This window comes from Gymnoscopelus braueri, assembly GCF_963280865.1.
Source record: "Gymnoscopelus braueri genome assembly, chromosome: 3".
Taxonomy (NCBI): Eukaryota; Metazoa; Chordata; class Actinopteri; order Myctophiformes; family Myctophidae; genus Gymnoscopelus; species Gymnoscopelus braueri.
The window spans coordinates 39,150,757-39,222,845 of NC_137612.1; the positions used below are offsets into that span (position 1 = coordinate 39,150,757).

General features: G+C 40.9%; 2 protein-coding genes across 2 annotated transcripts; both read right to left on the minus strand.

Annotated features, from left to right (window-relative positions):
- Positions 1-14,419: 14,419 nt before the first annotated feature.
- tmf1 (TATA element modulatory factor 1) lies at positions 14,420-36,550 on the minus strand. The gene is made up of 17 exons (XM_080424878.1): positions 36,041-36,550; positions 34,448-35,898; positions 34,244-34,347; positions 33,373-33,499; positions 32,782-32,887; positions 31,002-31,144; positions 29,672-29,838; positions 27,637-27,793; positions 26,611-26,703; positions 25,292-25,448; positions 23,526-23,718; positions 19,466-19,535; positions 19,072-19,164; positions 16,988-17,113; positions 16,500-16,652; positions 15,814-15,939; positions 14,420-15,210 (listed from the first exon to the last, which is right to left on the minus strand). Exons 1-17 carry the CDS (start codon positions 36,174-36,176, stop codon positions 15,070-15,072), a joined length of 3,543 nt encoding a protein of 1,180 aa, XP_080281004.1. The 5' UTR covers positions 36,177-36,550; the 3' UTR covers positions 14,420-15,069.
- A 747-nt stretch (positions 36,551-37,297) lies between these two features.
- LOC308082146 (NEDD8-activating enzyme E1 catalytic subunit-like) lies at positions 37,298-47,050 on the minus strand. Its single transcript, XM_080423809.1, has 17 exons — positions 47,028-47,050; positions 45,557-45,677; positions 45,298-45,378; positions 45,054-45,136; positions 44,774-44,854; positions 43,895-43,938; positions 43,730-43,794; positions 42,185-42,340; positions 41,957-42,059; positions 41,559-41,672; positions 40,914-40,967; positions 40,705-40,741; positions 39,799-39,880; positions 39,411-39,511; positions 38,787-38,850; positions 38,648-38,702; positions 37,298-37,778 (listed from the first exon to the last, which is right to left on the minus strand). Exons 1-17 carry the CDS (start codon positions 47,039-47,041, stop codon positions 37,690-37,692), a joined length of 1,344 nt encoding a protein of 447 aa, XP_080279935.1. The 5' UTR covers positions 47,042-47,050; the 3' UTR covers positions 37,298-37,689.
- Positions 47,051-72,089: the final 25,039 nt, after the last annotated feature.

Below are 72,089 nucleotides of genomic sequence, written 5' to 3' on the forward strand. Positions count from 1 at the left end.
CTCTAGTGGTCAGTGTGGTGAGGATACCACTTTCCTTCACCTCAGCCAGGTCTTGCCAAAGGGTACATGATGGGATAATCCTGACAGGTGTGGATCGAGTGACCACAGGAGAACATGGAGTAGGGCTAGAGATCTCAAAATGGGTGTGAGAGCTAAGAGGGGACTGCAGATCCGGTAGGAACTGGCAGGTCACTAGCTCATGGACAGCACCCTCGCTCGCCCGGTGGAGGGCAGCTTTCAGAGACGGCAGATAGTCTTGATACAGTGGGACTGCAAATGGCAGACAGAAAGGGAGAATAGCGGTATACAAGTGAGCTCATCAGAAACGCTACAAAATAGACGACTTCAACCTGGCATCCCTATTTTTGGCATGTGATTATACTGTAGGCGGACGTTTTCAAACATTTGCAAAAATAGCAGATCTACAAGCTCACACGTCTGACAAGGCAACATGTGAGCTTGTACATCTGATATTTTCGGCAACACCATGACAAACTATGAAATACCGGTAGGCGGTTGAGCCAACTTACACATATCAATGTACTTTGATTGAAATAATCCAGGTGGAACGTCCTCCTCACTTTGGTCTTCTTCATCAGCTGAATCTCCAGCTCTGTGTTGTGGAACAGAAAGGCAACATGAGCAACTCATCATCATTTCTCCAGCCAAGCCAGTGATTCATTGTGTCTGTACCCTTCTTCGATTCCTTCCCCATTAAATGTTGGCGAAGACATTTCAGCCTCCCTCTCATCCAGTCCAAGCACTGAGAAGTTGAACAGCTTGGGAACAGAAAGATGCATGAGCAGGGGACCCACCGACCTGAGGGCAGATGCCATAGCTCCAGGACGCCTGAAAACAGGGTGAAATCATCCCATTAATCGCCCAATGCAAACTTTAAGATGTGTATTTCCGAGATTATTGCACCAGGTCCGACCATACCCCAAAACATCTTGCATCCACTTTGCAGAGGTTTGAACGTCAGGGCTTCCGTGGTTCTTCAAACTGTGGCCATCTTGCATGGAGGCATGCATGTTGGTGTTAGGGTCATCTTTACAATTAAGTTGAACCATTGTGCTTTTATCTGACATAGACACTATAATATCAAATATCACATCCATGCTACAAGTGAATAATCTCTGTTGTTGTCTGCTCCTACAGTAAGCTCTTTTTTTTGCCCTAGAGAGTTGAAATGGATTGAAGGATTGCAACAGCTCTTCTCAAACTGCAATCATCAAAACTAGATGCAGGTGTGTGCATCTAGACAGGTACAGCCATAGATACCTTAATGGCTGCTGCACAGCTGCAGTTCATTGGAGAACTGTCTCTGCAGTCACCATATTGGGGAAGGAAGCCGAGCGTTCTAATACATTTATGTCCATTGAAGAAGATGGTCTCTCCACTATTAAAATCATCACGACTCCCTGAATTTTCAACCAAATTTCAAGTGGTTAAGTTTGTAAGAAATGCCAGACATGGCGTTATGGTTACATCTAAAATGCATATTTCATATACTTTTATCTAATCCAAGTAACAGTGATAGTCACAAAACATTTGTCTCCAGTCACTGAAATAGATAATAATATACATGAAATATGCAGGCAACATTGCAGAATTGCCTTTTCTGTCTATATCCAACATCCTCATCATGCTATTCAGGTCAGAACACAGATATCTATGGACATTTTAGTCCACAATACCACAATGAAATAAATAAAATCGACATTGAAAAAATATTTATTATTTAATTTTTGGACCAAAAAACTTCTATTGCTATCAACTTTGAAAGAAAACAGCAAATACAAATTAAATCGGCTTGAGTCTGTGTACTACATTTTAATGGCACTGAAACCATAACACAGAGACAGTTGAAAGCAATTATAACATCAAAGTCGCAGAGCAGTATAATACAATGTTTAGCAGGCAAGGTAAATAAACAAACAAATAAAGAAATAAAGTAAAATAATAGAACTCCCTGGAAGATAACTATTTTGCAAAACTTTTGCAGTGTTGCCACTCTGTAATTTATATTTTGGCGATGTGGTGAAGCCTCAATTTGTAAAATTAAAACACAACTAATGACAATAACTAAAATGATGGCTGTTACCATACCATACCAAATGGGTATGCTCAATGTGCTCCCAACACATCTTCGTTCTGAACCAATCTCAGAGGTTAAGTTAGTTAGAGGTTAAGTGTCGTCTTGCTCAGGGACACATTGACACATACTGTACACTGGGTGAACAAAGGGCTGATATGGCAACCTTAAAATTCCCATTAGTCTGCCTCAGTCTCTACCCACAGGTACGGCTGCGGGAGGACCCCTCTCATTGCTAAATCATTGCTTCCTAGCTCCACTAGTTGAGCTAATCATCACTCATGTACTGTATGTCCATGTGCAGGAGTGATGAAAAGCTCCCTTTATACAATATTATAAGCTTTTCAAGGTTGAAAAGCTTCTTCCCCGGGCACGGTGGCACAGTCGGTAGTGCTGTCGCCTCACAGCTAGAAGGTCTTGGGTTCGATTCCCGCAGGGGACGCTGTGGGCGCTGGGGGTGTGTTCTCTCCTCCGCGTCATCAGTGCCCATACCCTAGGTGGGGTTGGCGAAAGGGCCTTTCTGTGTGGAGTTTGCATGTTCTCCCCGTGTCTCCTAGGGTAGGTACCCTCACAAAAACATGCAGTGATCCTGGTCACTATACTGGTGATATATATACACTATACTCCCCCTGGCCAGCCGGGGCGCCTGATGGAGGGGAAGGGAACTGGTTGGAATAACGTGTTCCTTCCACGCGCTACGTCCAACCAGGGAAACTCTCCCCTGTCAGGTGACAAGAAGGTCAGTTGGCTCTCATGCATTGAAGGAGGCATGAGCTCGGCCCTGGCCTCCCTAGGTTGGCAGAGGGAAGGTAGTGCCCAGGATTACATAGACAATTGGCACTGGGTGTAAAAAGTAGGGTTACAAAATCGTGGGATAAAAATTTAAGTAAAAAAAAGAAAAGCTTCTTCCCTGGTCAGTGGTCACTGACATCTATATAGGGCCTATTGGCTGTTACTTTGTTTTACCACCAAACCGCCCTGAAAACAGGCTTTCTCGGAAGATCGTGTGCAGCACTAACTTGTTGGCTGCTGCTGAAATATGTCCTTTCTAACCTTTAGTAGTCGAGCCTAAGTAGAATAAACACACTCCACAGCAGGGCATTCTTCCTTCCTTTCGTGCTTCCTTTCCACTGTCATCTATATAAGACCTACCGGCTAATGCAACAGTTGCTTACGGCCATACCACCCTGAACACGCCCGATCTCGTCCGATCTCGGAAGCTAAGCAGGGTCGGGCCTGGTTAGTACTTGGATGGGAGACCGCCTGGGAATACCAGGTGCTGTAAGCTTTTTCATTTGGCAGACTGAATGAGCAATCGTCATTTATGAATGGCCATGACAAAATACCAGATCATGTGCTGCACTAACTTATTGGCTGCTGCTGAAAAATGTCCCTTCTAAGCCTAAGTAACTGGGAGCCAATGGAGAGAGTGGAGAAGGGGGGAGACATGTGAAAAATGTGGCTGGTTGAAGATCAAGTATGCTGCGGCATTCTGGATAATCTTTTCACCATATTTTTTGCTTTTCCTTTCCTTATCTACTGTATAGCAACCAGTGGAAGCCCTATTAGCAATAACATTGTTCATATGTTATTGAGGCTAGCTCAAAAAGGCATGGGGAAGCAGCTTTTTGCTACTATGGTCCTAGCCTCTGGAACAGCCTGCCGGAGGCCCTGCGGGTCACCGAATCAGTCGACATTTTTAAAAGAAATCTTAAGACACACCTTTTTAGTATTGCTTTTACCTAGGTGTCTGCATTAATCCAGCTTTCTATGCATGTATATATATATATATGTATATATATATATATATATATATTTGTTTTGCTTTGCTTTATTATTGTTTATTATTTTCTTGTTTTTCCTAGTCTTATTCTAAATGTTTTCTTTTCCTCTTTTGCTTTTATCCTCCGGGTTTTTTTAATCTTTATTTTTAAACCTATTCTGTGAAGCACATTGAACTGCACTTGATGTATGAAACGTGCTATATAAATAAACTTTGATTGATTGATTGATTGATGATATGTAATAGATGTCATATAACTGTAAGCTGTTACATTCACTCATTATTTTCTCCCCTAGAGGCATGGGTGTGAATCACACACACATACACACACAAAGTAGTAAAGTATTATATTAGGGCTGGTAACTTTCCTCAGGGACAATACAAGAAACAATGTATCAAGTGCTCGGATCCAATAAAACAAACATTTTGTTTGTTTTTATAACTTGATACATTGTTTTTTTTGTATTGTCCCTGTCAAATAAACAAACAAACAAAAAAGTAAAAAAAAATAAAACGTTTTCTTTAAAATGTTGTATTCAAATATACATTTTCATATTCGAATATACATATTTTCCCCATATTCGAGGAATATTCGAAATTCGAATATTAATTTACCAGCCCTATAAAGTATTGCTCTTTAACGTCCATGTATGATCTTGTTTTAACTGAATTAATTCATAGGTTAATCATGTCATGTGATATGCTACTTCAGTAAACTTATCAACACATATTGCTGGGACCACTACAGTAAATTGCAGGAGAATATTTAATATCCAGCAAATGAATGGACATGAATTGCCCCAATACACTACCACTGCCTATCCCTCCAAGAAATTGCCCATAATTCAGCACATTGCTCAGCCATATGCTAAAAAAAAACTCAGGGGGTGCAAGGGTCTACTCTCTATGCCTGACTGTGGGTTCGAATCCCACTTCTAACAATGGCTTTTCATAACAAATGATACAGTGTGTTAACGACAATGGTATGGACAACATGAAAGTGCAATGTTGCCGGCTGTGCCATGAAAAACAGATAAGCAGTGAACAACAAAACCCAAACCTGTGTCTTAACTAGCCCATTGGAAGCTCCAGTAGCAATGATGTTATTCCCATGTAATAAATGTCACATAACTGTAAATTGTTGAATCACTCATTATTATCACTAAGCATTAATGTCAGGATGGCCGAGCGGTCTAAGGCGCTGCGTTCAGGTCGCAGTCTCCCCTGGAGGCGTGGGTTCGAAACCCATTTCTGACAAACCATTTTCATCACCACCACCACTTGTAACATTGTGCTTGATGAACAATATTGCCTCAAAAGCATGGCAATGAAAGAAAGCTAAGCTACTTCTATAACTGGCACTATCTTAATGAGCCACAAGTTCACTGTTTCCCTCAATTAACATATTAATTTGTACAACCAGGTTATCCACTTTATGACCATTGTTTTGAATTCAAATGCTAGCCAGGGGCCCGTTTCACGAAACCTAGATAGCAGATTAACCCGGGATTTATTCGTTATCCTGGATGAACATTTTGAAAAATGCTATTAAACATTATGACCATTATAATTTGCAAATTATTTGTGAAGTCAGGCTATGTTAGACCATATTTTATCGCTTTATGGGCGGATCTACTTTGCCAGGTCTAGGCCTATTTGTGGAATAACTGCATGGAATACAGGAAAAGTGGGCACTAGGGAAATCTGGGAACCAACTTTTTGGGAAGACTGGGCACTAGGGAAGAGTGGGCACCAGGAAAGGTGGGCACCGGGAAACGGTGTTAATTTTGTTGACTAAGACTAAGACTAAAAGACTAAGATTTTGATATTTAGTTGACTAACTTATTATTATTATTATTATAAGACTAAACAATTTCAGAAGACTAAAATAGGACTAAAACTAAATGGTGTGTTATTCAAAAGACTAAGACTAAGACTTTGCTGTCAAAATTAACACCGGGAAAACACTTTCTGTGGACACGAATCCTAAGACTTCAGGTGCCCATTCTTCCTGGTGCCTACATTTCCTTAGTGCCCACTCTTCCAAAGTGCTCAGTTTTCCCTTGTGCCCAGAATGTTTTGGTGCCCACATTTCCTGTTACCACTGCATGCCACAATCACTGGTCTGGAGATTACGCACAGGAATATCTATCAATTTATGAGTTATTATACCAGTGATATTTTTATTTTCGCTGCCGAGTTTGCTTCTGTCAGATTATTGGCAATAATTTATTGCTATGGATTCTTTTTATTGATCTATCCTGACGAGTTATTGGATTACTTTTGTTCGTTTGGATTGACTTATGATCGTGTGGATGTGTGCATTACAGCAAGTAGTAAGTACAATATTGAGCGTGCAGAGATGCCACTTGAATTTAATGAACTATGTTTGGTTCTGTGCATGTCGGTTGGTAGGCGTCAGAGCTCTGGTAGAGCAACTACACGAGCATCAACAAATGGTGACTGTAATGTTCCCACAAGCAAGAACACATTCGGACAGTCTGCCTTCTCAGTAAAGGGGGTAAACCTCAAATTATGGTTGAAATCAAATCAACTGTGCTCACATTTATAGTTACTGATTGGTTATCTGAATGATTATGTCTTTTAATGTATTGGGTCTGATTTAGATTTTGATAATGTTAATTATTTGTATGTATGTATATATATATGTATATATATATATATATATATATATAATACTTGATTGGGTTTTAATCCCCGCCCCCTCTGTGTTCCTATTGGCTGGGCTTTAAACAGCCATAACTCCAGTCCCCAGCATGCTAAATAAAAGGCCCCTAACTTGGCAGGTGCTCTAAGACGGCCAATAGGGCTAATTGCTTAAGCCCTGCCCCCTCTGTGTTCCTATTGGCTGGGCTTTGAACAGACATAACTTCAGTTCCCAGCATGCTAAAGTTCCCTAACTTGGCAGGTGCTCTTAGACGGCCAATAGGGATGGGCTGTAATTACTAAAGCCCTGCCCCTTCTGTGTTCCTATTGGCTGGGGTTTAAACAGTCATAACTCCAGTTCCCAGCATGCTAAAGGCCCCAAACTTGGTACGTGCTCATAGACGGCCAATAGGGACGGGCTGTAATTGCTTACGCCCCACCCCCTCTGTGTTCCAATTGCCTGTGCTTTAAACAGCCATAAGCATACTAAAGGCCCATAACTTGGCAGGTGCTCTTAGACGGCCAATAGAGAAGGCTGTAATTGCTTAAGCCCCGCCCCTTCTGTGTTCCTATTGGCTGGGCTTTAAACAACGATAACTCCAGTTCCCAACATACTAAAAGCCCCATACTTGGTAGGTACTCTTAGACGGCCAATAGGGACGGACTGGAATTGCTTCAGCCCCGCCCCCTCTTTGTTCCTATTGGCTGGGCTTTAAACAGCCATAACTCCAGTTCCCAGCATGCTAAAGGCCCCAGACTTGGTGGGTTCTCTTAGGCGGCCAATGGAACGGGTAATTTGCTGATGCCCCGCCCCCTCTGTGTTCCTATTGGCTGGGGTTTTAACACCCATAACTACAGTTCCCAGCATGCTACAGGCACAGGCTCCAAACTTGGTGGGTGGTCCCACAGACTTCCAATTAGATAAGAAATTACCACTTCCGGTTTCTCCTTCGTACTTCCTGTTTGTTTTGATTGCCTTGAAACTTCACCAACACACTCTCTCGTGACCATTGCTCTTATCAGTGCAACATAGGACAAGATTTGAAGATCTAGTATATCTAATAAACTAGGCTAAAAGTTACACAGTTAACCTTTACTGAAATTGTGACAGCATACATTATTTCCCTCCAACACCAGGCTGCAATATGTAGTCTGCTCTGCTCAGACAATAAGTGACCTGCCCTGCACATCGCCATGGAAAAGAGAGCTGCCGATGTCACTCTCTCCAGAAATCACCTCTTCTGCAATCGATCATCAGTTGAAGGTACACTTCATCATATGCATAAGAAAAGAACTGCCCCGTGTGAGGCTCGAACTCACGACCTTCAGATTATGAGACTGACGCGCTGCCTACTGCGCCAACGAGGCCATACTTATACGCACAAAGGACCACTTCACCTATTTTCCACCTAACAACATATAATTGGTCCTCACTAATGCTCATTATATATGGGAAAAGTTTAATTATTTTATCTTTTTATTGCAAGAACAATGTCTTCCATTATAGCATGCTGTCTTTCCAGGAATAGAAAGCCTGCCGTTTCTATTTCTTAGATTCCCCACTGTCACTGGTAGCCACACTGGTTGCCATGAGGCCAAGACTGTCTAGAATGGAGGTTCTTGAACTGTTGATTTCAAATAGAATTCATTCCTTTTTGGGTGTAGTGCGAAAGCGCACTCTGGTGATGGTCTTAAGTACTGGAATTCTGTCCTGCCAGCTGCCCTACATGGCAAACATTTACGACACACTTGTTACACCTCCCTGGTGGTCTAGTGGTTAGGATTCGGCGCTCTCACCGCCGCGGCCCGGGTTCGATTCCCGGTCAGGGAACACCTTTTTGTGCCTCTCTATACCAACAACTATTACAAATTGTTTCACAAAATGACTGCCAAACCACCAGTAACTGTGTGTGAGTGTGCTTGTAAAATATGAAGGATTATTTGCATGTGTCTTGCCTTACCATGATGCAAGGGGCTTTTATGTTCTCCCTCGTCGGCCAGTGCTCGCTTGTTCAGAGTGCAATAACCACCAATCTCTCCTTTCTGAATGAAGTCCTCCTTGTATCTGTAGCAGAAACACTGATAAGCTTCACAGCAAATACATTATTGCTCAGTTCTTGTACTCAAGTCTAATACAAGCCACAAACCAGCACAACCACCATTAGGTGTACTGACCTCTCGTGACCTCTGCGCGGGTTCCGTACATCCAGGTAAAGGTTGGTCGCCTTACAGAACCGAGTGTAACTGCTGCATCTCAAGGATTAGTCCCCCTGCCGAAACAAGTATGGTCTTCAATAAACTCCAAGCCCTTTTGAGGTTTTGAGAATGGTGTTTTGATCATTGCAATTCAATTCAAGCAATAGGGAGAGAGAGAAGGAGACACAGACTGACTGATTGATAGGTAAGTATTTATATATAGACAGGCAGACAGGCAGGCAGTAAGAGCCAGGCATCGAACAAGCAACCCAAACGGCTGCTCTAACTGAGCCACAGCCACCCCCATAAAGAAAGCCACCTTAAAAGGAAAGCCCATGCTGCCGAAACCCGGGATCGAACCAGGGACCTTTAGATCTTCAGTCTAACGCTCTCCCAACTGAGCTATTTCGGCACTGAGATGTGCTCACCTTGTCAGCAATCAGCTAGATATATCAATCCATGCTTATCACGTCCCAACCACCCAAAATGCTGAATTCATTGGCAAAAGGCTTTTTGAAGTGCATTCAAAAAGACACAGTGATAATGAGTCAAAACATGTCGTTTCTACGGCGTGGCTCTGCAAGAGGCTAGCCGTCTAGGGTCTGTGTGTGTGTGTGTGTGTGTGTCTACTACTGTCTCCCCGGGAACTAATCTTACAAACCACTGGACCACTCAGTGCCAAATTTGTATGCACAACACACTGCCAGTAGATCACAGGACCTCCACAAAATAAATGTCACATATGTTTTTGACTAGACATGTCATCAAAAACGAAAATCAAAACTATAGATCTCTAAAAAAAAAACGAATTGGACTACTAGACCTCACTTCTTGGACTCACCTTAACTACCTGTAAATATACTTTTTATTGATCCTGGCTGGTATTGATGATGATTTGTATTGTATTCTGTGGAGCGAGGGGTGGGTCTTCACCGGACCCCAGTATACTTGTCAGGTCAATCACAATGTAGCCACGCCTTGAAAGCCCTTACAAAAACACATGTGTGAAAGAAGACTTGAACCTAACTATAGAAAACATAAAGTCTTTATGAAAAGGTTTAATACGGTAATTAGTCCATGAGCCAGACAAGATTTCATTATCGGAAGAGTGGGCAAAACCAAACCTATATTAAATTGTTCATAGGGTCAATACGAGTAAATAAATATATGATAACCTTTCCACAGGAGTAGCTTTTTCATGGTTATCACACATTTTGTTATTTTCCCCATACGTACATGACAGGTGAAAAACATTACAAAATTTAAAAAAAGAGTTATCATAATGAAACTTCCTGAGTTGATTACTTACATGAAGACAATGATTTATCGTATTACAAGTTTTCTGAAATTGTATATTTAAATATGCAAATTAGGCATTTAGTCCATGAGCCAGAGCCCCAAAATTGAGCCAGATATTGAATATTCCCTGATCCCTCGTTAAAAACCTTTGACTCCAACATCTTAACAAAATGAAATAAGTATGTTGACTCTGGCTTTGTCCAATGTTGATTCTGGAAAGTTATGCAAATGTGGGCATATTTTCCTAAAATACATGAAACATGAAAAAGCCACTCCTGTGGAAAGGTTATCATATATTTATTTACTCGTATTGACCCTATGAACAATTTAATATAGGTTTGGTTTTGCCCACTCTTTCGATAATCATTGCTCAATTTTGGGGCTCTGTCTCATGGACTAAATACAGGGGTAGACATTAAGGGAAATTAATGCTGGCCCTGCCATTGTAACCACTGGCCCAGGACATTCGTCAAGTATTAATCCCCATAATGAGGAAAATGAACGAATTTGATCCAGATTTTTTCCCTAAAAAGAAAGAAATCCCTTATTTTCCCCTAAAATAAACCAAGCAAAAAACATTTTTTGTATAACTACTACAACTAGCTACAGATAGACTCATTAATGGTAGAGTAAGTGATATTTTTTGGTTAAAACAAAAAGTATTTTGTTAAAAGGTTCAAATACTATATTCTGATAGTAATCATTGCTATAGAGTGTTTTTTTCAGTAACAGATGTCTCCCTGTCTCTCCAGCTCTTTAATAAACAGAAAATATTTTTTTCGGTAGGTGTCAAAATCTCAGCCAATCAGGAGAAAGTACCCATTTTTAAGCTTAATTTGTATAGTGTTACAGTTCCAATTTTGCATGCTCATTTCTTAGTGTCATCACTTCCAATTTCACTTGTTTAATCTGTATCCTGATTGAGTTCTCTGTCCTGGTTGGATAAAATTGGATATGAAACGAAAATGCATTTTCTGTTTAATAAAGAGGTGGAGAGACAAGGAGACTCAAATACTGAACAAACACTCTATAGCAATGAGTACTATCAGAATATAGAGCTATTTAACAATTATTTTAACCAACGCAAATCACTTACCTACCTTTAATATAGGCCTAAAGCAAATGTTCATTATTCAAATAATTGTATGATAATCATTCTAAAAGTACCCCATTCTGATTTCCAATGGGGAAATCTATATATTAAATTTTTTGTTAGGCATTGGTTACTGTACTGTTAGCCCTGCATGGGGGTTTATGGTTTATGCTGGCATATACAGTACACCATATACTGTGTACTGTATGCTACATTCCTGCTGCAGCTTATCAGTTAAAATACAGCACAGGCTGATTTTTACACCATGAAGTATATGATAATGAATTGCTGTGGTACACGGATGCTTGATAGGTATTATCATATTCTAAACCTATGTTATACCTATATGAACACTGTTCATAAAGCCAAACAGTTTACTTTACGAAATTGCAGATTGAGGCTTTAACCTTTGCGTTTATGAAATATCCTCGACCATTTGGGTTTTAAGCAAGATGCTTCAAGTTCTGAGTTTGACACATGCCAATACTCTTGTAAAAAAAAAAAAAATTACTGAAATCAGTTGTGGTGATTGAGAACATTAAATAAAACCCATGGGAGCAGCCAGGGACGTATTAACTCCTGGGCCGATCAATTTCTAGGGCCCCCCCCGACAGCAGATCAGTAGGCTAGCTGTGACAAATGATAACCTGTCACGAGCATGGTCAAAAGGTACTAGGTAGCAGGCAGGTAAATCAAAATAATATGCTTCTAATGTTTCTTATTAGACATACTGTGTTTAATTGTATATAGGCTAAGTTAACCTATATATATTTATACCATATCAATTATCACCATGGTCATATGATTAAGCAGGTATGCCAAGCTTAGCAGAGAGCTTGATTTTGAGCTTCTTAAAGCATAATATAATGATACATAAATATTATATATATATATATTGTCATTTTCAGCCAGGTTTCATTTACCTATGACTGTAATTAAATACAAAGAAAAATATGCCATTTTCTCAACAACTATTATTTAAAATAAAGCACAATTTGTGCTTTATTTTATACGTGTTTTTTGTGCTGCACAAAAACACGTTTTACACTACTTACATACTCATAATATATTTGAGGCAAAAACATGTTAATTGCAATTCTGCCTGAAACAAGTAATAATTCTAGTTCTTAGTTTAAGGAAGGAGCTTGAACTATGCTACTAATTGTTAGGTGGCTCTATTCAGGGTAATATACCTTTACCAAATCCTGGTCAGAGTGGGGGTGTTAACTGTCTTACGGCCTTCAAGGCCCCACTCCTCACAGGGACCTCTAAAGTGGGTACTTTGAGGACCACATATTCGCACATATTTTTTATTTGATTAACCTGACTCATTTTACTACATTAGCGATGGCCGGCCCAGTTCCCCCTTAGGGCCCCACTGGCTAATCCAGCCCTGGGAGCAGCTACTGAGCTAGCCCCTACGGAACCTCTCCCTCCGCTAAGTAGCTCCGAGATGAGGTCCCTCTTTAATTCCTGCCGGCTGCGGTACCCATTTTCGCACATTTTCCACTTTTACATGTTTCTTACCCCTTTCTGCACATCGTATCCAAAAAGCAAAGCAATTGCGCCACTCTCTCAGATGTTTTAAGTTCTAGCGGAACATAACAGCTTCCAACGTGTTGAAGAAAGTATTTAATTTGCATCGGATTTCATCCGGTTCCATGTTTTTAAGACATTGCGCAAGAGTTGCGCCCGTAGAGATAACATTACTGATTACCCTACTGGTCAAATGTTGAATTGCATCTTCTAATGCAAAATATTATGGAACCGGATGAAATCCGATGCAAATTAAATACTTTCTTCAACACGTTGGAAGCTGTTATGTTCCGCTAGAACTTAAAACATCTGAGAGAGTGGCGCAATTGCTTTGCTTTTTGGATACGATGTGCAGAAAGGGGTAAGAAACATGTAAAAGTGGAAAATGTGCGAAAATGGGTACCGCAGCCGGCAGGAATTAAAGAGGGACCTCATCTCGGAGCTACTTAGCGGAGGGAGAGGTTCCGTAGGGGCTACTACTGAGCTAATATAAACACATGGGCTGGGCTTTCACAGCCTAAATTAAACATGGGGATGTTTTAGCCCAAATTAGCCCTGAAACAAGTCTGTCATAACCATGGCTAGGGATGTTTGGAACTTCTACTCTTGAGTTAAATGTTTCAAAAGGCGTTTGGTGAAGTGTGGAATGAAACGACAAAGTTACACTTCAATGGTGGGAAACGTTGGCTATGAAGTGATGGAGACAATTAAACCTGTTAAACTCTTAATTGCTGTGCACGCTGCTGCTGCGCACAATCGAGTTCCACGTGAAACTTTAAGCGATGGTCATTAAACGTTTTATTTTATTTTATAATATATATATATATATATATATATTACCGCCTTTTGCCCAGGTCACACAGCAGGTCCTGGCTGCATTTAAACAAAATGATAACTGGGTATAATTCATTATCACTACTACGCCACCAATATCACAGTTTAATATAGCTCGACATAGAATGGCACGGTTCAATTAACTGCAGCCAGGCAGCCCAGGACTGAACTTTGAAACTGACCAAAACATTTCACCTTCGTCTCAGAATTCACCCGAAATGTAAACAGAAATGTTTGATAGCAGCCAGTTTGTTGAAGAGATGTAATTTAAGTTACCTGAACGAGCCGCTTCTAGTCTGTGCCAGCGTTGCCAGGTTTCGCGAGAAAAACAAGCAACCATGTCTAGTAAAACAAGCTCAAAAGAAGCAACTTAGGGCACTATCTATTCTATGCCATTATGAGCACTTAAACCTATGTACATTATACATTGAAAATAGCCGTTCTACAAGTTCACAAAGCTTGTAGATCTGCTATTTTCAAAAAATCTCGAAATAAAATGTGGACACACATATTCAGAATCAGATGGGTGTTGTTAGGGACAATTCAAATACATATTAATTTGGGGGTCCATGAAATATTTGAGAACCACTGGTTAAAATAATAAACAATTGTGAAGTAAGCCCAAATAAGAAACTACACTTTAGAAACAAGCCCAAAAGAAAGCAACTACTAATATTTACACACAACTTCACAGAATAAGCCCAAAGTCGCTTATACAAAGCCGACATGGCAACACTGCTCACCGGAAATCTTACGCCAGCATGCAGTTTATTAGTCACTAGGTGGCGCTGTCGACCAACTTCTTTCTTGTGAAGTGGGAAGTCTACTTTGAAACATGAGTTTCTTCTTTGAACACAAATACTTATTTTCCAACCAGAATATTTGATTAAAATGACATTTAACAAAAAAGTTATATTTCACCACCCAAATAAATGTTTATTCATTTACATATTTATACATTTTCAAATCCAATCTTCAGGATTTTAAGCATAGATTAATATGCTAAACATCTACAATTATTATTTTTTAGTTATAAGGAGCTGAACAAATTATAACTGTACAATAATTATTTTTGTTATATATCTTGAACCATTCCCATTATATTTCAATCTATTCAACTGAAAACCTTTAGTGCAAACATCCTGTTCATCGATTATGATAGTCAGAAATGGTCCACACAGCACTGTGAATCTGATCATGAAAAAGTATTTGTAATAATCTGTATGAAGTCCCAAGGATTTTAAGAGTTGAAAGTTGTGACTGAGTCATAGTGTTGTGATTATCCTTCATCTGTTTTGTAATCTCTATTATAATGCTATGCTGTTACCAACATTACCACTATTCCCAGACATAAATAGCTATAGTATTGGATAATTAAAATGAAACAATAAAAACAAAAATAAAATCAGGATACTCAGACAGATCAACTTTACAGACATCGGTGGAAGTTGTAGGAAAAAAGTAAAATCATCTCTCCCATCTTTTACAGTGAATCTGCATACGCCGATATATTGTTTTTTTTTTGGGGAGCGTCCCAGATTTAAAGATGGAGATTTTTAAGCCAGTCTATGTCTGGTTCTTGAGCAGTTCATCAATCTGGATTTTGTACATGTTCTTGACATCTTCCAGGTCCAGCCTCAGTTCCTCTGCCTCCTCAGCCTTCTCTCCATACATCTGAAGGATGGTATTGTGCCTCTGCTCCAGATCCTGAAAAAATAATACACAACCCAAAACAAAGTTGATCACACACACATCTGGTAGGTGGAATTTGAGGGGCAAACACAAGCATTTTAAATGTATACCTATTATTTATGAGCTCAGATACTACACTAGATGAGCATGTGTGAGCATTTCTACTACCGGTATATGTATTGTATGTATTAAACATGTTTTTAAAACAACACAATACTGCCTCATCAAAGTTGGTATGGTGACTTCATACATTGTCAGACACTTGAATGTGTAATTATATTATCATCATTTTACCAAAATGCAGCTCAAGTGGAGTTAGGAGCTTTTTGACCATTAATGTGGAGATAATCGTTTTGTCCATCATTGATTAAAATGACGAAGTCAGACGGGAAAAAAAACTAAGTTGGAGTTGGGTGGTTTGAACGACAGTTTGAGGATCCAATGGATCCAGGCTTAGTACTACCATCTGAGCAGGGCCCAAATTAGGTTCTGAGAACCTTATCTGAAACAGAGCCATAGCGTATAGTCCAGAACCTGTGAATTATGTTAGATGGCATGACACGGTTCTTATAGCCAAAAAGCGTCAACAGACAACAGCTACTAGCCAACTGCTCTTACGTTGAGTAGAACCTTCAGCCCTGGGATGTCCTTAACCTTATCCTCCATCTCATCGTTCTCATTGGTGAGTCGGACAAGCTCCTCAGCCATGACCGAGCGACTCCTCTCCAGACTGGAGATCTCCAGCTGAGAGAACATAGTAAACATGACAGTGATGGCATACAGTAGCACTGAAGGGTATATGCTCACAGTTTTACAGGTACATGTTGCATAACTTTGAATTCAAAGATGTTATAGTGGTGTTAGAAGAGCAATTCTTGTGTTTTTAGGCAATAATGAATACAAATACAGTAAAATGAATGAAAACTTATAGCACATTAATTGAAACCAGAATTACTAAAGAATAACATTTAGCAGCATGATATAGTAGCAACAAATAAAGGTAAGAAAAAGCACACTTGATGGCATGCTTCAGGGTGATTAATACTATTTGCGTGCCGATATCACACACTGAAAAAAGGTGATCTACAAGTTCATAAAGCGTCCCAACACATTGTGAATTTATAGATCTATTTTTGGTGCGCAACCAAGTATAAATCGGTTGTATAAACACTGTCAAATTGTAACAATTTAAACATATCAGAAGCCAAATGGACAACAAATATAGCTAGACTAGAGTTTATTTAAGGGTTTAATTAATGATGCTATGAAGAGTTTAGCATCCAGTCTGTGGAGTGAACTGCTACCTGCAGCTGTGCTATCTCTCCTTCTCTCCCTTTGAGCTGAGACTGCAGGTTCTCTATGATGTTGGAGCCTCCAGACAGCCTGGCAGCTTCGTATAAGTTGGTGCCACTCATAGACATGGACATAGAGGCCAGCGAGTGTTCCAGAGGGTCATCCTAAACAACACAAAATCATGCAAACAATTCAACTTCAAAAAGGATATTATGCAAATGCTGGTCTTTTGAATTACCTTCGCCAACAGAGTTTGACTGGGGTTCTTTTTTCACCCTGTTCGGTTTGTTCGGTTTGTTCGGTTTGTTAGCAAAATAACTGAAGAATGGATGGCCAGATTTTAATGGAGCTTGGAGGCGAATGTTTATCACGCTGCCCTGAAGAGATCAACTTTGGGTCAAAAGTCAAATCATGACAATTACATAGTGTTGCCGGAGGTTGCACTCTGCTGAGTGCAATTTTTATGTTTTGTATGTGACTGAAGACTGAAGCAGTTTACCTGAGATAGCACAGAGGTATGCAGACCGGCGTTGTCCGGCCCGCTGATGGAGCTGGAGCGCGACAGTGAGTGGGGGGTGGAGGAGGTGGGGGGCTCGCCCACAAAGAGCACCATGGCCTTCCTCTCCTGATGGACAAGCACAGTCACACACACATCAACATTAACTACAGTACAAAACAACACCTATTTAATCTAGTCGAGATTTTCTTATTTTGTTACTTCCCATTTTACAAGTATACAAGAGTAAAATGATTGGGTTTCAGCTCCTTGACATCGTAGCAACAAGAACATTTGCAAACTAGACGCGTCGCAATTCTGGGAAATTGCAAAGTGTGGTTGCGCCGACGCCGGTCGCGGGTCGCCGCCGCCGGGACTTGAGGAATACGCTTGGAGGAATACCGTTGGAGGCCGCGCGACGTGCCATTCGAATTTGGTGCTGATTGGATCCTGCGTTCGTGATACATGGCGTTTTGATTTTAAGAAATAGGCCCCTCCCACTAAATAAATAAGCCCCTCCCACAAATGTAGCGGGCCAATGACATCGTCCTGTAACTCCTGAGATCACCTGCTTTTCATTTTGAGAGGAGTTATCCCCCCAAAAATCATGTTTTGCATCAAACGGTTACGTTTTGCGCAGTTGTGGCGCCCCCTATGGATCAAAGTGGAAATGCTTTTGGTTATTTGTTGAGTAAACCACCCTCGACATGTGATTTAAATTTGGGATCGATTGGACGTTTTGTTCGTGATTTTTGGCATTTTTGGTAAAACGGGCCCCTCCTACTAACTTTGGAAGCCAATTACGGACGAACGGTAAGGACTATCAAAATGCCGTTTGGATATATTTATCGCATGGGTCCATAGATGACCTGTACCGATTTGTGTGAGATTTGGACAACATTTGTAGGAAAAGGAGCAAAAAGTGTGTTTTGAAGAAAATTCAAAATGGCGGAAAATCTATCCTGACGCAAATGGGCGTGGCCTATATGGGGAGATGAGTAATTTTTTATTCTACGACCAACGGTTCAAGAGTTATAGGCCAAAACGTAAAGGCGGCTGTTATAGCGCCACCATGAGGCCGAATGGTGTAATTATTTGTTTAATAATTTTGGATTAAATTATTAACCTCCCCTCCAAATCTGGTAACTCTAGCTCTTACAGTTTCTGAGAAAAAAATACTTGAATTTGAGTTTTTCACTTTTCCATTAAAGTGGATGGGGAAATTTAATGCACTAATAAATCAATATCAATACAACTATGCAACCAATCTCTTAGCAAAATGGATGCACACGATTCCCGGTGAAGCCGTCATTTTGACATATGTCGCAAAATTGGGGAAAAAAAAACTGTGGGAGGAGTAGCGCGGCAAAGTATTGTTTATATGGAATAATAAAGTTCATCAAGTACTATAGTCTGGTTGCCCTGTTAGGGCAACCACACTAATAAACAGCAATAAAATAACAATAGGGAAATAGTAGCAAATAATAGTACTACAAAACACAATAAGTTAGCAATCGCACAATTTTAGGTGCCATGTGCATAGGTCGTACCGTTGTGTGTGCGTGTGTGTGTGCACATTTATTTGTAGGTGCAGACAGACAGACAGACATGAATAAGATGTGGTCTTGTTGCAAACGCGGAACGCCTCCGCCCAAGTGCAGCTTACTATGAAACCCTGCTCGGCTTGTGTGTCTGTCCGTGTGTGTGTGGCTCTGTTTGATTGATTGATTGATGTAGTTTATTTAGTAAGACATGAGAATAGTACATGACAGTACATAACAGTGTGTGCACTGCCTGTGTGCAGCCGCGCCCCCATGTGACTCACGCTCTCATTGGCTCGCACCCCCATGTGACTCGAAACTTGTGGCTCAAATATAGCGGCTGCACTGCCTGTGTGCAGCCGCCAGAGTGCGCCAGAGTGCGCCAGAGTGCGCTACTACAGTGTGCCTGAAATATAGCAGCTACATCAAGCTGCGTTCGCTTCCAGCGTTCGCGCGTCTTACTTGTGGTAAGATGTAGAAAAGGTGTAGATCAAAAGGCTAGTACAGTACAGTAGCTAGAGGATACATTAATACATCATGTATTACCCTTTCCTTGAGGGCTTCTTGTGCTAGGTAGCATTTCTTCTTCTCTTGCTCCACCTTCATCTTCTCCATCTCCAGCTGATTGGTCAGCAGCAGCTGGTGGGTGTAGCAGATAGAGGCAGACATAAAGCAGTTGTTCTACACAGGGAAGTTCACGTTCTCGTTCAGTAGCGCTATTTTCTAATGAAAAACACTAACGGGAGCGTTATTATTATGTTGCGTGTACAGCCCGCCCTCCCGTCCTGTGTACTGGGGGAGGAGATGGGGGATATGAACGATAACGTGAACGTAACAGTTTCAGGACGTGAACAAGCTCGTTCACGGCAATGAACTAGTTCTTTTGAACGATCGATCATGAACGACCCATCACTAGAGAGGGAAAAGGAACACATGGTACCTTCTCTTTCTTTGCATCTTCTATTGCTCGACTGTGTTCCCCACGGAGGTTTTCCAACTCAACGTGCTCCCTAAAAGGACAATTACAGCAATTATTAGAAAACAATAACAATAATAATTAATGATACTAATTAAAAAATGACAGTAGCTGAGAGACTGTGGGTAAAAACGAGTTAATAACTTTCAGAAAACATGTTTCAGATAAAAACAGAAACAATGCAAATATTGTCAGGATCATAAAGAAATTAATGGTTAATAGCCAGATGCTTTCTAACCAGTATGCAGTGACTGTTGAAAACAGATGGGGGAAAAAAATGAACTAAACTGAATCTGTGGTGCAATGCCGAATTATATTTATCCTCCTTTATAATCACACATGGCAAATATTGTAACAGTAAGCTGTTTAGTTTGCTGTCTAGTTTCTAACCAGATAACATAGTGATAACATGGCAATAGCAATGTAGCGGATTACTACATAGTAATGTAGTGGATTGTTGATCAATCGAAACATGAGCTGAGAAAAGAATCTACGAGCTAGCCAGGAGTCGAACCTAGAATCTTCTGATCCGTAGTCAGACGCGTTATCCATTGCGCCACTAGCCCGCCGTGCTGCATTGCTGTGCTCTGACAAAGAAAAAGGCTGAGGCATGCCACCTAGTTGCCATGCACAATTTCCTCCGTTAGGGGGAGGTGATGTTCCCTCTTTATTTCTCTCTTTGTCATTCCTTTCTCTTGTCTCCTTTTATTTCTTTTTTTGCTATTGTTGATATTTTGTTTAAAATGTGATATATTTTTTAATATTATATTACATCTATAAAATGTATTTATTAAAAGCCTGCTGTGTAATGGAGTTCTAACACAGCATTTTACTATTACCACTAAATACAATGCATCTGGTGCTTGTCCACAATTAAATGTTGCAGTTCCAATGTTATTGCAATGTCCACATCAAATAAAATGAACTAAACTGAATATGTGGTGCAATGCCGAAATTATATTTATCCTCCTTTATATCACACATGGCAAATATTGTAACAGCAAGCTGTCTAGTTTTCCTTCTAGTTTCTAACCAGATAACATAGTAATAACATGGTAATGTAGTGGATTACTACATAGTAATGTAGTGGATTGTTGATGAATAGAAACATGAGCTGAGAAAAGAATCTACGAGCTAGCCAGGAGTCGAACCTAGAATCTTCTGATCCGTAGTCAGACGCGTTATCCATTGCGCCACTAGCCCGCTGTGCTGCATTAGGCCTCTCACACAGCACACAAAGCTAAGCCAACTGCCACGCTGCATGACTGCATCCCATGTGGGGGGAGGGGCAGTTCTGTGGGGGCTTTTAGCACCCCCCCCCCTTCCTCACATTACAGTAATTTTTTTTAGCAGACGCTTTTATCCAAAGCGACTTACAATAAGTGCATTCAACATAGGTAGGGAACGAAAACTACTAATCACCAGAAGTCTTAACACATTGGGTGCCAGAGGTTTATTAAAATATTATACTTTGAGTGCCAGGACTTTTTAAACATTTTGAACCTTTTTCAAGTAGTCACAAAATATTTTCAGTGATCACTGTCCTCACGGTGATCCCCTCATTACACACATACAGGTCTCGTACAATCGGGGGGAAAATTTTTTAAACATTCGGAAATCCATTCCATAGTTGCAGCCAGTTGAAAATAGTTAAATTAACATTGTAAAAAAAAAAAGTGCACAGGAGCCGAGATACAGGTTTTTGAAGTCATAAGTTAACCAGGAGGTGGATTGGAGTCTAAATCTTGTAGGAGTGATATTTCCTGTTGCTGTGAAGGAAAAAAAAAAAAAAAAAAAAAAAAGTAATTTTTTTTTTTTTTTCTCAAAAAACGTATATATACGGTTTTGGCACTCAACGTTAGTATGCGCAAAACCGTATATATACGGTTTTGGCACCCAATGTGTTAAGTGAATTTTATGCAAAAGCAAGCAACCAAGAGTATACCTAGCGCTAAGGTAAAAGTGCATTATATCAGCTACCTATTTCCTTAAACAGATGAGACAAAAATTGCAAAATCAAATGAGCAGGAGCTAAAACAAATAAGTGTATCGACTAAACAAGATCCAATAAAACAGTACAACAACAAAACAAGCGTTCGTACAACTAGTTAACAACAAGTAGGCCAGGCAGAGAGGATGGGTAGTGTTTCCTGAAGAGGTGGGTTTTCAGCCTGCGGCGAAAGATGGGCAGTGACTCTGCTGTCCTGACATCAGTGGGAAGTTCATTCCACCACTGTGGGGCCAGAACAGAAAAAAGTCGTGACCGTGTGGATCGGCCAGAAGGACCCTTGAGTGACGAGGCAATCAGTCGCCCCGAGGTGGCAGACCGAAGTGGTCGGGCAGGGGTGTAGGCATCAACCATAGCCCGGAGGTAAGAAGGAGCTGTTCCTTTCACTGCCCTATAGGCTAGCACCAGGGTTTTAAACTGGATGCGAGCCGCTACGGGGAGCCAGTGTAGAGAACGGAGAAGGATAGTTGTGTGGGAGAACTTGGGGCGGTTGAACACCAGACGAGCCGCAGCTTTCTGAACAAGCTCCAGAGGTCTGATGGCAGATGCCGGAGCACCAGCAAGGAGGGCACAACTGGTTTGCCTTGTTCACATTATAGACTAGTTAGTTACTAGAGACCTCTCTACCAGGGAAGGTCTGAGACATTCTATTCTTTTCTATAAAAAAAAGAAAGAAGCTAAGACATTTATTTTTTGCCTTTCTTCTAAGAAGTTTATACATCCAACATTTAGTACAATGGTGTAAGAATGGTATAATACAATGGTGAACCAGAACCAAGAGTTGGAGGTGTGAATGTCATTAACCACTTAAGACTCTATACTATAGTAAAACGGACCAGTTGCACTGTGCTTAGTGCACACTTATCGGATAAAAATATCCGATCTACAACCTTGTGAGCTTGTAGATCGGATACTTTCTGTCATTGTTCCCCCCATAATAGGGATGCTGGGGTTCAAGTGGTTAAAGACTCTGGGACTGAGCTAAATAACCATTGTGAGGTCATTATCATTATTATCTCTGACAACCCTGGGTGAAACACGTAAATCAAGTGAGGTACAAAGAAATTCAGGCATTGACACAATATAAACAGAGTATACAATGGCCAAAGGCAAGTTCTTAAGTATCAATCTAATGCAACCTAAGATGAGCCCTACAGGCGTGAATCCTGTTAAAATGCAGTACTAAATGCGGCTCTGTATAATTTTATCTTTTAAATGAGAAGCATCAGTGTCGTTACAGAGAGGTGAGAAGTTACCCTGCTATACATTTCAATGGAAGCCCCACCACCAGCTGTCGCACGAGCCACGCATTTCACAAAGAGTATGTTTAGATGCAGCAAGACTGTACGGCAGCTCCCTGGTGGTCTAGTGGTTAGGATTCGGCGCTCTCACCGCCGCGGCCCGGGTTCGATTCCCGGTCAGGGAACGATTATTTTTAAAAGCCCTACTACGACCACCTTCTCAAGCCCATTCTCAAAACTCACAATGAAAGATTACCCGTTAGTGGAATAGCCATCAACATATTGTGTGTGTATGTAGTGGTCTCTTTTGTGTCCACAGAAATGTCCTTACGGCACTTCTATTTATTTTATCCACGAGTGCTGGTATTCTCTTTGATTGTAAAGGAACTTTTCTAGACCATGCACCCATTAAGAACATATTTAATTAAGTTAGAAGAAAGGGCTTGTGCTTCGCATTCTCCTGCAAATGTGTCTCTTGCACAAAGTGGTCTATTGAAAAGCCCCTTGAGAACACTGTACCTGCAGCTACTTTCACTTTAAATCCACCTCATGGCGGCATACTATGTACACACCTGCATATGATGCTAATGTTCTAAACATCATGTACAAACATGCTATTACATACGCTATATGTATATATTGTATATATATATATATATCTTACTTGTTTATTTAACCTATCCCACATTTTTTTCTATTTTCACTCACAAAATAATTTTGCCCACTTCTTTACAACTGTGATGTGACAATAAAGCTGATTCTGACTGCATGTTACCTGCTGCCCTCATCCTCCAGCTTCTCCCTCTTCTGCTTCTCTGCATCCAGCTGTCCCAGGACGCGGCCCTTCTCCTGACGCAGCAGGGAATTCTGGGACTCCAGAGAGGCCAGCTGAGCCTTGACGCCGAGCAGCTCGTCGGTCGCGGAGCGTTCCTTCTCCACGGCCACGGCCAGCTGAGCCTGGGCGTCCGCTGAGGAGGGGTAATGCACAGAGGGAACCATATTTTAGACTATTGTTCAGACTAGGGCAGTGGTTCTCAAACATTTTCATGTCAAGGACCCCCAAATTTATGTATTTAGCCGCAGACCCCCCATCTGAAAATATTGTGTGCCAGGAACCCCCCCGTGCAAGATTTGTGTTAAAATATATAAAAAATATCCCACATTTAGGACCCATCTGCACCGGTTCCTTCTCTGTGGTTTACCTCCTTGGGTCAACTGGCCGCATATGAAAGATTGTCTTATAGATTGCTCAACAGGATGGATAAATATGATTTAAAATGGGGACATTATCATCTACATGCTACGGGTCTTGGATGACGTTTCCGGCTCAGTGTGAGCTTCAATAACCATAAAGTGTCTTGGTTTAGATTTGTCTGGGGGTAGGGCTGAGGTGGACTGCGGGTGGTATGCTTCTGTGCACTGTATTTTTGATTTTTCTCTTTGTTGATGTCTTGTATTATGTGTATGGTATGTCTTGTCTCGTTTAATGGTTACATTGGTTAGTAATGTCGTTATTTTAATAAGAATGTTCTTGTGATGTTTATTGTATGTCTTGTCTAAAATATGCTTGCATTAACTCATTCACTGCCAGAACTTCTTTTTTTTTGCGTTTGCCCACTGCCAGAGATTTTTCATTGAAAAAAAAAAAGTACTCAGGAGCCGAGATACAAAATGTTTAAGTTTTAAGTTAACAAGGAAGTGGATGGGAGTCTAGATCTTCAAAAAATCATATCTCCTTGGTCTTTGGGTTAAAAAATTAATAAATAAATAATAAAAGAAAAAAAAAGAAAAAAAAAAGATTTTCTTCGTTTTAGTCGTTCTTGGCAGAGGGGGTTAAAGGACAAAAGTCGTTTTAGTCGTTCTAGGCAGGGAATGAGTTAATGTTGAAATAATTCTCTGTATGTTTGTCTAAAAAAGAAAATAAAGTACAAATCATAAAAAATTAAAAAAATCCCACATTTCTTTTTCATTTTTTTTAAATAGCAGATCTACAAGCTCACAACGGATCAAATTACTTTTTTCAAATAGCTAATGTATCATAGGGTTAAAGTGGTTAAACAGATTTTGATGCTATATCAAATTTACCTGGGGACCCCTTGGAACCCCTCAAGGACCCCTGGGGGTCCCCGGACCACACTATGAGAATCAATGGATTAGGGTAAGATAGCAATTTATAAATACTGGCCTAAATAAAGTGTGGTGTCTGTGGACACCTAGGGGTCCTTGAGGGTGTTGCATCAAAATCAGTTAAATCACATTAACCCTAATTTATATAAAATCCAAAATAGACTACTATCTACAACACACATCGATTCGCAATGCGGTTTTGTGAGCTTGTATATCAGCATTTTTTTTAATTAAATCATGAACAATTCTGAAAAACTTTGCAATAAAAAAATAATAATTATGGGGCTATCTGTTATATATCTGTTATTTTCAGATGGGGAACCGTGGCCAAAAACAAAGCAACTTGGGGTCCTTGACATGAAAATATCTGGCCAAAATAATATGACCCTCCTCCACTGAGACTCTTGTTCTCACCTAGCCTATCAGAGATGCTCTTCTCCAGCTTTTCCCAGGATGCTGTCTGGCCTCCCAATGAGGCCTGCAGGTTCTCAATCTGCCGGAGAAGAGGCCGCGTTGCAGAGGTAACACCTTGACTCAACTCCTGGTTCCTGGTTTCTGCCTCCTGCAGTCGCTGTGGGGGGCACGACAAAAAAAACATTTCAGTTTTGGTTATAAATATCTCTTAAAAAATAGAATGGGAGAACTCGTCAGTTGAAGAGTTCACAGTTAACCATTAAATCACGCTGAGGAAGGCTGTGTGCCGAAAAGGTCAGTGTTTAATCTGCTGCTGGTGATTTTCAATAAATAAGAGATCATAAAGGGCCAAGTGAGTGCTGGTGATCTTTTTTTAAGTCATGCGAAATGTATAAATGAGGCATTGCTGAAGTGTCCTGGCTTTTTTGATTGATTGAATACTTTATTAGTCAGAAATGTAAACAACACGTGGTACAGTCAGACATTAACTCATTCAGTGCCATTGACGTCACGTTTTTATAAGCCCAGGGTGCCATTGTTTTGTTTTTTTATGTTCAGAACCCAAGATATGATGATTTGAAGATTTGCTGCTCCATTCACTTCTTGTTTAACTTCTTACTGAAAAAGGCTGTATCTCGGCTCCTAAGCACTTTTTTTTTTACAATGTATCTTTGGCCTTGGCACAGGGGTGATATAATATAATAATTTTTTAGCACTGAATGAGTTAAGGCTAAAAGGATAACACAAAAAAAAAGGTCCTGGGGACTTGTTTCCATTGTGGTCCTATGCATTCAATTCATCAACATAGCATAAAAGATAAACACTATAGTACAAAAGGAGAAAAAAGGAGAAACGGCGGCAGTGAATGACACCTCCTTCCGATGGGAATTTTCTTTTAGGTCAGTTTTGAAAGAAACCAGTGATTCAGAGGTATTTTCATATTTTTTTAGCCAGTGCCAGAGTTTTTAATTGAAAAAAATAAAGTACTCAGGAGCCGAAATACAGCATTTTTAAGTTTTAAGTTAACAAGGAAGTGGATAGGAGTCTAGATCTTTGAACAATCATATCTCCTTGGTCTTTGGGTCAAATTAAAAAAAAAACGAAATATATACATATTTAAAAAAAATCACTTCACGTAGATCTACGCGATTGGCACGTGGCGGCTTTAAATAGGTTCGCGTAGATCTACGTGATTGGCAGTGAATCAGTTAATGGATGGTGTCAGGACATTCCACATTTTGGTGGTAGAATGAGAATTTTCACATGTTTGTTCTAAATTTGGGTGGTACGTGCTGTTGTGTTGTGGCTCTCTGCCTTACCTGTTGCAGCTCACTGATCTCGTCTCTCAGGTAATCCTCTTTCCTGCCCTGCTGCTGCTCTGCCCGCTGTAGGGCCATCCTCAGGTCAGCCACCTAGTCAGGGGAGGTGGAGAGCGTTTTAGGGGGAACCATAATTGTTTATCACGGTAAAAAAAAGAAAATCACATAATCATATCGCAGACCGTTTTCTTATGTCTACACCAAATCTCTTCACCAAAAATGTTCCCCCCCAGAATATGAACGCTGGGGTGCAGGTGATTAGATTTTTGATTTGACTTGATTTTGGTAAAAGAAATACAAGTTCCAACTCAATATAACTTATAAACCAGGATGTTAAAGTTAATGAAACACTTATTTCCAAAGTGGTCTTGAAAAAGGAAGAAAGATTATCAAAAGTGGCATTTTTTTAGTTTTAAGCATATTATTGCAATAATTATCATTAATCGCAATTATTTTGGCCACAATAATCATGACATGAAATTTTATCTAATAATAAAATGTTATAATTTAATAAATCGTCCCATCCCTAAGAGCACTAAGGACTGATGCTGCAGCTACTATTGGGTGTTCATTTTCATTTTCCTAAACATGTAAATGGGAAGTAAGTGGTATGTGGCAAAAATAACTCTACATAGTATGTGTGGTATTATTGTACCTAAAATGTTGTGTTCACAACTCAAATATTTTATCAAATCAATCCAGACGATTCACAAGCCCTTTACAATACATTAAATACTATTTATGCCTTATAGAGAGTAATTTGGCTTGGTGTAGGAAATGTGTAATAATCAACTTGCCTTACCTACAAGGAATTTAATTTGGCAGGTTGCTCTCCATATCAACATACACAAAGTAATAAAAGGATCACAAATGATATGAAAGAAATAGAAAATCAGGCCTGTGCCCTGGTAGGTGGAGTAATTACAGCATCACAACACAATATTGTGCTAAATGCATAATATTTGCTGCCATGAATTCAGGGACTATAATACAGAACACTGCATGCAGAGAATGAGCCACTGTTACCTGGTTAGCCAGAGCCTCCTGCTGCATACGGGCCTCCTCTTGGGCTTTCTCCAGGGCCACGCTCAGCTGCTCCTTGACATGGGTCTCCCTGCTGAGAGTTGCCTCCTGGGCCTCACTGGCCCTGCTGGCTTTGGCCTTGTGGAGCTCTGCCAGCTCCCTGGGGACATAGGATGTGTAACGTTGCTGTCATGCTGAAACCTCTTATCTGCATATTCTAACTCCATATTCTAAACTTTGTTTTTTTCCCCCGTAAATTAACGCCCTACTTGATCATACTACCGCGTCACACAAAAGCATCAAAAGTAGCAGATCCGCAAAATCACAGCGCGTAGTGGCGAATTTTGAGCTTGTAGATCTGCTACTTTTGCCGTTTTTGAATTTGAATCCTGAAAAGTAACAGTTTTGGACGAGAACCATCACGGCTGAGTCTTGTTGCTGCCGTCAAACTGCTACATACATACAACTCTTCAATTGTAACCACACGCCACAGTATTCAATGGATCTTTCATTTCTATAGTGTTACTGTTGGATGTGGTGAGCTCCGAGTGAGTAACGCGTTAGTAGTTGATTAACTATTCATTCTTGAATCTATTGCAAGAGGTGTTGGGGATGACAATTCTCCATTGTGTGGGATTCATGTATGGTTAGCGGTCCAGGTTAGCAGCTATTCTAAACACTTATTGTGCATTAATCACTAGTCTTCATGACGATTCAGAGGAACTGCCCTTCCCATCTACCATGCTGTACACATCCTCAAGAAAGACACTAGACTGACAGTTTTCAATTAAGCACTTTGTCCTCACCATCTATAACAATGATGGCTGTTCTATATCACTTAAAATATTAATAAATAATTATTCTTTCAGTAAATAGCCTACAGCAGACCCGTTGAAAGAGAGTTACCACATGCTTTGATTTTGCCGCGACCATGTGATTCATGTGTCGTGCGTGCTTCATCAACACCCATTATGAGGATGACGATTCAATGTTTGAATCCAACTATTGGTTGCCAATAGTTTCGGCAGTTGGCAAGTGTTGCTCTTCTCTTGTTATCTCTTAGCACACCTAAACAAATTTCAAATCAACTGAGTGTCGTAATAGCTCTTGCCTACAGTAGATTAAGGGCCCTATCTTGCTCGCCGCCTTACCCCTTATGCCTAAACTTCTTTGGCACTTTGTACTATTTTGAAAAGCATCTTCAAATAGTTCAACAAGAAGATCTACAGGCTCACAATGGCTATTTTCACCATTTTAAAATGTTTTTCAAAATAGCAATAAATGGCAAAAACGTTTAGGCACAATGTGTGTGTGTGTGTGTGTTAAAACCATACACAGAGCTACTGAAAACCCATGCAACTCACCTAACATGCTGAGTGCTGACTACCTTAGCGGCTATACTGTACTTCTTTGTTTACCCTGGAACCCATTAGAGTTGTTAACAGAAGTCTTTCATTGTTCTAGTAACTTGACACTAATTGCAGCTCCTCGCATGCACATGTTTTTTATGTTAGGATGTATTGTGCGCATAATGCAAAGTGATACTTTGAACAGGTGCCACTTTCGGAGCACATATAATCAGATCTTCAATCTGACAGAGTTCATTGGGATTGATGATAATCCCTGCATGTACAGTAAGAGTAGCCGGTGCCATCTGAACTCATTCTGGTACCCGAGTCTGCCTCTTTGTTCTCTTAGGAGTCTATTCTCCAAACTCTTCCATAAGGCCTCACAGTTTAACTCTTCAGAGGTCTACTGTTGAGTATCTAGTAGTGGTGTCACGATTGATTAAAAGAAAATTGATCTGATACAATTTCAGAAAATAAATAAAGAACTCTTAATATGTGCTATTTACAACTTCACAAAAATGTGAACGCTCATCTTTGTTCCATGAAGATGGAAAGTTACGTTTTTGACTGCTGGGTAAACCTTAAGCAATTTCAAGATGTCAGTTTGGGTTCGGTCAATCTGGGTACCCATTCTGTAAAAAAAAAACATTTAAATTAGGTATTAGTTGAGTGTTTATGAGTTTATGTACTTGTAAGAGCTGTCCAGAGCAGACTGGAGGCTCCTGTTGTTCTCCTGCAGCTCCTCAACGTCAGTCTGCAGCCTGCTGAGCTCCTTCTCTTGACGCTCCACCACACCGTTCAGCTTCTTGATGTTCTCCCTGTGTTGCTTTTCCACCTCCTCCTTCCCGTCCAGCACCTATACACACATACAGTATCTGTACATAGGCCTAGGTCAACTATATGATGCAAATCAAAAGGCAATGCTCTATGAGTTGAACTATGTATTTTATGTCTAATATTGATATATGTCCAACCTTTCCATTTTAGTGTCATCTTGGCCTAACTCAGTCATGCCAAACTTTGGCTTCCCAAATCCTTGAACCTTATACCATATTTCTCCTCTCTGTGGGTCTTGTTGAAATGTCATATCCATGTTACCTTGACGCCGAACACATATATATGTTGACTACAGTTTTAGTAATATGTCAAGCTGTCACATATTCATCCAGAAACCATGCCTGTGTGTGTTTTGAGCTCAAAGGAACGCATGCAAGGTCACTGATTATCTTTTGAGGAACGCAACAACACCTCCTTCAGCGACGACTGGACGACCGGTCAAGAGATAAAGACCCAAGGTCAATGTGTTGTCAAGACATTTGGACGCCGTTTGTCTGAGATAAACTGTGGCACATTATCACCGTGCCATCTTCCCTCTCAATCTATGAGCTGGCTCCACATGGGCAGCTGTCATCGTCAGAAATTATGTGGGATAACAATTTCCATTGTGTATAACTATTGTGATCATTGACTGTTTAGTCAAAGAGAGCGCTTAGCCTAGAACCATCGGCACTGCAAACCCATCTGCTCTCTTGAATACAGTAATCTATTACTATACAGAATCATGGCTGTGTGTGTGTGTCTTATTGCTTCTGTGAAATTAATCAGAACTTCATGGGTAAAAAGATTCTTATTTTTATAATTATGTAGGCTTCAAATTCCTACACTTATCAATACCCATGTTGTGCTTACTGGCCTAACTGATAGTAAGTGATGAAGAACTAAGTACATTTTTATACGGAATCTGCAAATTAATTGAAAGAAAACCACAACTCTCACAACCAACATTTTCAAACATTGACAAAAATGTTCAAAAATAGCAGATGTTCAAGTACTTTTCCCCATTCGCCATACGACGCCCAAGTACACTGCTCAAAAAAATAAAGCGAACACTTTGATCCCTTAATTCTTTCATTCATTATGTACACAGTTCATGAAAAAACTCAAAAGAATTAAGGGATCAAAGTGTTCCCTTTATTTTTTTGAGCAGTTTATATAGGGCTGAAGTGGGTCAACCATCACCTGCTGCAGATGTTTGAGCTCCTCCTCCTGTTCCTTGAGCTTCTTGCTCTGTTTGATGATCCTGGTGTCGCAGTCCTTCTCCTTCACACGCAGCTTCTTGATGATGTTGGAGTGCTGCAGCTGCTGCTTGGACAGCTTCTCACCTGCAACATGTTTAAACATATGTACATGTATCTCAGACACTGAAGGGTAGAAGGCCCCATGATTGTACTTGCCTCGTCCGCGCTGCACGAGAGACAGTGGACGGTGGGCGCGACATGGTTGTGAGCAATTCTTGATGAATTGAATACACAGGACCACAATGGAAACAAGCCCTTAGGGCTTTTTGTATTATCCTTTTAGCATCATTGTATAATCATACCACTGTACTATTTGCAAACTGTTAATAAAGTATTCAATCAATCAATACTACAGACATGCACACGTTCAAAAGCAAGAATCTAATATCCTAAAGTTCGTCCAAACAACTGAAGGACTGAAAGAGCATTATGAGTTTTATTTCATGTTATCCTTGTAATAATTGTCAACTGTGATGTCAGTCAGACAATTGTGGAGACCAGGTATAGACATACAGTACAAGGACTGGTCCACGTCTCCATTTCTAGGTTAAATGTCAAGCAGAACGCCTTGATGTAGGTTTGTAGTAAGGAATGTGATGACTTCAGTGTGTTGAAAAAAGTACAAAAGGTGAGCTATGCTTTGTTTGAGCTATGCCTTAACAGAATCACTTGACAAGAAATACAGGACAGCATTATCATAAGAGGTCTACTGCCCTAGTTTCACTACATCTTACATCAATTATTTCTATGCATTCCTGTTATACTCTGAAGATCTCAGATTCTAATATATTTCTTCAGCAAAGCATCAAGAAGTCTTTTTTATTCCGGTTTTTAATTCTGTTCAACTTGTATTCCATTTAACAAAACCGCCTCTGCTCTAACAGTGTGTACTTTATGGCCACGCATGAAAAAACTAATTTGTATTCACATTTTTCAAAAAGGATTATGTTGCTATATATATATAGCAAGCAACAGCTAATGTGACACAGAGGTGTTCCTGGCTTGCAATGTATAACACCGTATAGGTGTTCTAGGTCTAAATTGGTTTTAATACTCTCGATTTCCAATTAATTAAGAAAGCTCAAAGAGGTTCCCCAAATCCACGCAGTATAGCCGATATTACGCAGACAAGCATGCACTGTTCAACCGAGGAAGTATGTTTTTTTCCCCTTCTAATTCATGACACCAGGGAGCTCATTAAATGCTACTTCTGTGATGCACTGCCTTGTTCACGGACTCAGCAAAAGACGATGTGACAAAATACAAGTTCAGAATTTGACAGTTGCTGCAGAACACACAGCTGTAATGACTGATGCAAAACTGCACATCTAAGGGCATTCGCAAACATCGACATCATCAACATTCAAACAATTGAGGCTACCACAGCATTAGACCAGATATCACGTGGCTCATTGATTACCCTCATTTCCAGAGTGATTAACAAGGCCTATAACTCTGTAATTACTGTTGGTATCTACAGATAATACTTACTCTTCACTGAATGTTGACCTGAGGATGTTAAAACAAAGTGTCATTCCCACTACCTCTGGGTGAGTCTTTCAAGTCTAAGTCCCAAATCAAAGTCCAAGTTTGATTCTGTGAGAAGTTTACACACAGCTAGAAAACGGTATCTTTGAGGCCGTGTCTTGGTTAAACTCACTGTGACATGAGGATGGAGGAGTAAACAAGGAATTGCAAGCATACAGTATAATGAGCCTCACCTTCCTCCAGCAGGCCTCTGATCAGCTCCTCTTTCTCTCTGATGATCTCCATCGTCTCATTGGAGTTCAGTCGGGTGGAGAGCTCGTCTCGCATGCCCTTAATTTCCTGTGGAGGAGAAAAAGCAAGATGGCATGGTCACAGACACCCCTGCTTGTCTTATGTTGTGGTTGTCATGCAACATTAAAACAAACCACCAACCTGACATATCTGGGTTTCTCATATGAAAAGGAACTAGCTAATTACTCAGATCTCATCACAATCAGAGTAGACCGTTAGAGCATCAAGCTGTTGGGGAATCACCTTAAAGTAATGATCTTTTAGTTATCCTGATGAAGGCATTGTTGCAGCAACTTGCAAGTGTATTTTCTATTCTTGCCATGCATGAGCCATACTATTACAGGCTTTTAGATTTTTCCACAAGAGTGCCTTGGTCTCTTCCCTTCTTGTGCCATTTAATTTTGTCACCGATTTGCACCAAAGAGCGCCTTGCCAAACAGATGCGCTCCTTTCTCTCTTTCTTCTACACCTTATCTAAGAAAGATGACAGTCAAGCAGCGCCAAAGGACATTAGTGTGTGTTTACTGTGTTACCTTCTTAGCAATGTCCCTCTCCTTGCAGGCCAGCTGAGCCTTCCTCTCTGCTTCAGCAATGCGCTGTGTGAACTCCTCTTTCAGGGACTGGACGGTAGAGCTCTCCTCCTTCAGGCTGAGCACTTCACTGGAGATCAAATTACACAAGCCCCATTCAGATATATGTACAGGATTTGCAGGCAATGTGTCGGCATATTTGATTTTGGTGTCACGTGTGAACGTTCAACGAATTTTGAGTGGCGGCAATCTTGTTTCGGCATTTATGCCAGCCTGCAGATGGATGGATCATGGATGCTTTAGTATATTGATAATTCTCATCACCAAATGCCTGACTGTCATATACACGAGTACAAGTATTGTAAGCAACTATTCCAACGAGAATGAAAACGGTTCATACTGTACAGGAAAATAGGCCATGTGAGAACGCTTCTCCTATTGCTCCTATATGTCGACAACTTATGTTAATTGGTTTCCCAAAAATAACGGTATCCATATCTGAACATAGCTACAGACAGACTCCAAAGCTCACTGGCAATATTCAAACTGATGGCTCTAGAACACTGAATGGACTGATACTGTTTGACCGTATCGCATTATCACATACACAGTCACACACAAACACACGTTACATAAGAAGACCACAATGGAAATAAACCTTCAGGCTTTTCTTGTGTCTTATGCTTCTATTCTGACTTATGTATGCATTTGTATGTTGTTGCAAAATCCTGTTGCATGTCATGTGAACATGGCAAAGTGTGGCCTAAAACAAATATTTGGATCCGGCGGTAGACTCAAACACAAAGTATGGTGTGTGTGTGTGTGTGTGTGTGTGTGTGTGTGTGTGTGTGTGTGTGTGTGTGTTCCAACTCACTCTTTGAGGTTGTCACATTCTTCGTCCAGCGTAGCTTTATCTTTGCTGACTGTAAGCAGCTGTGACTCCCTCTTCTCAAGACGACTTGACAGCTCATCAATCACCTACACAAAGAGTCAAATATTTTTGTCAATATGAAATACTACAATTCAAGTGTTTTGATTGATACTACCAGCTACACAAGGATACAACACCTGTTGCTACCTTTTGTAGCACCAGAATCTGGCACGTGGACACACTTTTCATCTCTTCTGTGATTGGCTGTGTGGGGTCCCCATCAGCATCGGGGGTAGCACCTGGCAGTGTGAAGTTGACCTCTGCTTCTTGCTCCATCAGGTCTTCGAGCTGCTCACTGTTAACAGGCGTGGCGCTGCGCCCACTCTCCTCCATCTCATCCACTGATTGGTCCCTCATTGTTTCATTGAGCGCCTCGTCCTCCTCTTCCTCCTTCTCCCCCACCACTCCCATCTCCTCCTCTTCTTCCTCCTTCTCCCCCTCCACTCCCTCCTCCTCCTCCTCATTCTGAACCTCAGCTGGTGGTGACACGTCCGTGGGGGTGGAGCTAGTGGTGACGGACGCGAGCGTCCGACTCCCGGGGATCTCGTCGTCCGAGTTGACCTCGCTGACACTCCGGCTGTCTAGCGACTGCACGCTGAACGAGTCAATGCGCTCGAAAGCGTCCGAGGAGGAGCCGCAACTCTCCGTGAGCTTGGGGTAGTCCTCCTGGCGGGGGAAATCGCTGCAGGTGGAGGCAGAGAGAAGCTGAAAGGAGCCCTGCATCAGGTGGAGGCTGCCCTTGCCGTCCGCCGACTCCTGCCTGGAGCTGGCCGAGCTCTCGCTCAGCACGCTTTCGTGGTCCAGCACCTCGATGTCGCTGGTGGTGGAGGTGCCCGAGGAGAAGGCGCTGACCGGAGGAGAGGGGGTGTCACTCTGACGGTCCTCCGTCTTTGGCTCTTTAGGATCCAGGAGGACCTCCTTAGGGAGCGACGGGGCCGAGGGGTCGGATGGGGCGGAGCTCTCGGGTTCAGCGGTGACAGCAGGAGGTGCAGAGGGTGTCTCGGTAACATCCAGTGGAACCTGTTGTTCTGTGGAAGTCGGCGACTGTTCCGTGAGCGAGTCCACATAAACAGCGTCCTCAGTAATGTCCGTTTCTACCCAGCTCATACTGGTGGTTTCGCCGTCAACCTCACAAGGACAATCACTTGGAGATGAATCCGGAGACACAGGCTGGAGGAGGATGTTGTCTGGATGTGGCGAGGATGGTGTGGACTGAGTCTCATCCACCTGGCTCTCTCCGGCCTCCTGGTCCTCTCCACTCAGATCTGTGGGTCCCGGAGTGTGAGGTTCTCCATTGCCGTCATCGATTACAGTCTCCCTGCTGCTCCTCTTCTTCTTCTTCTTCTTCTTCTTCTCGTCTTGCAGCCGTCTGCTGGATTTAGCGGGGGGCACTGACACGACCTGGAGGTTGACACCCTCGCCACCAGGGGGTAAGAAGGCACTGAAAAAGCTCTCCGTCTCTTCATCCAGAACAGTGCGGGTGACAGGAGTGGTGATGGCCTCAGACGAAGGAGGCGGAACGTCAGTGGGCTCCTCTAATGGAGAGTCCCACTCTGTCGTCCCCCACCCTCCGCTTAGCGGTGTCTTCATGGGCAAATCTGATTGAGAGGGGTGAACAAAATTATATAAAACAATCTCAGCTCAGATGATAACAACCTGACAGTCACATAGACCCAAGTTGGCTGTTACACAAACAAGGGTCTATAGCCAACATTACACGTAGTAAAAAGGGCCACATACCATTGTAGGGCATGACAACAGTATCATTCCATTGGTCCTCCTCTTGGATGTCCAGGACTCGATCGATGGACTTCTGAGCGCTGTTCAAGGCTTGTTTAGCAAAAGTGGACAGGTGGGATGCGTTGAACCAACTCATCTTTTGACAGTTAGTTCTCTAGCGAACAACACGTCCACTGTGTGTTAATGAGAGTAAGTTAACCATTCTTGTATGCTACCTGTAACTAGTAGTTAGTTAGCACAGCTGTAGACAACACTAACTAGTAGTTAGCACAGCTGCAGACAACACTAACAGACAACACTAGTAGCTAAATGTCTGTTTGGCAGGTTAAAACCCCCAACTAACTGCAAGTCACTCGAGTAGAACGACAGCTTAGCGTTCCCAGCTCTCTGTCTAAGATCGCCGCTTCGATCAAAGCGTGGACATTCCCATAGTTCGGAGTTTCTCTCGGCTTTTTCGCCTGGCCATCGTCGTTTGTTTTGGTCGTCTCAACTTGTTAGCCCAGCTGCTAATGTGTTAGCCCCGTTGCTACTTCCGTTCCACGTATAGCATCATGACGTCATGATGTGGGCTGACTGGTCCTGGTGTCAAGTCCTCCCATGATGATGACCTACATCAGTGGTTCTCAACCTGTGGTTCTCAACCACAGGATTCTAGGGGGTTCCCACTCCCCAGATGACAGTAATGTGACATGGACAGGACTTTTAAGACCTTTTTAATACCTTAAAAAAAAGAAAGAAAGAAAAGAAAAAAAAGACCATAACTGCATCAAATGTAATCAACAAACTATACTATAAAAACTGGTCAAACATTGGCCAAATTGTCAAATAATACAAGAGGCAACAAAATAGCCGATCTACAAGCTCACAACGCCTCACTGTGAGCTTGCAGATCTGCTATTTTCACAATATTTATCTGTGGAACTGAGTCAAACTAAATGCAATGTATACAATTCCAAGTGCTTGTCAGGGTGGGGGATCCCCCACTAGTACAGAACTTACTACGTACACAGTAAAATAATGTACAGAAAGGCTGTTGTATGACTTATATCCCTCAAATACGACATAAACTGGAATCAGAATAAATGCATGCCAGGAAAGCCCTTCACTTTACAGGCCCTGTGAATCCTGCAAAACAGTAAGAATGAGTAAACCCCCCTCGAATATTCAGAATTTCCATTTGAAAATATTTACACCCATCTAGAAAACACTTTCTTGTCATTATAATTCAAACACAAAACACAACAGAGGCAGACCATATAAGAAAAACATCATTTTTTTTATTCCAGTTAACATTAACAAAGTCCAGTGTAGTGGTACATGTATACAGCAACTAAAAGACACTGTCAGAATAAATAACAGATGAATCTGGAAGAGAACTAATTATTTCTCAAGTTACCTCTCCTGTTTTGCACAGAGCTAACACAACAAAAAGAGCCGAAACCCAACAGGGTGTGAACAGTTTGGCTTTCAAGTGCAAAATAGGGACTTCAGTCATTGAGTGAGCAATGAAATAGGGCTGTACTCGTAAAATCTGTGTCTGAATACACTGTAAACCATTGTGGGTTTCCAAATATTATGCACCATATTCATGACTGGCCTAGTAACAACAATGACATCAGATATTTGTAGGAGGAGTAGGCCAGCTTCTCCTATGAGGTAAAGCAAAGTTTGAAGATCATGGTCTGTGGTGTGGTGACATCAGCTACAGCCAGCTCCTGTCCATCTGTCAGCCCCAACTCTGCAAAAAAAGACACAAAAATATTGTCTGGCTGAAAATGTTTGTATGGCCAAGTCCTAATGTGCGATTTGTGAAACATTATGAAAGCCCCCCACACTAGCACGGATTCCTAAACAATTAACACAATATGGAAAATGATGATTTTTTAGTAATATTGTTCCTCTTCAGGTGAAGAAATCACAGATTGAGGCTTTAACCATTGCTTTTATATGAAATATACGGGACTATTAAGATTTTATGGAAGATGCTTCTAACATATTGCTAGTTTGACCACTTCAAATGCTCTAAGCTTATAATAACCGAAAATAGCCACAACTGAACTGAAAAGGACCAGACCATTGACATAAGGCAGTAGTTCTCAAACATTTTGGAGCTCTGACAATACCTGATCTACAAGCTCGTACATTGGACATATTCGGTACACGACACCAGCGCGCAACGAAGTATGAAGCCCTTAACAGTCATTATTTAATTTCAAGTTTTCATAAATTTGATGGACTGGAATATTAGTTAAACATATTTTTGATACATTTAACAAAAGGTACAATATATGAATTTCTTTTACAATATTTTCCCCATGGACCACTTGTAATTATGCCATAGTGGCCAATGAACCATTGATTGATTGATTGAATACTTTTTTAGCAGGATTGTTAACAGTACAGATAGTACAGTCAAAGTTTATGCTCAAAGGATAACACAAAAAGCCCCAGGAGGTTTGTTTCCATTGTGGTCCACATAATACGTCCAATACTGGTAGAAATCTCAGTAGCATCAACAGGTATATTTACAGAGAAAGGAGCAGGGGGGATGCTACTAATGACAGTGATGTAATAGTAAAACAGTTAATAGGGCTATCTTTGCCTCACCCGTCAGTGTTCTCGACAGATTTGGCCGCGTCCTCTGCTCGATTGAAACCACACTCTGTCAACAAAAGGCACACATTAAGAGTCGACACACTAGCTTCATGTCCAGAGAACTAAGAACACAAAATCTGAGGTAATTTACCTGTAAATATAATGTTTTGTTCTTTCCTTCCACTGTCGCGGTTATAGCAGGTGCTTTCATTTGTCTGTGAATGTACAATGTATTTAGTTATTGTTGAAGAATGAACCAGAACAGTTTGTTGATAACAGTACCAAATACAATGAATTAAACATTCATTCTCAAAATTAAAGTTAATCATTATCTACACTACTAGTTTGGCTGCACGATTATTTTGCTTAATATTCTACCCAAAATTATTAATCACAATTGTTGGTAATATATTTTGGGAAAATATGTTTGTTTTATCATTTATAATACTTATATTTACTTTATGTCTTTGTTGGTCATTGTGCTAATCAGTATGAAATGGTATGTGGCCTCTGTGATTTTCTTGTGCTTCTGTGATGGATGGGGAGATGGGGTGTACAATGTTCTGGTTATTAACCCTTGTGTACTGGTGAGGAGACGAGGGCATGGTTGAATGAATTGCCAAGATTCACATTTACAACATTTTAAACAATTTTCGATTAACTGTGCAGCACTGATCTTCAGTGTGAGATAGATTAGTAAACCTCAAACCCCAGCTGAATATGGCTAAAGAGTCCAGCTGGGTAGTTACAGCATATGAATGGTAATAAAACCTACAGGGAGATGTTCTCCGTCATGTAATCAAGCACCTCCTGCAGCTTGGAGGACGAAGAGAAGTGCAAGTCCAGAGGCACCTGGCTGCAGGCTGAGCAGTTTTCCTGGGATCAAAAAAGAACATTGTGTATCTAGTGCAAAACAGTTGACTTGATGTTATGTTACCGTATGTTTATTTATTTGACATCACAATAACTTTGGACGAACCAGATGCATTGTTTCAAGTGTATAGAGCACGAGTGCTAATTTCCAACACCTATCCACAGAAGGCTTTTCTAAATAGAATAACACTAGTGTAAAACCCAATAAAGTACAAAAAAAAAGATCCAATACATTAAACAAGAGTACACATTATGCAGATCATAGTAGCATTGTGTCCATGGAGACAAACCTTTCGCGCGGCCTCAAACGTGTAGGTGTACAGGCCGTCAACGTCATTGAAGACCATGAAGTTGTCGAGAGGAATGTAAGCACTGCAGATATGAAAGGTAATGTTGTGAGTGACAGCACAGTGCATGAACAGTTTACACCCTGACATCCCTATTTTGTGGCAAATCTTCCCAAACGTATTTTTTTTCCCAGTTTCTTTCAAATATAGCAAAAATAGCCGCTCTACAAGCTCACAACGGGCTGCATCACAACCCATTGTGAACTTGTAGATCGGCTATTTTCGCTAGTCGTCGAACAACAAAGTATATCGTCTCTGTCGGGTGGAAGCCTCATACTGTATGTCCAAAACGGTTATCGACTAGGCCTAGGGCATTCATTTACGAACATAGTGTGACGCTGTAGTATGATCAACTAGGCCTAAGGCATTCATTTACGAATAAACACAAAAAGTTAGAATATGGAGATAAGAGGTTTCTGCCCGACGACAACGATGTAGGGCATGTAGGGTTAACGTGCACTTGGTGCATTATGGGCTGTGTCCACCAAGATTTTTTTTTTCTTCCTGAGCGCATTGTATGTTTTCAATTGTTTTCACAGGGAGCGCCACATACTAGTAGTATACTGTAGTTACCTGTGCTATAAACGGCAGCAACGCGACGAGACGCTCTGAGTGTCTATTCGGCGCAGAGCCGTGCATGTTTGGCATTTTTATCTGGTCGCAGAGGTAGAAAATGTACCGCTTTTGGACACTGCGCTTATCATTGTCATTAAAGCAAAATGTCTCCGCCTTCAAGAGCTCCCAGATGAGCGTTTTAGAAGAGCACCTTGCATTTTCAGATGGAAAAAAAGGCTTTTGGTGTACACACGGCCTTAGGATGACTTGTGAACAGCAGAGCTTGAAACCCACCTTGATGCTATTTTGAATACCTCTGTTGCACAAGCAGCTGGAACAAAAAAAAAGAAAAAATGATCAGGATTATGTTGACATAATATTGTTTACAGAAAGTAAGTAGTCTCAATGCTGTGTGGATAATGGAAATCTTTTACATGGCAGGTTATAAAAGACAGGTGGCTTCATAAAGACAGGTGCCCATTAGTGTGTGGTTAATCATTTACCTGCAATAACTGCATTTGTGGAAGCCACAGCTGGGATTATCCTCTTTACGACACCTGACGAATTTTAAATAACATAAATGTGAAAGAAATGTGACACTGTTAGGTATGAAAATATGCATATTTTGTATTCATCATCGCTGGTAGAGACAAATAAACTGCACGTCATGTCCTTTGCTAAATAAGCATATTTCCCATATTTTTCTCACGTTTAAATGTAGGTTTATGCAGATGCGAGTCCATGATATTTATAATTTTCACCCCGCTGCACGATTATAGGAAGATGTGTAGCAACTGTATAAACAAGACACAGAATAATCGAATAATGGCACAGCTCCCCTGTGCAATCTGTATAGATACCTAGTTACAAGGTATGACAACTAGTTACTAGGAAGCAGCAATGATGTGCCACTTGTGCCAGTGTGCTAATGTGAGCTTAGCAGCATAAGGTGAGACCTGAGTGGTGTTGCTCAGTCAGCTGAGCTGTGTGGTTCACTGTGATTGGTCTACTTTTGTAGCGACATAGATTCATAGAGAGAGACGGACAGAGATACAGACAAACCTAGTTCTAGGCGGCTGGCCCCTTCGGTGCCACACCGTAAAAAGCAGTTTGGTGTTGTGTTGCTGACAGAGGTAGTGTGAGCTCACCCTGGGTGAGTCTGTAGGTGACTCCTGTGATACTGAACTCTGCTGCCCTCTCTAGAGACTTCTGGTACACCCACTGGAGGTGCTCTGGGTCATCTCCATCCATTGCCACACCATCTGGTGACAAGCATGCATAAACACATGCACAAGCATACACCAACACACACACACACACACACACACACACACACACACACACACACACACACACACACACACACACACACACACACACACACACACACACACACACACACACACACACACACACACACACACACACACAGTTTTAGTTTGTGAAATTCTGGGAAGCTACATAAGTCTGAATCAAGCTCCTTCATTCTAATAATTGTTATTTTATCTAACGAATCCTCATGAAGAGTGAGTAACTGAGTATCTACCTCCAAAGGGTTTCTCTTTGTGCCATAGCAGCATGCGGACATACTCGACACAATGTTCTGGCAACCGTGGCATGGAGGCTATAGTGCACATGGGGAAGTTGATCTAAGACAACAAAGATACATTTCAAAGGGTGAACTGATCTCCCACATGTACTGTATGTATTGATAGTCTTTGATGACAACTTCACATCATTGGGATGGGCGGCTCCTATCACAATGCTCAGCTACCTGAGGTGGGTAAAGCTCCAGGGTGCAGTCGATGCAGGCGCTCATGCCTGGCAGAATGACTCTTGCATTGCCTTTAAAGCCTTCAGTCCCTCCGTCAATGAAAGGAATGATGGAACTCGGGTCCAGGATACCGTCATCATACACCCGCAGAGACAGCTATGCAGAAAAACACACAAATACTGTAATATAAATTATGAAGTGAATAAGGGTGTCACGATATATCGTCCCGAGACATATCGTGATATTAAAACGTGATGATATGTATCGTCGCGACGTCATACTGTATCGTGATATTTTTTACATTATTGGCTGGTGAAAGTTACAGGAGTTCTTACTGTATGCTGTGTGATATGAAATGAGCCTATGGAGATAAATTAAGTCACTTTCAGTTTAGAGCACTGCAGAGGGGATAGGTGTGTGTCTGTGTCCAGCTGACGCTCGTTAATGTTACATGCATCAAGGCAATTACGTTCTGCATTGTCAAATTGTTCTACATCTAATCTAAGATACCAAGCCAAAGATTTTTACAAGTGACCTTCTCTGGTATTATAGATTTTCTGTTTGAGCTGTTGTTAATAACTAAGCTACACTTGGTTGTTAAAGTTCAGATGACAACAATTTGACTATGAGGTTTGTGGAATTTATATTTATGCAGTATTTATATATTTGTTATTAGTGATCTGTCCTCTGAAATAATGTGGTTTACAGTTAGTGAGAACTTACTTCACTTGTCCATTAAGCTTGTATAATGTTATCTATTTTTGTGAGTAAAGCATTTGTAACTTTGTTTTTTAAAAGGGCTTTATAGATGACGGTCAATGTTGATGATAATTGGGGAGACAAAGGAAAAATATATAATAATCATATCGTATCAATATCGTGAGCCCAATATCATGTATCGTATCGTGAAATTAGTGACACCTTGACACCCCTAGAAGTGAAATTAATTTTGTATGCTTTATTGCTTTTTATTTTTTTCGGCAGTAGCAGAAGCTTCTCTTCACCCAACAGTGAGGAGTTTCACTGGGAGTGCGTAACTCATGTGGAGGAACACACGCTATTCCTCCCAGTTCGGCTTCCTAATGAACAGCTGGCCCGAGCAACCTGTAAACGGAGTTGCTAGAGCAGTGACAGAGATTATCCTCCCCAACCACCTTTCCACCCTCAAACACGGCAATTTGGTTCATTGGAGCACCGGGCCAAGCCGGATGCACTGCAGAGTAATGGTACCGCAGTCTCCACGATAGTGGACCCCCTTGTTTACTTTATTGAGTCAAAAACTGTCTGTGTGGTCAGAAAGGTATTTTGGACAGTTATATAGGAAACATAACAAGGTAAAGATTTTATTCATTAATAGGACTCATTGTCTTCTTAATACAGTATGTCTAATATGTCTTACTTTTAATCTAGGGTTAGTTGCCTAGTTTTACTTATTTTATGATTATTTTTGTTTGATTTTATTTGACCGTGAAGCACTTTACGAACCATTTTAAAAAGGTGCTATACAAATGACGATTATCATCATTAAGAATAGAGGTAACTTACCAGCATACCATTGATCCACCTCCGAGCGACTACAGAGTCCAGTCCACAGACAATGATATGGAATTCTAGGTGAAGACAAAGATATGTAAGCATTGTGAATCTCAATAATAATGACAATGCAGAATCAGAGACAGGCGACGAATAAAACAATATAATGATGCTTACGTCTGTAAAATGTCTCCTCAAAGTCTTGTATTTTCTTAAAATGGCTGTGCAAAGTATGAAGGACAATCTTCTTTAGAAATATGGCTTGCAAGATTTCACAACACATTTTTATTTAGACTTTTTAGCATGGGCTAATGGTTTAGATACTTTAGGTGTGGTACATGGAGAATTCAAACTGAAGCTTTTCAGAAATTAGATATCACGATAACAAATAATATACTGTAGTAACCGTACACAAAAAACATTCAGCTATATTGTGTCAATAATCAGTGTCAATACTCTTGAGTCCGTGGTCTCTAGTTTGAGGGCGGTAAACTGGAGCACTGCATGTCTGTAACCACCCAGCGCAGTGTTTTCTCTGAGTTGCATGCAGGCGCTGACGAAATCTCCTGTCACCACAGAGATTTGTGGTGGCAGGAGATTACCATAGGAGTACTGTACATGTGGATTCATGATGTGGGTGTGTCAGCAATATTCCACTGACAATGTGCCAGTTTGACTATTACATTAGCTCCCATGACTGCCATACAGTAACTAATGGGTAAGAAAAGTGTTATGTCCCCTGAGCCATCATCCCCTTTAATTGGAGAACCATGTAGACTGAATAGAGCGCACAAACCCAAATTAAAATGACAATATAAATTAACATTGAAAGGCACATTTTCTTGCGGTGGAAGGTCCCTTTTCATTAGGCCCACATTTTAGTCTGTGTTAGCACCAGCTGTACCAGTTCCACTGCTGTGTCTAACCTGCGAACACCGCTTACTCCCCTCAAACTTGAAGCCCTTTTCTGGATAATATGTTTAGATCGAGACAATCATCTTCTAATAGAAATCTTTCATCACAATGCACCAGTATGCGTTAATATCAAAAGGATACGGAACCACACAACAACCAGGAATTCGACTGTTAATAAATTCAGCTGCGACGTCTGCCTTGGGTCGACCAACATCTTTAGGCCTAGGGGGGAAAAAAGTGAGCCACATATAAGACCAAACTTGCTTGCTTATTATAATTGATAAATAAATATAAATAATAATTATAAACAATATACAATATTATAAATAATATAAATTGTAAGAAATGTATAAATAATACAAAAATAATTATCACATCACTTAGAAGTGAGCAAAGAAGGAATTGAAACAAAGGTACTAACCTGAAGAGAAACTGTCTGTTGAGGTTGGAGACATCAATGGTGTCCATGTCAACCACATGAATCTTACGAAAGCCTGACAAAGCCTGCTCGATGTTATGACAACAGGAAATTATAAAGTGTAGGCTGTTAGTGCATGGTAACATAACATCTGCATTATTCAGATATCCCCCCCCCAAAAAAAAACTAGGTAGGTGACTGATTCACAACACAGGTTTCTGAGTTTCTGTGGATAGACTATTCGTACCAGGTCTTTGAGAAGCTCACATCCAAGGCCACCCGCACCAATGACAAGAACTTTGCAGACATCCAACATAAACTGCAGTGACTGCAAGGAAAAGGAATATTGTCATAGCATCATATGCTCTACGCCGGTACTAAAGGGTAAATAAACGTTCTGCTCTCAACGGTGTGATTATTATTTACTGCTGTCTGAGCATAAATATGAGTCCATTTTCAAGTTTCCAGATACTTAGAACATAAATGTTGCTTGATCGAAATGTTACCTCGGTGCTGGCTTCAAAGTCAGGGTGTGTGAAGGGCCCGGATCGCTCCAGAAACGTTTTGACATGGTTCCATCTTCCTTCCCATTCGGTCCGATCTCCAATGCCTCCATCCACCACCATCCTTGAAACAACACATATAATCTATGATTATCACATAACACCATCATGTCATATAATTAAAGCATATCACTTAAGTAAACACAAGGACTCCTAGAGCTTGTGAGATCCTGTCAAAACCTCAAATATATACTCTATATACAAACACAAACAACAAACACAAACAAAGATTACTAATACAGTTACTAATACATCAATACAACAAGCCAGGGGGATTTACTAACAGAAAACATTAAAGAGTGAACACAAAAAGACAGTTCTTGCAGCTTTCTTATTTTATGAGACATAAATTGTTTTAATGTGCTGCTTGGCTTCAATCTCAAACACAATGAAAGAAGGTTCGGAATGACAACATTTGGATTTATGTTTATGAACTTTAGCTAGAATAATGATCAAATTGATTATGAATACCTCATTCTTATTATTACTATTATTATTGAAGCCAAACAGTACATTTTGCCAGTAAAAGTTAAAGAACCAACATGACAAGTGGGCGTTCCCTGTGGGGTCTGGTAAGTACAGCTCCAACCAGATATGCTAGGTGGCTTAATGCTAACCTGCCAAATGTTGTATTGTATGATCAACACAATATTTACTAAATAGTCCTGACTGTATATTATCCACGGCTAGCCTAGGCTAGCTGCCAGGGTAAGAAGTAAGTACTACTACTACTATCTATGCGTTAATGTTAGCCAGCTAGTGGTTCACATGACGCTTGTAAGCCAGCTAGCTAATATAGAGCGTCGCAGTTCCCGCCCACTTCCTGTTTTTTTTGGTGCCGGAAGAAAAAACTCAATGCATTTTTCCATTGACATTTCCAAAAATATTTATATCTATTAATTTAAGCCTCGAATCAAGCCATCATGACATGACATGAATCATGACCATAAACGTTTGATTCTGTGATTTTTTTTTTGTTGAAAACGGCAAAACAAAGGGTATTTATTAAATATAGTATATCATATAATTAAATATAAAATAAAAAAAAATCACAGAAAAAAACGTTTTATGGTCATGATTCATGTCATCTCGTGATGGCTTGATTCGAGGCTTAAATTAATAGATATAAATATTTTTGGAAATGTCAATGGAAAAATGCATTGAGTTTTTTCTTCCGGCACCAAAAAAAACAGGAAGTGGGCGGGAACTACGACGCTCTATTAACCTTCCTCCTGCATTGTAACCTCTCAAACAACCTCTCGTCCTTTTTAGCACTAATTTCTCACTCAACGCCGCTACTCTTTTCTAAAAACAGAACATAAAAGAATGTTCCGTCATGCTTATTAGGGTTATTTGAGATCATAAAGCATCTTTCTTGTAGTCATTCACTGGTTTCTGCAGCAGCTCTACTTACGGCTCGTCCGCCATGTTTCTTGTTGTTAAACATCAACAATGCATTTTGGGAGACAGACAGTCACAGAAGCCGTCCAGCGTTGCCAGATTTGGCGAGATAAATAAGTAAACATTTCTATGAAAACAAGCCCAAAAGAAGCGACATGAGCGCTTTAAACCTAGCTACACGGCATGCATCTACAAGCCCACGACGCGGCTTTTTGTGTGAGCTTGTAAATCTGCTATTTTAAAATAAATCTTGAAAAAAAAAAAGCGAAACATTTTGAATATTTTTTAGAAACATTTTAACAACACAAATCAGGTACGGGGGGTGGGGTCCGTCCCTCCCTGGCATTAATTTGGGGGTCCTTGAGCTTCACATGAAAATGTTTGAGAACCACTGGTTTAAACAACATGAGGAAACAAGCCCAAGTAAGCAACTACATTTTACAAACAAGCCCATAAACCCGCAAACTAATAATTTACAAGCAACTTTTACAGAACAACAAGCCCAAAGTCGCTTATAATAAGCTGACATGGCAACACAGAACCCCGCCTAGAGCTACACACAACAGCCAACAGATGGCAGCATCGAGCTTTGTTCTGGCCTCACTGGTAGAGTAGCAGTGAAACAGCAACAAGGGTCCTCATACTTGTTTTAATGTTTATACTGTTTCTATGCAACAAGTTGAGTTTTTCCCCCCCCGTTCTTTCTTTTTTTTTCTTTTACAAGATTCTGGAGACTTGTATTAGTGTCAAAGGGGACAAAGAGTCTTTTTCAGAGGTCAGTGGTAATGACTGTTTAAACACACTCTGGCTCTGTAGGATGTGGCTACAGATTAGCCAATTATCTATAAAAACCAGTTAACAGGCAAGGAGCCAGGGAGAAAATGATTCATCTAGTGAACTAGATCTGTTTCAACAAGAAAGAGTCCTTGAAAATGGCAATTCATCTTATTTGGCCTGGATGCAGACTCGGATCAATAATTCAGAGAACCATACAATATCTCTAGTCTTTACATCACTCCTTACAGACATGATCTAAAGCAGTGGTTCTCAACCTGTGGGAGTGAAGTGACAATTTAAGACCTTTTTAATACCTAAAAAAGAAAGGAATAAAAGAAAAAAGACCTTTACTGAATCAAATGTAATCAACAAACTATACAATAAAAACTGGTCAAACATTGGCCAAATTGTCAAATAATAATAATTGAAAATAGCCGATCTACAAGCTCACAACGCCTGGTGTTGCGAGGCGTTGTGAGCTTGTATTTATCTGTTAATAATAATAATAAGTGCTTGTCAGGGTTGGGGGTCTCCAGATTTTTTTGGGGGGTCCTAGCCTGAAAAGGTTGAGAACTATACTGATCTAAAGGAATGAACAAGAAAACAAACCCCACCGCCCAGTGTTGGGAATTCAACAACGTAACTAATATTACTTGGGTACTGAGTTTAGCTTTGCGTGGCACAAGTCATGAATAAGGCATGAGACACAGACAGCTACTTCTATTTGGTTTAATGGGTTTACTAGTGAGTACAGCTCCCTTTAGTGAGTATCCAATCTACTCTGTGGGCCATAATGTGCTAATGGTTCTTGGTGTTTTAATCTCTCATCACAGAATGATTAATAAACCCTGGATGTGCCTCGGTGCATCTTAAGAGACATGCCTGTAGGCACATTTAACGTCATTAATCCATCTGTCCACATTCCACCCACATTAAAAGAAAATGTGGAATAGTTCCGTAGAGGTCACCAAAATATGCCACAGTGTGCCTACTACTGTGTAAGGTATGCAAATGATATAAACTAGCATTTTGCACAGGTTGGTGATATGATCTGTAATATAAGGGTGTGTGTGTGTGTGTGTGTGTGTGTGTGTGTGTGTGTGTGTGTGTGTGTGTGTGTGTGTGTGTACACAGTAGTACATGGTGCATTTGGGAGAGATTATGGGGAGTATTCAGACATCAGTGCATTGTGTTTTCATGCAGTGTTGAAGCTCTCTCTCTCTCTCTCTCTCTCTCTCTCTCTCTCTCTCTCTCTCTCTCTCTCTCTCTCTCTCTCTCTCTCTCTCGGTGGGTCCAGTGTGGGTGGAGCGCCACACTCCCTTCCTTAATCTTAATGAGATTTTTGTTCCGAGTGACAGCCTCTGAAAACTGATGACTAATAATATCAACCCTTATGATGTCCTTCATAGCTGACTGGCTAGCTGAATCTCATCTCTGTCCCTCTTTTCTATTTGCTTCTGTCCATCTTTTTTCATTTGATTTCAATTATGCCAATATTCCAAACATCACAGCAGTGTGATATGAATCCCATTAACATCCCCTGTGACAACCCATCTGTACGGAATGGTCGAGTGTTGTCTTTGGAACACAGAACATTCTTCAAAACATTTCAAAACACTACAGATGTGTGCTCGGTGCCCTTGTGGTTAGAGTGTCCACCCTAGAGATTGGGAGGTCGGGGGTTTGGGGCCAGGTCACACCAAATACAAAAAAAATTGCACCCAATGCCTCCCTGCTTTGCACTCATCATCAAGGGCTGGATTGGGGGTAACTCCCTGTGACATACTAGTTTCATGTCTAAGGGATGTACTAGTATCAAGCCGGCAAGCCGCCTCATGCTACAGAAACAGGACATATAGGCTCCTGAGCTATGTGGGCCACATGGCAGATGATGGCACCGCAAGGCTTACTTACTACAGTGGTTGCCAAACTGGGGGTCGGGGTCCCCAAATTAGTTTGGGGGTCCCCAGATGATTAGCTTAAAGGTAGGGTAAGTGATATTTTTTGGTTAAAACAAAAAGTATTTTGTTAAAAGGTTAAAATACTATATTCTGATAGTAATCATTGCTATAGAGTGTTTGTTCAGTAACAGATGTCTCCCTGTCTCTCCAGCTCTTTAATAAATAGAAAATAAGTTTAATTTGTATAGTGTTCCAGTTCCAATTTTGCATGCTCATTTCTTAGTGTCATCACTTCCAATTTCACTTGTTTAATCTGTATCCTGATTGAGTTCTCTGTCCTGGTTGGATAAAATTGGAAATGAAACTGAAACTGAAACGAAAATGCATTTTCTGTTTAATAAAGAGGTGGAGAGACAAGGAGACTCCTAATACTGAACAAACACTCTATAGCAATGAGTACTATCAGAATATAGAGCTATTTAACAATTATTTTAACCAACGCAAATCACTTACCCTACCTTTAATGTGCAACATTGTTTTCTCACTCATTAGTAAACAAACCAATCTGCACATTTCTAAAGTTAACATTTTAGTATTTTTAGTATTTTAACCTACCAAATTGTCAAATATTATGTTTGGCTATTTTCACAATATTTATCTGTGGAACCGAGTCAAACTAAATGTAATGCCTGCAATTCCGAGTGCTTGTCAGGGTGTGGGGTCCCCAGTTCAAATATGATTAGCCTATTTTGGCAGGTCACGGCCTGAAAAGTTTTGGAACCCTTGACTTACTACAGGTGTGTGTGTTGTGAGCTTATAGATTGTACGACAAAGTATAAAACGGCGCTGGTTCTGAAGCATCACGTGGTGCCGTTGAGTGTGTGTTTACTCCAAAGTAGGGCAGCTGCCCACCGCGGGTCAAACAACGCTCCCGTACAGACACATTTGTGTATGTTTTATTGAAATGCCATCTATCATTCCCCCCACCTTGTGGAGGGACATTGTGAATGTCATCCAGTGCCTTTGAGGTGACCCGACCCGCTGCCATCCATCACAGCCAAATGTCATTAATGTATCCATGAAGGGTTTGAATTGACCAGAGCAGACTTGATGACAGCAGGCTATCTGTCATATGACAAGTGGTCGGGCAGAGGAACCTCAGAGACAGTGGTGGAAGAAGTACTCAGATGTTTTACTAAAGGGGCATGAAACCCCAGGCCGATTTTGTAGTTTGCTTTCCAGTTTAGGTTAAAAACTACAGAAGATTAAAAACATGGCAGACTAGTAAAAAAAACACAGCTGCACCAAACACCAAATTAATAATGAGTGTGTTAGATTTTCATAGGCGTGTCCAGAGCCAAGGGCATGCCAATGTGCAAGCATGATAGACAGTATTTACACACCTAAAATGTAAAACAACCATTAGGCTATTAACCCTCGTAGGGTCCTCGGGTCCTTTTAACCCGGTTTAACATTTTCAACATGAATTAAAAGTATGTAAAACAATTTTGTTCTCTATGAAACTTCTTCTATTTGCCTTATTTACTGTACTAAACATGTGATATGAAAATGAAATTTTTCATTTTCATGAAAATGAAAATTTGGGTCAAAGTGACCCGAAGGCCCTGGGTGTGACTAAAACACGAAGACCCTACGAGGGTTAATTTCATTAGCTGCAGCTGTATTGCTTACATCACTGTGAACTAGAAGGTCAGTGTTATGCAGCTTACCATGTTTTTACTCTGTCGTTTTTTAATCTGAAGTGGAAAACAAACTACAAAATCAGTCCACAGTTTCATTCCCCTTTGCCACAATGAAGAAATACTGCTACAAGTCAAATTCCTATATTCAGAATTTTACTTGAGTAAAAGTACAAAAGTATTGGCATCAAAATATACGTACAGTACCAGATTTAACATACCCGTTATGTAGAATGGTCCACTTCAGCCTATTATTGGATTGTATTTAGTGATGTATTCATTTATAAATGTATTCATCCTTTTAATGTTGCACCAGGTGGGGATGATTTTAATTACTTTATTGTGCTGCTGGGTAAGCTATAATCATACATAATAAATTATCAGTTAATATGTTTTGTATTAATTATCAAAATATGCAAAGTAACTAACTAGCTGTCAAATATTTGTAGTAGTGGATTAAAAAAGTACAATATTTGCCTCTGACATGTAGTGGCATAGAAGTATAAAGTTAACAAAAAATGTAAATACTCAAGTAAAGTAAAAGGACCTCAAAATAGTTTTTAAGTAGGCTACATGAGTTTATACTTCGTTACTTTCCATCCCTGATCAGTGGGCTACTTATAACGTTTTTGTCGTACGGCCAAATGTTTACCTTGAAAATATATAATTGTATATGTAGTTTGGGGCTTTCAGTATGCTGGGAACTGGAGTTATGGCTGTTTAAACCTCAGCCAAAAGGAGCACAGAGGGGGCGGAGCAATGGTGCACCTGTGGCACCCAGGGCCCCTGGGGTCACACGTGGTCCCTGGTGTGGCTATTGTGATGGCAGACCCCTGACCAGTGTTGGTGCCAAGTTTGGTTTTGGACGTATGAGGTTTCCACCCAACAGAGACGATGTAAGTAGGAATGCTTTAGGCTTCAGAGAGTGCACATCTTGTTTGCTCAACACCACACAGTGTGTAATTTGTCCGTAGGACATGAGTTGGCAGGTTCATGATTGGCCAATATATTTAATTCCATTTAGGCTACCATACAGTTTGCCTTCCGTCAGGACTTGTAAAGCCGGTGCTGATGGTTGATAACCGTGATCTGTCACTGTGATGTCCCATGTAGGGCACCGAGCAGCGCTGTCAGCCGGAGGAGGAGGGGGACAGGGGACGGGGGGGGGACACTACACACTACACAGTGATGTTGTGTTGACTTGTGGTGAGTGATTGATGACTCTCCATGTTGTACTGCTTTGATTAAGACGCCTGTGATTTATCGGCACTGCTCACAACATCATTAAACTCTCCCTATATACACTGTTGTCTCTCTGATCCCTGCGTGTGTGTGTGTGTGTGTGTGTGTGTGTGTGTGTGTGTGTGTGTGTGTGTGTGTGTGTGTGTGTGTGTGTGTGTGTGTGTGTGTGTGTGTGTGTGTGTGTGTGTGTGTGTGTGTGTGTGTTCTCCTTACAGTATTGTGAAGGTATAAATCTGAAGGCTTGCCTAATACTCAACAGTTTTTTTGTATTAAGGCAGGAAACATCCCTTGTTGCGCGTGAGGCACTTATTAAATGATTTTCTACGTGTGATGGATGTGTTTACTTTTAACTGTAATTGCCTGGAGTGTCTTCACTTCATTGTTTGCCGAGAAGCTATGCCCCGTAAATAGATCTTATCTCCTGTGAAAATGCATTGTTGCCTGCCGCACGTGATGGCTCAGGTCTGTGGGTTTTGGTTCGCCTTGGTGTCTTCAATTTGACAGAGTGGAAAAAGCGAGATAACAGTGAACCCACGACAAGGGCCTGAGATTCCATCTGAAATGTGTTTTTCTTGCGTCAATAAACAGCTCAACATAATGGACAAAGATTCAGGCTTTGTTTGGCTTTCACGCGGTAAATAGCCATAACTTGTAATTTTTACTCAAGTATTTTTTATAAGCAAGTTCTTAACCTTGTCCTTAATATATTTGACGGGCAACTTTTACTGACTCAAGTACTGGGGTTGAGTGCTTTGTCCACTACTGCTTAGATGTTTCTAAGATGTTCAGTAATACTACATCTTCCTGGTGTGAGGGGTGGGTGGGGCATCATTGCTGGTTTGCACTTTGTACTTCCTGTTTCTGATGGGCTGGGCCCCACAGGCGAGTTGTGCTGCTCGGCACTTCCTGCCTGAGGGGTGGAGGGCTTTACCGTGACCTTGCCTCACATGTTTTGTTTCCCCGCTGTTTAGTCCCCAGACAGGAGCTTTTCTAAGACGGAGGAAAGGCATAAGATGTGGATCAAAACATTCTGATCATCTTACAACGGAGAAGCTGGAGGTTTCCCAAACATACGGTCGCAACCCAAAGCGGGTCAAATCCGTTTGTGGGTTTATGGGTTGCATAACTATCATTTGATTTCATTTGATTTTTCAATTATGGCCATATTCCAAACAGCATTTAGGAATGCCATTAACATCCCTATAACAACACATTTGTTTGGAATGGTCAGAAGGCCCTGTTGTTGTCATTTGAACACATCCGCTACTGTACTTCCACTTTCAAACTAGTGTCCCTGTTTTGGGCTTGTCATTATAGGATAACATTCTTCAAAAATGTCAAAACACTACAGATGTGTGCTCAGTGGCCTTGTGGTTAAAGTGTCCCCGGCCAGGTCATACCAAAGACAAAAAACTGGGACCCAACTGGGGCCCTGCTTGGTATTCAGTATCAAGTGTCATGTCCAGGGGGTGTACTTGTACATCATGGCTGTGGAATGTACTTGTACAACAAGCCACCTCGTGCACCTTTCCTACAATTTTCCCCCCACCTTACCTTTTCCCCCCAGACATCTATCAGCATATTTTCAGAAATGTTCCAAAATAATGTTTGTATGTTTTGGCACCAAATTTCTCTTCTGGGTCTCGAACTGAACATGTTTGGGAATCACTGTTCTACTGTAATGTATGTATGTATGTAGTCCATCTAGTGACTTTTTTGTGTTAAAACAAAATGTTTATTGTTAATGTTAATATTCCGAAAGTAGTCATTGTTATAGAGCATTTGTTCACTAAAAGGGTTCGATCTGTCTCTCCAGCTCTTGAAGAAAAAAAATCAGATGGGTTACAAATTTCATTAAATCCTCAAAGATGTATCAGCTTGTGTTCCAGTTCCATTTCTTCCCTGCTCATTTATTTGTGTCATCACTTTCAATTTCACTTGTTTATCCTGCATCCTCTATAGGTTCTCTCACCTGATTGGACAAAATTGATATCATGACCTGTTTACTACAGAGCTAGAAAGATGGTTAGCATTGGTTACTGAAAAAACACTATGGCAATGATTTTTAAACATCATTCACTGCCATTCATGTTGACATGGGGAGGAAAAACACTGCAAGACTTTAAAATGTCTGGGTATAGTATGTAATTCACCTTTTTGAATGTCACTACTTTATCTCAAATTAATTACTCTAATATAGCCATTGATGCTTAAAATGCGTTTTTGAACTCAGATTTGAACTTGAATAGGACTTTTAACACCTCGTTTTAGCTAACATTTACAAATAAACACCACATCTAAAGGGGGGGGGGTCTAATGTTTACAGTATGTAAACTATGTGGCCGATATTGACAATGGACTTATGGACATCACAATGACATTGCACTAAAACTGGTATGGTCCTTTAACCCTATGCAGATTTTTATCACTATAGAATGTTAATATTATCTGTGATGTATTTTTCCTATAAGACCCTTTATGCTTACTGTGGCTCACTGTGTCTTTCCAGGGCAGTAGAGGAATATTACCACAAGAAAGCCATAAGATGCTGGAACGGAAATTTCCTCTCTGGCTATTTCAACAACGGTTATTCCTGCTTGCACTTCCTATTTCCTGTCCTCCTCATTATGCTTCCTGTTCTGCCATTCCTACTGTTCCTCCGTCACTATTGTGTCCCCCTCCTTGATGAAAAGAGATTGTGTTGGGAGACAACATCCATTCTGTCAGCAGTCACCCAAGAATTTCCTCCAATCAATCGGACGCCCCATGGATTGAGGTGGCAATCGTCAGTTCATGCTTGGAATTCTCTATTCAAGTGTTGGTAGATGTCAGTTTAAGGAGCCACCTGGCTCAGGGTATAATTTTTCAAAGATGTGTTTGCTGTAGAGGCACTCAACCGAATGATGTATGCACATTGATTGTACTACGTTTGTCTGCGCAGACTGCGCGCTGTTCACACCCTGAAGCCTGTTTTACGCTTCGTCATATTAGAGGTTTCATAACTACAGAAGTTCTTCATAATATTAGTCGACTACTTCGTCTTTTAACTTGTTATGTAATAACGACACAGAAAAGGGGAGTTCTAGGTAACAATGAAAACCGTTTTTTGTAAAACAGGAAGTTCAAGCACTCTACTGCAGACGGTAGCAAGTCACACAATATGTAGGACCTGCAGTTTATAAACAAAAATCTAATTATGTGGATGTCAGGATCCACATGGTGGATATGGATCTATAGTCATCTATGATGTGTCCATGGCACATGACTCCATATTTGGGTAAATATTTCCAAAACAATTCAAAAAGTAAAGGGGGAAAAAAAGAAATGCTTGGAGGTGCTATATGGCAGTGTGAAATTTGGTGCTGATCGGTCCAGTGGTTTTCGATTAGCCTCGGATAAGCACACAGACCAACCCTCTAAGACCATATGGTCGCCAGCAAAATTATAGCATCAACATTAGTTTTACCACTTCAACCCGGCCTACAGTATAGCTATTTTAAAATAGCGCATCTACAAGCTCACAACGCATCACGATGCAACGCGTTGTGAGCTAGTGAAAGAGATTCAAATAATCGTGGAAAAATATGACAGATTTGGAATATTTTTGAAACATTTTAACGACAAAATGTTGGGGGTCCTAGACATGAAAATGTTTGAGAACCAGTGGGTTAAGAGCATCAGGTTTAAGCTGCCCTGAGTCCTGTTCAGCCCTACGTTTCATTCTCTCTCCTCTTTCCTCTGCGGTGTGCAGGCCAGGGTGGAGCTATAGGAAGTGGGATATATCCTTCCTCTCTCTGCCGAGGACATGACTGAGGGGGTGGCTGGAGAAATGGATGGCTGGGCACTGGGGGTCCTGGCTGCATCTACCAGTGAATGGACCACAGATACAGCTAGGAGGAGCTCATGGCCTCCTTAGCTATGAAACACACAGGTATCAACCATAGTGTTGGACTATATCGTTGCTGTCGGGCAGAAATCCTCTTATATCCATATTTTAGTGTTTTTCTGTACAATTAATGCCCTACTTCATCATTATCCTACAGCGTCACACAAAAGCATCAAAAGCATAAGATCCACAAGCTCGAAACGCGGCCGAAGAAACACGGTTTGAACTTGTAGATCTGCTACTTTTGCTGTTTTTGAATTTGAATCCTGACAGTTTTGGAGACACCCGACAGAGACGATATGTAAGTGTAATGTCAAAGTGTAATTTTACAGTTTTAATGGCCCAATAGGTTCGCACAAAAGAGTTATCCGATAAAGACCTGCTGCTCTTTGACTACACTGCACCTTAATTGAAGTAATATGTGTCTTTAAGAATGTCTTTTAGCCATGTAATATCCCAATTCTCTGAGGCTGGTTCAGTGCAGGGAGATATACTGTATATCGTATGCCCCATCCTCCGATTGGAATGAGTCATTTTATATGCACATATAATGGAATTTAATATCCACTCTGCATGGGGGTAATGAAAAGAGTTGTAATGTATTTCAAGGCTTTATTGCTGGGATTTCTACAAAGTGGAGTGCCATAATCATAACTCCCGGGTCTGTTATTTGAGGACACTATAGCTCATGATAACACTGTGCACATTAATGAATCATACGATTATTCATTTGTGATCCACTTATTACTGATCTCTGTGGAGGCTAGCAGTCCGCATGCAAAGATGCCTCTTGATCTTGAATAATCTGTGCTAATCTATTCACACCTATAGTACCAACTATAATAGCAATATTGCACTACTTTCACATCTGTTTGATATTAATTATACTTCCACCAGTTTGACAAGTAGACTCGTTATATGAACTATTCCCCTGATACAGTAGGTTCACGCCAAGAGATATGAATTACTGCAGTTGTGTTCTCAAAGTGAGGTCTGGGTACATTTTTATTTATATATTTTTGAAAAAGCTGGTGCATTTTTTAAGCAATCTTGATTTTTAAAATAATTTTAAAAAGTTTTTAACACAAATCTTCTCTTATGGGGGTCCCTGGCACAACATATTTTCAGTTGGGGGTCCGTGGCCAAAAACATATACAATTGGTCGGTCCTTGACATGAACATGTTTGAGAAGCACTGACTTACTGTATGACTGACATTGATCCAGTGCTGCTTGACAACTGAAAAACACAGCAGTTGATTTCTCATTCAAGAAACAACATGCAACCTGTCATATGCTGTTGAGCTCAATGTTCTCCCCAGCTCGTCATAATGACTTCATTACAGCACAATTGAAATGGGATCTTGATTAAAAACAATTTAGGTGGCAACTTATTTATCAAAATGGCAGCCAAGTGAGGCTTATGAGCTCCTGTGGACCAATCAGAGGCTTAATGTTTGCCACTTTACGCTAGACACGCACGCACGCACGCACGCATGCACGCACGCACGCGCACACGCACACGCACACGCGCACACACACACACACACACACACACACACACACACACACACACACACACACACACACACACACACACACACACATAAATGCACTCATCTCTCCCCATAGTCCAGTCTGATCATCTTACTCTGAGACAATTCTCTCTCTCCTGTTCAGTTAACCAGGACAAAGTATCTCACTAAAACCCAGTACTTGAGTAACTTTGTCCTGGTGTACTTGTTTTAAAAAAAAACGATTCAAAGGTACAAATTACAATGTACATTTTATTTTGAATATCAATGCATTACAGTGTTAAAATGTAGAACATTTCCAAAGAATTCCTCAACATTTAAAATAATTTAAAAAATCTTTAAAAAGGAATCAGGAAAATGCAAACAATTTCAATACATTTTTAATTTTGAAAATAGCAGATTGTAAAAATGTACTAAAGTGAAGTGCTACCACCAGCACCACTTCACATAGACAGACATACAAACGCACAAACCCAAATGCACACATCTCCTCTCCCCATAGTCCGGTCAGATCATTTTACCCTGAGAGAAACAGCGCTCTCTCTCCCATGACTGAGGTAACGGTATACGTGTGTCACTGTCTCCCAGCATCAGCCTGACTGATTGCCAGTGTTGACACACGCCTGCTTGTGGTGCTAACACACCCACATGCCCAGGAAATTAAACGCTCTGCTGCAGGTAATAAAGAGAGTAAATCCTGGTTGTGTGTCTTCTGATGGCTGGGGCGGTGACGGCGACAATGCAGGGACCAGTGGTTTTTAGCCATCAAGGGCAGAAGGGATCACAGAGCAGCACTTTCAATCAAAGCTGTGAGTAAAGGCAGTTTAGGTTTTCTGTATTTCACGATGGCTGCTTGATTATTTTAGTGATAATCAACCAAAACATATAGGCGTTATATTGAGAAGTGTTGGCTTTAGTGCTTTAGAGTGCAACACAGCACATGACAGCTATAATGATGGAAATATAAATGTTTGTAATTGTTTCATATGTGTTTGTTTATTTTATTAATGCCAGTCACACTCCACAGTCACATGCCTGTATATTAAAGTATTTTGAGAACCAGTGGTTCTCAAACATTTTTATGCCAAGTGCCCCCATGTTGATACCGTATGTATTTCCCCACCGCGAACCCCCATTTCAAAAGATGTTGTGCCAGGGACCCCATAAGAGAAGATCAGGTCAGGATGTGAAAATAACCGATCTATAACCTCGCAACGCGTCCCATCGTGACTGTTGTTGAAATAAAATAGACTTACCTGTTTTAAACTGTTTTGCTGGGAATCCCCTGGAACCCCCTCAAGGACCCCTGGGGGTTTCCGGACCCCATCTTGAGAACCAGTGCTGTTAACCTTTCTCGTATACTACTGCAGCTGCTGTATATATATAATACAAATCTTCAGTTTATTCAATGTATCATAAGTCACCTGAATTAGCTGTCTACCAACCCAGAGTGTATTCAGCCCATGGGATATGAGATACTGCGAGAGAGGTCAATAAATCAGCATAATATGTCAAAAAAGACATGCAGACATAAGGATTCCACGTTTTATTTAAACATTCTCATCTATTTCCAATTCCAGAGGCTTTGGGGACGTTCCAATCTCAGCAGCAAGAAAATGCACCAGTACACAATGGCATACATTTCAAAGAGTTCAAGATAAGATATGCTGTTTATGTAATAATTCTTCCTCTTAGGATTCTATGCAAGATACAGCCTTAAATCATAATGATCATAATCACTTTATGTTTAAAAAACACCACTGATGTACAGTAAAACATTGGGCTAAAAGGATAACACAAATTAGTCCCGGGACGTGTTTCCATCGTGGTCCTATGTATTCAATTGAATTAATTAAAAGAGCATAGAATATTAACACATTAATACATGTCATCCACAAATACAAATACATGTAGCTATATTTGCAGAGGAGAAAAAGGGAAATCGGCGGCAGTGTACGTCCCTTCATTTCAAGGGGATGCTTTTTCAGGCCTGTTTTGAAAGAAGCCAGTGATTCACATGGTTTAATGGATGATTATAATAATAATAATAAATGCCTCTGGTGTTATACCCGCCACATGTTTGCAAACTGGGCCCTGATTGGTGCCCCACAACTTTGTGGGCAGCTAAATCAAATCACAACCAAGCAGGGACAGACTAATTAGCCACAGGCTTTATTTTTTTTGCCCTCGCAGATTTGTCTTGTTTCCAGGCTAGAAGAGTAGTAGAATGATTTTTTCCCCCATGTTTGTGCTACATTTGGGGGGGTAACAGATCGGAGGCGCTCCCTCTGGTGTTGTGGCTGTGGGTGTCACTCACTCTGGAGAAGTAGTTAGACAGGTATGTCTGAGTTAGCCTGGTTGCAGACGAATCTGCCATTGCAAAAAAAAAATGCCCGTGGCAGATGAGGTCTGGCCCCTCTCAATAGAGATTGTATTTCTCCCCCTCCGAAGTTGTGAGGGACCAATCAGGGCCCAGTATGCAAATATGGGGCGGGTTTATCACCAGAGCCTAATGTCTTCTACTTTGAGCCATCCCAAACTAGCAAAGTGTGTTGGAATTAGGTGGGTCATGGGCTTTAGTCAGAGTATATATAGTCGATGTATCAGAAATGTAATCATATCCATATTTGCTCAGCAAATATAGGGATATTGGACCTGTACTACCAGTGGCTTCTTTGATATCGGCACTTGATAAAAAACATTCTGAACAGATGTTACCCTTCCGACAACGACAACAGCTGCTGAGGAACAGATTAATAATGAAGTGGAAGACGAGATTATGCTGAGCCATTACATTTATAGCTCTCTAAAGAAGGAGATAATGGCTCTGCAAGCTGTCATAAGTATTGCCCTCAAAGCCTTCTGTAATCCTTATTAATGAATGAACTGCCTAAAATCATTCATTGCTGGGGACCAAACAACCCTTTAATGACAGTCTAGTCACTAGACTGTCATTAAAGGGTTGTTGGGTCCCCACTAGAGTCTAGTGTTGGGTTGCACTAGACTCTAGTGCAACTTAACGAGTGTATAAAAGTTGTTTCCTCTGTGTACAGAAAAGTAGGCAATTGAACTCTGTGTCGAGGAATTAAGAATGATCAATTAGTAATTTATAAACAAATGGAGTCAGAGGCACTTATTAGAAGGTGGTGGTGTTGGTGCTTTAATACTGTATGCTCTCAACCTGTGGTTCGGGACCCCCATGGGGATCCCCACATGATTTTTGGGGGGTCCCCATAGATGACAGTGAAGTGACAATTTAAGGACATTTAAGACCTTTTTAATACCTAAAAAAGAAAAGAAAAAAGAACATTACTGCATCAAAAGTATCAACAAACTATATTATAAAAACTGCTCAAACAAATGGCCAAATTGTCAAATAATATAAGAAAGAGGTAAAAAGTTTGAAAATAGCCGATCTACGCTCACAACGTTGTAGATCGGCTATTTTCACAATATTTATCTGCATGTGGAACCAAGTCAAACTAAATAAGTAATGTCTGCAATTCCAAGTGCTTATCATTGTGGGGGGTTGCGTCCTAAAAAGGTTGAGAACCACTGCTTTAATACATAGGTGGACATGGTAGAAGAACATGGGTACTACAAGCTCTTAATGCCTTAGTAGTAAGGCGGGAAATTGATACGATAGTGCACTTGGTGATAAAAGCGCAAAATTTGGCACAGATGACCTTCATATGACCCTAATTGATAATCAACCTCTGCCATCTTGAAATCGTAGGATGTTTGCATGGCCAGAGGTTGATTATCAATTAGGGTCATATGAAGGACATCTGTGCCAAATTTCTCGCTTGTATCACCAAGTGCACTATCGTGTATTGAAAACGGCAATTTCCCGCCGTACTATAGTTGCATCGCAAGTCATTGTGAGCTCGTATGAGGAAGTGTATAGGGGTTAAGTGGCTAATCACTTTACACAACTCTTGACACCACTTTATGTTTTATTCTAACCCACAGGGGATTATTATTAGTTGAGCTGCTGTGAAGTATTGAATGAATGAATAAATGTCTTTATTGCAGACTCATGGTCTGTAGAAGAACATAAAATTACAGCAACATACAGTACATAAAGAACATAACAGTCCAAACAAACCTCATTTGAGACCGGCCATTTAGGACCATTTTAAATAAAGGCTTTTAAAGGGATATTTCACTTTCAAACATGTTTGGGGTAATTTAATTTAGTTTCAAATCTTTTTTATTGTGAAGCACAGGGTAGGATTATACATTTCTGTTCATATACATGGATTGCTTCCTTTTTTTTAAACAAAAACAAACAGACATATACACAAAATAGACAGGTAACATGAAAAGAATACACTCAAACTTAAGGAAAAAACAAAGGGACCCCCCCGCCTCCCTTCCCCCTCCCCAGAAGTGCTGCCCCAGATTACATGCGACACGGGTCATCCACAAGGATTAGCCTTTCAACCTTTAAGAAAGGAGACTAAAGGCTTCCAAATCTTTTCAAAATCTTTCAGTTTGTCTTTGAGTATAAATCTGATTCTTTCTAAATGTAAGGATTCTGTCATCTCGTTGAGCCAGAGTTTGATTGTGGGGGCCTCTTTCTTCTTCCAAAATAAGAGTATCCATTTTTTTGCAGCGATAAGGCCATATGAGAGAAGGCGCTGTTGAGATAGTTGTAATTTCTTCATCCCTTCTGATACTCCCAGGATGACTAACACTGGGTCTGGATCTCTACTATCTAGTATATTGGAAAATAGTCTGAATATCTCTATCCAGAAATTCTGTAGGTTGGGACACAGGGCATAACTGTGCAGTAGAGTTGCATCTGCTGATTTACTTATCACACTGGGGGGAGATGTCTGGGAATATTTTGTGTAATTTTACTTTTGAGTAATGTAACCTATGTAATATTTTGAATTGTATTAAACAATGTTGTGCATTAATCGAACAGGTATGTATTCCATACTTCTATCCCAGATGTCTTCAGTCAGTTGTACGCCCAATTCCGCCTCCCAGTTGGCTTTAATAGAGTCAGTCGAGACCGAAGCCATGTTATGTAAAGTGTCATACAAAAAAGAAATGATGCGTCTAGTCTCAGCTGCATGACTTAAACACCCATCCAATTTGTCTGGCCTTGCCGATTCAAAATCAGGAATATGTTTTCTCACATAACTCCTAATCTGTAGGCATGTTTGGGGTAATTTAACGTCTACTTGGGCTTTTGTCATAGAGGTATAAGCTTTTGTGAACACCCCAGACAGTTTTTAAGTTGCTTGATTCAGTATTTAGATATTGTGTTTGAAAGTGAAATATCCCTTTAAGCCAAAGTCTCCTAAGGCTAGAGGAGTATCTAGTGCAGCTCTGCACAGTTAACCATGAAGCTATTATAATGTCTTTATGAATGACATTCTGTCCACATACTTGTCCTCCAAAAAATCAAAGCTGACAGAGTTTTTATTTATTTATGTATCAAGGTTTCAACAAGAAACCTTTCTATTCTACAGATGATAAACAAGATAAGATAAGTGAAGCCTTCAATCACCGGTGTCAAAATTAAGCTTTAGCACGTGGGTCTACTCTTTGCCCAGGATCAATACAGCACCATTACAGTCCTCTCACCACCAATAACAACAAGCTATCCTACTTGCTTATGAGGATGCACAGTCCAAATCTGACAATCCACAGAATAGAAATAAAACTATACGTGGGCTGCTGCTGCTTGGTATAGGTCTATTAAGTCTACTTGCAATGTGTCCAATTGTACATCTAGACAATAGGACCCAAAATAGCTCAGGTATTTGATATATTGCCTGAAGGCATTTCTATATCTCCAACTCACTAGTTTAAATTCAGTGTTTTATTCTCCATCCCTCTATTTGCCTGGATTAGTTTTACATTTGTGTAACCTTTTTCCCACAGATCTGCGTACATTAAGGTTAATTTGTAAGCAGTCCGCTTGTGAAATAAAGAAAATATGGCGACTTTGACATGAAACTCTCTCATACATTTTCACAATGGTGCATTGCTGTGCACACAGCCACCCCCTGACATGCAGCTACCCGAAGACGTTGTTTGATAACAACTGTGTATTTCTTTTCTCATACACTTCCTCCCATGGTAATGCTCAGGTTGAAAAATCATGTCATTTATTACTCAGAGAGCAATAAAACATAAATGGAGATACAAAAGAGAACAAACATGGTTTATCTTCTTTTATTTTAAAGCCTCACATTGTCAAAGCCTCACTGATTCATGCAGGGGTCTCCCTTGAGCTTGCTGTGTTGTGTGGTAGTTTATATGAAACATATACAGACTCTTCTCCAGAGGTGAAAGTCTGCCTGCCTGTGGGTCCACATCCCAAGTGCATCAGCAGTCAGGGCTTAAACTCTTACTGGTTCAAAGCCTGCAGGCTACAGCTATAAACCAGGAAGAGAAAGTGGTGGTGTTGGGGGTGACAGCATCAAGGAAATAATAATAAATACTGTACCATAATAAATAATGTCTGTATACAGTACTAATCCAAGTAACTCTGCATGATCATTTTTTATGTACTTTTCTTATGAATATATATAGATTTTACTGTCTCCCATCAGGTTTGAGAGGCTGTAATGTGTGCAGTTTGGCTGACTGATGGTGACTTCTAATGTGAGTTGAATCATTGTTTCAATAAAGTGGATTCAGTTAAAAGGAGTTGCTGGTTTGGTTAAACAGGTTGTATTATACATCACTTTTTCGGAAGGGCCCGGGGAATTGCGAAAGTAGTAGTAATATAACGAGTAACATTACTAATACTTTTGATACCAAATAATGCGTAATGTATTATTATTACTTTTTAAAGGAGTAATAATTAGATTGTACTTCCTGTGTATCTTGCCCCAACACTGGGCTTCACCCTATTGGGGAAGGAAACAAGAGGAGACTGAGAAAGTTGATAATCAGGGCAGAACGCAAACCGAGCCGCCATATTCTGAACCCACGGCATGAAGGGGAAGAAGGGGGGCACCACCATGTGTCTCTGGGGACGAGGTATCATTGAGCACACGCACTTTAACACATGCTTGGGTGATTACACACACGTTAGATCACTGATAGCGGGATGGTCCTGTGAAATGCTGATGACTCAGTGAAGGTGTTGGGATTTATGCTCTGTGTGGCGTCATTCTCCTGCTCACTAATAGAGGACACAGTCACATCCAGTGGCACTCAGCTGGAAGCTCACTAGAGTCAGCTTATGACAATAATTACCTGTCTTACATTATATCAAATTCCCCATCTGTTACATAGAGTAGCTTTTCATCATTTTGTTCATTTTATACACTGTGTTTGCTACACGGCCTTTAAATCCAGCCATATATTGCGCTGATCAAAGCATGGTCACCGAGTTATGGCCATTTGAAATGTTAGACACTGCTGTAACACTGCTGTAGTGCCACATATGTGCAATTGTTTTTTGTTGTGACTATTGTCTTGGAAGATCCCTGAACAGCATTTGTGCCATGTTTTGTGCATGAGGATTGGAGCAACGGTGTGCCTGTGGCCGCCGGAGGCCCCTGACGTGGCCCCTGGTGTGAGTATTGTCATGACAGAACCCTAGACAGACTTCGTGTTGGTGTTGTTTTGGCTGGACCTCGAAAGCGGGGACCGTCCTACAGTATAAACACAAATGCGCAGTATAAACACAGACAGACTGACTGTGAAGAACTTAAACCATTGGCCAGGCAGTTGGCCTAACAACATAATTCCGGCTATGGGATGTAGTCTATTCTAATCTGTAACTGACCTTTTCTTATGATTTGCAGGACTCTAGGGAGAGCAAATATTTCAGTCGCATTTGCCCCCCAGAAATGTAAGCGCTCCCGCAGTCTTTTGAGCAGTTAAAATGCTGCCCTGCACGTGCGCACGAGTGGTGTGTACATTAATCCCCCCACTTCTCAGGCTGCAGCGACCATATGACGTGGTCAATTTGTAACATAATTAAATTATCACCACTTTGGTCAAGAATTTAATAGGCAAGTCATTAAGATGGATATGAGAAATGCTTACCACAAGTCTTCTCACCTTAAAATACTGCACTTGCTAATTACATCTGTTCAAAGAGAAAGGGCTGACAGTGTTTAAACTGGATGTTGACATAATGTATTACCCCGTCCTGCCAAATTCCCCAGTCCACAACACCATGCATCATCACAGCGATGGAATAGCTTTAGACTTATCAACACTAGTCACCAATCTCTTGTCTCCCATGAGGGAAAGGCAATGATGTTATGTCTATTTATGTGTATTGATTAATTGCTAGGAGCTTCTATTCTAAAGTGTGCATCTTGTGGCATTTTAGGGACTAGCCATTGGCTGTCATGACCATAATCATGTTAGTGTTTGGCTCTGACTGAGCGACTGCCCTTGTAATGGCCTCCCGGTCCCATTATTATTCCACACGGTAATGGATGCACATAGTAGATGAGATGGTGACAGTGTTGTCCTTTGTCGGGGTGGACACGGCATCCGGTCACCGCTCCGCAAGACTATGTATGCATGCGCGTTAATACCGTAAATGTAAATTTGATTGATGAAAATTATTCATTGACTGCCAAGTCTTTCAGTTTATGCATAACGTCTCTGTCGGGTGGAAACCTCATATGTCCAAAACTGTTACTTTTCAGGATTCAAATTCAAAAATAGAAAAAGTAGCAGATCGAAGTGCAAAACATGTCGCTTCGCTCCGCGTTTCGAGCTTGCGGATCTGCTACTTGTGATGCTTTTGTGCGACGCTGTAGAGTGATCAAGTAGGGCGTCCATTTACGAAAAAAATTATAATTCAAAATATGGACATAAGAGGTTTCTGCCCGACAGCAACGATATCCTTTTTGATATGGGCTATCGAAGCATGCCGAAGTGTTATGAAGTAAGCGTACAGTTTTGTCGCGTTCCACTGACAGCCTCCGCGGGGAGCTCTGTTGCCCCTTCCACCAACAGAGGACTTAATTAGCCTGCTGCTATCTATCTGAGACATCTCCTGTTCCATCCCAGCGGCCACCTAAAGCTTCATTTCCCTGCCTGTCAGGGTCTGCCCCACTCACAATCTGTCTGTCTGCTGAGACATGCGGTTTGATAAAAAATCCACTCCGCCCACCACGTATTACATCTCATTTCCCATGCTGCCGGTAGTAGGACCCCCAAGCACCCTTAACCTCCCCTTGTGAGAGCAATGAAAAGTGCAATGGTGGACAAACATATTATACAGTAGAGAAGGCCACCTACACCATCACACCACACAGTCACCTTCTGTAGACTGGAGGGGGAAATGCTGAACAGTGTTTTGCTAAGGGGTTTGTATAGCACAATAAGCATGTGTCCATCCTGAACAGAACAGGAATCCAATAGTGGCGTTTGCCCCTCCAGGACTCTATATCCCCTCCGTTTTATGGCCTATTTATGTCTCTGTTAGCACAAACCTTGAAATGGGGCTCGTAAAATTGTATACCGCTTGAAGGTATGCTACAGGTTTTTTTTTCACTCAGTGGGAACCTATAGGGCTGCTACAGTGTGGAAAGATCTTGGAACACTTATCCTCGCTACACCTGATTTTATTTATTTATTTTTCGTTATCATATACAGTATACAGCGTGATACAATTCCTTCGACAGGGTTGTGACAATTCCTGTGACTCCGACTTATGTGATGATTATCCAGTGGGCTGATATTGTAGCTGCCATTTGAATGCACTTGATAAAAAAAAATAAAAGCTGAAAGAAATAGTATAGCTATTTGGTGAATCCATAGCAAGGTCAACCTAGCTCATGTATAGATACATTATTACAGAGTGAGCAAGAGAAAGAGAGAGCGAGAGACATTCAGAGTCTCTCTCAAGACAGACTTTCAATTTCGTAAAAGTTTTTTATTTTATTGCATTGTTTACCTGGTGGATTCATAGATTGGACAGAGACAGACAGACAAACAGAGCAAGCATACACTAGGGGCGAAACAGTTAATCATACTAATCTAATAAATAAAATAAATGAAGATACAACTATTTATCAACATATTTACACAGTATATCTAGTGTAACCCCTGCAGGTAAGTGTGCGTGAGCATAGCAGCAGATATCTACAGTATATGATATGGATGTTAGTGAAGGTGTAAGAAAATACAAATCAGTGTGTTGTACAACAAAGGACGACTTCACTCATTTTCACACTATTTTCATATAATTGGTCCTCACTAATGCTCATGATGATATGATACCATTTTTACTCGGTCTGTATCTCAGATGAGGGCTGTGGAGAGTTCAGAAACCCGCCTACCAGAGATATTATCGTTAGGCAGGTTTTTCTTTTTTCAAACATGATTTAAAAAAATGTATACCATTTTTTATTAACACGAGAACAATGGCTTCCATTATAGCGTGCTAACTTTACAGGAATAGAAAGCCTGCTGTTTCTATTAACTTCCCCATCGAAGATGTCACTGGTAGGCGGGTTTCTGAACTGTCCACAGCCCTCCTCTGAGACACAGACACAGAAAAACTGTAGCATATTATCATGAGTGAGGACCAATTATATGAAGATAGGTTGAAAACGGGAGAAGTCATCCTTTAACACACATTGCCTGCCCTTAAACGTTTAAAAACGCTTTTCCAAATACAACACTTGCCAGCCAAAAACGTTTTAAAACGTTTAAAACTTTTTTTTTTCTTTTTTCGCGGAAGCACAGTGAAACCCTCCGTTGTTAGCAACCATCAGGGGATCGATCATACTGGAGATAATTATTCTGTGACTACTTGAAAAGGTAAGAAAACCGTTAAATGCTAGCAGAGGCTGCAGCCTGTTTTAGAAAACCCCTGGCAGTAGTTCATGAGAGTATGAGACTAATCAATTTAGTCAATTATAAATATATTTTTAAAAGGAGTATTGTGTTGATTCGTTGATGTATACAAACTAAATCAGTTATCAAAAAAACGTGCTTCTCGATTATTATTAATCAAAAATATAACTGATAGGATAATCACAAAGAAGATCATTGATAGTTGCAGCCCTATAATGATGGATGGTTTGAACGTGAACTAGCTAGCCTGCTCGCTAGTTCAGCGTGTTCAGACAGAAATGCCATTTGAATACATCTAATCATCCACATCTGATTAGCTATCAAAGTGAAGTGGTCTAGCTCTATCGCCACATCTGCTACTCAATAACAGACGCATACATTCAAGCTCAGTAGCTGCAGGCTAATAAATCTTACTTTACTGTCAGAGCAGGAGGGAATTGAGTTGAATGAGATGGGGCAGAAATGGCCATTCCAGCTGATTTCACCTGCTGGTCTGTCTATGACCCCAGCTGTGTCTCACCTTCAGATGCCACTTAAACTCATTAGAGGACAATGAAGAGATGTTTAAAAACAAATGCACACGCACGCACGCGCACACGCACACGCACACACACACGCACACACACACACACACACACACACACACACACACACACACACACACACACACACACACACACACACACGTGCGCGCATATTTTGCATCAGAGGCTTTGCATACTTTCCCAGACACTTTCTCAGCTGCAATATGTCTTTATTACCCACTTAGGGGAAAGTGGTTCTGTCACCTGACATTTGAATCTGGTTGTTATTGCAGTGGCATTGGGCTGGCGCCACAGAAGTGGACTGGACACATAAACCAATATGACACAGACAGCACCACCGAGATTGTCCTCACCAACCTCTCCGGGCGGGGGGCATTATAAAGACAATGGCCAACGGGTCAAAGAAGGGTGAGTGGAGAGGGTCCCGAGAGAGAGAGGGGGGGGTCGGGATGGATTTTCATTGCAGCAAATAATGACGACTCAAGCAATATCACCCTGCCTATGATTGTCCACACCAGTAATGATCAGTTGCGGATCATTGTATCAGGCGTGACCCTTTTGACCTCTGATGTTTCCGTGGCAAAGCACTTGTGTCGTTACAAGTGACACTCGCTGATTGACAGCAGCTGATATAGAGGTGAAAATGACACCCATCCATCACAAGCTGTTGTTCGCTCTGCTTTAGAAAGACCGGTTCTCACTTCTCAGTGAGATACACAGTAAAATCCTGAGGGCTTATTTAACTCTGATGGTGGACAAATGTAACAAAATGGACCCTGCTATGGGTCTACTTTTGCTCTTTGACTTGAGTGGTTTTCAACACCCAATACACAACTATTAGCACTTCTTCTTGAGTAGGATGTAATACTACCACCCTGTCTCTCCAGGTCTTTAATAAACAGAAAATACATTTTCAGGTGGATTGCAATTTTCAGCCAATCGGGAGAGAGTACTCATTTATCAGCTTAAATTCTATAGTACTGTTCCAGTTCTAATTGTGTCTGCTTACTTCTTTGTGTCATCACTTCCAATTTCACTTGTTTATTCTGTATCCTGCACAGTGCCGGTCCACGGCTGCTTAGGGACCCGGGAGTTGCCATATGGGGCAGGCTGCCATCCAAACAAATACTTGTGTTTGTGGTCTGTTTCTGCTTTTCTGGCGACAAGCGAGTGTCAGCATCGTCACGTTTGTGTTGGGAGCCACGCAGGAATGTTGTCACTTGCTGTACTGTAGGTGTCGGGGAACATTAGCGATCATCGTCCTATTCATGATGACGATCTCAGCGGAGGTAGGCTACTGTGGTGTCTGAACCAACTCACCAGTGACAGTGGTCATGTGGTGTAAATGGACTTGCCTTCCCCAACGAAAATGGCAGACCTACAAGCTCACAACGAGGTGCAGCGATGCGTTGTGAGCTTGTAGATCTAGCCAAATTACGAACCTCTCCCTCCGCTATACAGCTCCGAGATGAGGTTCCACTGGGCTGGCTACCGGAATCGGTGGAACACCGGCAAAGTGTCCGTGGATTACCTTTTTCGCCACAGTTGGTTTAGCTGAAAGTTTGGGGATCCAATGGCGTTAGCTGGTTTTGTCAGAAGCGCTTTTTAATGCTTTTCATTGGTTCAATATTTTTTTTACCAACACACAGGCGTAAAGGGTGTTCAATGGCCCTGATTTATTGAACAAAATGCAAAAGCGTCAAAATGGAGTTAGCTGGTTTCTGCCGTACAGCAACAATACTTCATCGTACGCCGGTGTCACACAAAAATAGTTCCCTACGTGCTGGGAGCTTGTAGATCTACTATTTTTGCTGTTTAAAAATACTAAACCATACCCGTCGGGGGATATGAGTATGGTCCACTTGTTTCACGGATGTGGCAACACCGGCGCTTGTTTCACACACATGATTTGGCAACCCGGGAGCCAGCGAACACAAAAACGCTAATATACAGCTGACATTTGGGGAAAGCTTCGGTGTTCCATGATAATGGTCAATGGCTGTGTGCAAATGCAGATCAATTGCTCCAGCCACTGAGGAGAACCGGGCAGAAGAGATTTTGGGCACGCACAGACAGACAGACACAGGATGATATAAAATACAACAATCGGATCCTTCATCCTGCCTCATCCCAACATCATCATTGTAATGATTTGCATTCAGTGTTCAATGTCATCATGACCTGTACGCATCGATTTTCTTATTCTTATTAGAAATAAAGACAAAACAAGAGCATGTGATTTTTATTTTTTTTTGCGTGTGAGAGCGGCTGACCCGCTCACCCGCAGCCCGCATAATTTCCTCTGAAATCCTGACTCGACCCACCCGCGCCGCGGGTTGACCCGCGGGTCCCACGGGTTACGGGTCGGCCCGCTCATCACTACTTCTCAAGTGCCCACTCTTCTGGTTACCAAGGAGTTTTAACTAGTCATATTGCATACTACTAGCCTAAGTCACAACAACCAGAGTTGGGTTTTAAAAACAAAATGCTTTGATTTAATTAACATGATTTCACATACCGTGTTAGCCTCTGGGGTCGCTTGGTAGGCAAGGAACTGTGTCAATGCTCCCTGGCTACCTATGCTGCTTCTCACTTTATGTTGTTTACATCATGGATTCTACCGTGGCCACCCTTATTTTCCCCCCACTCAGTTCTATACTTCTGACGTCTCAGTCTTTATTTTTTTGT

Coding starts and splice junctions, on each gene's coding strand:
- tmf1 (XM_080424878.1), bottom strand. CDS start 36,176: ATGAGTTGGTTCAACGCATCCCACCTGTCCACTTTTGCTAAACAAGCC. Junction 26,704..27,636: donor AGGAGGCTCTGGCTAACCAG/GTAACAGTGGCT, acceptor TCCCCTGACTAG/GTGGCTGACCTGAGGATGGC. Junction 15,940..16,499: donor GAGAGATAGCACAGCTGCAG/GTAGCAGTTCAC, acceptor ATGTTCTCTCAG/CTGGAGATCTCCAGTCTGGA.
- LOC308082146 (XM_080423809.1), bottom strand. Junction 40,742..40,913: donor CACAAATGCAGTTATTGCAG/GTAAATGATTAA, acceptor TTTTTGTTCCAG/CTGCTTGTGCAACAGAGGTA. Junction 37,779..38,647: donor TCTGTCGAGAACACTGACGG/GTGAGGCAAAGA, acceptor CTTTTTTTGCAG/AGTTGGGGCTGACAGATGGA.